The sequence below is a fragment of the Lathyrus oleraceus genome, chromosome 6 (genome assembly GCF_024323335.1).
Source record: "Lathyrus oleraceus cultivar Zhongwan6 chromosome 6, CAAS_Psat_ZW6_1.0, whole genome shotgun sequence".
Lineage (NCBI taxonomy): Eukaryota > Viridiplantae > Streptophyta > Magnoliopsida > Fabales > Fabaceae > Lathyrus > Lathyrus oleraceus.
In genome coordinates this window covers 2,510,511-2,582,599 of record NC_066584.1, presented here as the reverse complement: position 1 = coordinate 2,582,599, position 72,089 = coordinate 2,510,511, and the positions used below count along the sequence as shown (strand labels likewise).

Here is a 72,089-nt window from a genome sequence, read left to right as displayed (position 1 = left end):
AACACCCAATGATCATTCAACATCAACCGCCCCTCCTCCTACCATAGCCAAGAAGCCCAAACCTCACAAAACCAAAACATCCAACAACCCTATCTCTACCAAACACCCCAACAACCTTTCCAACCTTTCCTCGACGCATCATTCACACTCATGTCTCCCTTCAACCGTCCCGGTCGCCCACCAATGAGTCAACCACAACCCAACTACTCTGACATGGGTCATGAACTCAGCTACGTCGGTACACCCTCAATGCATACTGAAGACTATGCTGAATTGTCTGACTACCTAAACAAGTCATCTCCTGTAACTGATAGTAACGCTCCTAGCCTCTCAGATGCTCAAACACCAGCGGTGAATCATCAACGCGGGTTAGGGCCACGAGTTAGGGTAGCTAGGGGATGTGGGACTGGAGGTCGGTTAGATGATCCCGGACATCACCATTAGGCTTTTTTGTGTAAACGGGTAATTTTATTAATATCAATTGATCCTATTTCAAATTTATGTATCACGTAGACCATTTAGCAAAAAATTGCATTTTACACTGAGGTGTCAATCCAATTGGCACCTCCTCTCAAGTAATACACATGGGCGCCAATTGGATTGGCTAGGGCACATACCTTAGCCAATCCAATTGGCGCCTCCATTCAATTTTTAAGAGGAGTCGCGAATTGAATTGGCGCCTCCTCCTAAAAGTGGGGTAGTTTGGGAATTTTTTGAAACCAGAGATATTTTGGGAATTTCCTTGAAAAAAATGGTTATTTTTATAAAAAATTCATCATTCGTTTCATAATTAAATAACTCATTAGTTTATACTATATTAAATTGGATAACACTCAATAACCCTATACATAACTAACCTTTTATTTTACGAGTTCCTACGAGGACAATATCTATTTACTTTAATCAACAATATCTTTATTTGAGAGATAAATTTTTCATTTTTAAATGTGATTTTTTTTCTTTCTCCATCTCACGGGTCTCTTTTTTATATGATTATTTAATACAATTGAGTTTAAATGATCATTTTTCATGTTAAAATTAAATAACACATTATAAATTGACATGTGAATCTAAAAATATTTTATATTATATCAAATTGAATATCACTCAATAATGATATACATCATTAATTTTATATTTTACAAGTCACTATTAAAATAATATCTATTTTATTTTAATTTTAAATTAACTTCAATTAAATGATAAAAAAAATTATTTTTAAATCTGATTTTTTTTTAATCAGCACCTCGCCCTGCTCAGGTAATTTAATACAATTATGCCTTGGTTTTAACTTTATGCAAGTACATTCTCTCAAAAATATTTGGGTGGGCATAACAAACACAATTAAAGCGAAATACAACTTATAAATACATACTTGTATTATTAATCTTTGGAGATTTGAACCAGAAAATTGACTAATACCCTGATTAACTATTCTTTTCTCCGACAAGTAATCTTTGCAATCCTCTTGGATTGTGAGATCCATAATTCCAATATAAATGTAATCTAGATTTCTAGAGTTGATTCATCAGTAATTTTGCAATTCCTCTAGATTGTTCCACGAGCTATATCAATCGTTTACTATTTTGTATTAGTTTTACTGTTTTAGATTTAGAATGTACTATAAAACATCAAAAGTACATCAAGCTGAGTGAATTTTATGCTGCATACATGATAACTTTCAGATAAAATTACAGGACTGTCAAGAGTTTATCAAATGTCATGTATAACATTTTGCTACTAACTAACTAATTAATCATTTTACAAAAAAAAAAAGAACACAATCATGCAATCACACACTGATGAACAAACAAAGTGACAAGACATAAAGGCTATGACACATATATGATGCTCTCTGTTGCTTCCCCTTAGGATAGTATACTGCAACTGTGACATTCACTTATGTACATATACAACATTTTCAGAAAGAAATATTTCAGTGACTCACCGGGACATGTTACTTTTGTAAACATGATCTATTGATAAGTATGGTGGGAATGTGAGCAATCTTATGCCACTCTTTCCCTAGCTTCCTCCGCACAAATAACAGACACAAAGTGATTTTCAGTTCTTGAATAGAAGAAGGGAACTTTCCCTCTTCTCGCAACGGCTTTAGCTTGAGAGTGCTGGAAATTGTAAAGTGTTATCCATAAAGCACACGTAAACTGAGAGGCAAATCATCTGTGGAAACTGGTTTCAGATTTGGAAGGCCATCAATTTTTAACGTATGAAGGCTAGCAAGTCTGTTCATTGGTCTTGGTAGAGAATAAAGCTTCTCACACTGACGCACAGTTAAATGAGTGAGGTTAGGAATGGGAAATCCACTTAGGGAAACCGACTCTAATTCATTGCAAAACTCTATTGTGATGGTTTTAAGAAACAAGAGATTCTGCTGTGACACATCTTCTTCAATTAATATGGATTTTAAATGTTTGCAGCCACCGATATATAGACTTTGGAGGACTGGGAGAGAGCACAAGGTAAATGAAGTCATTGGATTACAACTATTGGATATAGTCAAATGCTCGAGTGATGAGTAATTGTGAAAAGATTCATGAGAAAGGAACTCCAAATTCTCACAGTAATCAATACGGAGTGAATGTAAGGTTTTGCGAAGACCGTCTTCCGGAAAGGATGTTAAAGAAGGAATGTTTTTTAAAGTCATCTTTTGAAGAGAATTGAGACAACTCGGCAATTGGCTTGTCTCAAACAGTAGAGGACACTCAGTTAACTCAAGTTCAATAAGGGAAGGAAGGTTGTGGAGTGTCATCCCTCTGAGTTCAGGACAAACTTTCACAGACAGATATTCAAGCTTGGTAAGGTCGAATGGTATATTTTCTATGAGTTTCGGACAATATCCCAATGACAAGTGTGTTAGAGTAGGAAACTCTGGAGATGAACCTCCAATCAGCTCCCATTCCTTCCACTCGTCCATATGGTCAAAGCGCAGAGTCTTCAAGGAGGGAAATGGTTGAAAAGAAGGAGAACCACTTCCATAGAACTCAGAATCAACACTCTTTACAGATTGCATCTTACTAATGAAGAGTTCTTTTAGATTACTTAGTTTCCCGAGCGATGGCAGCCATGAACAATTTTTACAATCTGAGATACTCAATCTCACCATGTTGCCAAATAAAGAATCGCCCAACCAATTTGGAAATTTGTCTCCTCCATATCCGGAGATGATCAGACCCTTCAAATTTGTCGACGGGCACAATCGTTCCAAAACAACACTTTGTATTTGAGAATTAGAAGGAGCATTGTAAGACCATCCTAGTTCCAACTCGTCAATTTCTTTTTTCATCTTCAAATTTGCTTCAAAAACATGGGATGGATCAGTTACATTTTCAAGTTGTGAGATGGAAAGACTTCCCCGTAGATGAGGATATTTTCCCAGATCTCCGATCTTTAATCCAACATCCTTCACGCTGACTATAAAGTCCGACAATGTCTGTAGATTTTCTAGTGTGGATATTTGTACAGGAATTTCCTTCAATTTAGTGCCTCTGATGTCAAGGTGGCGTAGGCTCACCAATTTCCCAACGTCCTTTGGCAATTCAGTGAGTTCCCAGCATTTTGACAACAACAACGTCTGCAAATTGTAAAGCTTGCATATTTCAGAAGACAATCTTTTAATCCGAGTGCCAGAGAGATTCAAGTATCGCAGGTATATCAAATTTCCAATAGAATCGGGCAACTTAGTGATATTTTGGTAGTGTGAAAGAGACAATACGTGTAAGTGTGTCTTTGTCGACAACAAGTCAAAAAGTAACTTCTTTGATATTGAATAGTTAGACACCGGTGAATCTTGCAATGGCATGGCTAAAAATGATTGTAGACCTTTTAATTCATGCAATTCATCAAATTCATCATATTCCGCTCTGTTGTATGACAACTGTCGCACCCTTTTATCCGGCTTATGTTTGTTCAACCTAATGCAATATGGAAATGGAAGTGTCATAGCCAAATCATAGATGAGGTCGTGCATTTCAAAGTTTCTGTCATCATCATCAGAGCATTGACGTATCAGAGACCTTGACACTAGTTCATCAAAGTATTCTTCTGCTACTTCTTCCCAAGTTTTGTCACTTTTGGGATAAGGTATTAAGCCTTCTGCAATCCATAACCGAACCAACATCTTTTTCTCTAAGATTGAGTTCTTCGGAAAAATGATACAATAAGCAAAACATCTTTTTAAAGGACCCGGAAGATATTGATAGCTCAATCGCAGAACTTGTTGCACATTATCATTTGTCAACTCCCACATACTATTGTTTAATACATCACTCCAATCATTTTCTGACAATTTGGTACGAAGAATACGCCCCAATTCTACTGCAGCTAATGGTAAGCCACCACATTTTTTGGCAATTTCTCTACCAATTATTTCTAGATTAGGATGTTGTTGGTAGTTTCCTCCTACAAATGCATGTCTTGCTAGTACAGACCAGATATCTTCAGTTTCCAAAGATCTTAAATGGTGGACATAGAGAGGATTTTGCATGGATAGCGCAAAGCTTTCATCTCGAGTTGTGATGATGATCTTACTCCCCATATTCCCAAGATTAAAAATATCATTTAGCTTATTCCAATGATTATGAACATATCTTCCATACCATATATCATCCAAGACTAGCAAAAACTTTTTAGCCCATAAAGTTTGTTGCAATTGCAGCTGTAGAATCTTGAGGTCATCCGTCTCATATCTTTTTGATGTGAAAGACTCGAGAATGGTTTTAGTGACGGTGAAAAGATCAAGATCTGGTGGAATATGTGTCCAACCTCTCAAGTTAAATTTGTCTCTAACATCATGGTCGTTGTAAAGGAGTTTAGCTAATGTTGTTTTTCCTGATCCTGCCATACCCACAATGGAAATCACTCCTATTTTACTTCCACCATCCTCCTCCGACATCAGAAGCTCTTTAAGTATCTTTATTTCATCATCTCTGCCATAAATAGCAGATTCATCTCCCACAACAGAATTTGTAGGAGTTACATTCCAAAGACGGTAGAAACCACGTACATTCAATCCAGGATTTTGATTTCTCAAATGTTGCAGTTTTTCAATTAACTTTCGCAGTTTAGAATTGATATCTCTGTTAAACCTTTTAAATAAAGAAGAAAACTTTGTAAGAACCTGATCAGCTTCAACTTTGTACTTTAAATCTTGAGTATTGATTTCGTCCAACAAATCGTCAGCTTCGTAGACAACATCATGCAACTTATTCAACCAATCCGTGACCGTAGAATTAGTGATCCATTTCTCCTCAGCATCGTGAAGTTTAGATTGAAGGCTCATGAGTGTTTCATTTAGGTTTTCCAACAGCTCAGCCTCAGGCTTAGTACCAGAAGCAATCTTTTCCATTAACGCACCCAAAGAAGCTGAAAGAAACGCTGCTCCAACAAGAACACTCGACATAACTTAGTTCAACAAAGTAACAATAGTTTCAGAAATTGATTTTCAGAGAATATTCAAAGAACCAGACTTGTTAAGTCATTGATACTGATTAATATTATTATTATTATTATTATGAATATTATAATATGCAGAAAAAAATACCTTGTCTCCACGTTTTAAATGATGCTATGCCGAACCACTATTCTCTATTGTCGGCAATTTGACGGATTCAAGTCTTCTATATTTGTTCGTTTCTTGGATTAATATCAAACAAATTAACATTTTTAATTAAATATATTTATTTAGTATATAAATATTAACTTTTTAATCTCAATCAATATTGAATATTTGAATGTTACAAAATGGACGGCTTATTTTGGAGATACATACTATTAATTGATTAAAATAAATAATTTTAAAGAATTATAATTTATTTTATTTTTCAGATACATCAAATTAAATATTATTATAAAAAAAATGTATGCCTCTTATTTTAATTTCATTTAAATTTTTGAATGATGTCATAATTTCAGCAATAAAGCATTCAACCTCGTAACAAAACAAGATTAAATAAAAACATAATTAGTACAACAACATTGGATTGAGAAATTTATTATATTAAAGCTAGCAGAAATATACTCAAACGCATTGCACGCTCGAACATATAACAAAGTCGCCATCAAATTTTATTTATTCCCGAAGAAAAGGGAAAACATGGATAAAATACGGGAAAAGAGAAATTGAGTAAGAAAGTCGGTTATGCAAGGGGAATGTATTAGCATCCCTCACATCCGTTGTATTCAACGAGAACCATTTTCATCATTCTAAGTTTGAATGGATGTTATATCTAAAGGTTTACCCGCGGAAGAATAAAGAGAAAAGGAAGGAAATAGATACAGTGTTTGGTGATGATTATAGCTCTCATGCCTACATATCCTTATAGTGCGATAAGGAATTCATAGCTCCGTAGTTCGTAGAACTAATGGTGGTAGGTGAAAATAATTTTGATCAAGGTATGGTCTGAACCAAAGGATTATGTGATTTGAACTCCAAAAAGGGATGAAATCTGAACTTGGGACTAAAACTGGCGTGAACTAATATGTGGGTAGTCGGAAGTGTTCACCACTATATATGGTATGACAGAAAATAAAACGAATTAAGTGTTTGGTTTCGTAGCACAAACAACTCTTGGTTCACAAGTAAATATAAAAGGAAGCTCAAAGAGATAGTGCATTTGGCTCAAAGATAATAGTATATCACCTGAAGTGAATGAAGGTAGGATATGAATGCATCATGGAGATGAACGGGGAAGAATGAATAAATATGGATAAATATACTCGCAGAGGATTCAAACCCTTGTGCCTACGTATTCTCATCATGCAATGAGAAAGTCAGAACACTCGTAGTTCGTGGCACCACGAGAACACAGAGAGATAATATTGAAAGAGATGAAAGGTGTAACACCCTTCTACCCAAACGACATATTTATATATATTATCAGAGTACAACATGTAGAAGAGTTTACATTTCATACAACATAACAATTATCGCATCACAACATAAAACAAATTATTTATTTTATTAAAACTTCGCAGCGGACAACAACACAAATATGATAATAATGTTTCAACATTATCTCAACAAACATCTCAACATCTAATCAACATAAACAACGTAAATAATAATCAACTATCTATCGAACCCCATAACCCCGGTGTCACATGACCAGAGCATTTGACTCGACTCTGTAGAATAACTCTACACTTATTCTTCAACCTCAACAATAGCTACTCCGCTTTATCTGCACATTGCTCATCATAGATGAACATAAACACATGCAGAAGGGGTGAGAATTACATTATTAAATAATAATATAACGACAGAAATATAAACATAAATATATATTTCACATATGCCAACACAACTCATCATCATCATCAAAATCAACAACTCACGAACATCAACAAAACAACACATCAAATGCAATACACAAACCCATGCATGACTCAACACGACTCGGTATACCCATTTTGTGACCACTACAGGATCACCACTCCCAGATTCATCACCATAGAATCCGAGTCCCCCGTAAGGAACCAAGCCTCTCAACAAGCCCGGAGTCAACAACATCATTGGAACTCATGTTCGTTCATCACTAGGCATCGGCCTTTCAGGAATGCATGCACATCAAACATGCATCATAATCATCATAGCAACAACAACATCATTGGTCATGTTATCATCATCATTAATATCATGACATACAACTCAACAAAACAACAACAACATCATAACGATATCACATCGTCACATAACCTATTCATAATTAAACACATAAGTTCAACGTAGCATCATCATAACACCTCATACAATTCATATAATCACTATTAATGGTTTATAGTACAACTACAGCGACTTACTAAGAGTCTCGCAACTCAACGTACTCCAAACCCACCAGCATTAGCTTCTGCATTTCGCCAGTTCGCGCCGCCAACATAGGGACGCGCCGCGAACTCTCCAATACAACACAGTTCGCGCCGCGAACGAAGGATCGCGTCGCGAACAACTTATTTCGCTTCAGTACGCGCCGCGAAGCAGGGTTCGCGTCGCGAATAATGAGTTACAAAACTCCTCTAAATCCTGCCCAGTTCGCGCCGCGAACTAGGCTTCGCGCCGCGAATCGCGCGCGACAGAACCCCTCTGCTGCAGAATTCAGCGCAGCTTTGCTTCTCTACTCGCCATAAACCGTAACCCACAGCTAACCAACCAAAATCGACATTTAACAGACATATATACACAACATACTTCGACTACAGTACATATAACGCAACATAATTCACAAATCGGAGGGTTTTCCCTCAAAACCCCAACTTTCTCAATCTCCCTAAAATCCCCAAAATCCATCAACAATCACACAGATAACACGAAATTGCTCGCATATTATCGTTTCATAATGGTTCAGACCCCTTACCTCTTTGGATTGAAGGAAGCTCCGAGCAATCTTTGGCCTTTTCCTCTTCCTTCTCTTTCTCTGCAGCTTTTCCCTTTCTCTCTGATTCTGAGACACAATACGTGAAAACAACCTAAGTTTCACTTGGACTCTTTTATCCCCTTTCCACTTTTGCCCTTCCACTCTTCATATTCCCTTTATTTATTTATTTAATTATTATTAAAATAAATAACATCTTATAATAATAATAAAATATTCCAATAATCCAACTTTATTTAATTAAATTAATAAAATAATATTAACTCAATTAAATAATTCCCTTATTTTAATCGGGGTGTTACAACTCTCCCCCACTAAAAGAGTTTTCGTCCTCGAAAACATACCTCAAGCGAATAGAACCGGATACGATTCCTTCATCTGATCTTCACGCTCCCAAGTCAAGCTCTCACCAGCTGGACCTCCCCAAACAACTTTCACTAGAGCAATCTTCTTACCTCTCAGGGTCTTCTCTTCTCGGTCATCTATCCGAATTGGCAACACCTCAACGGTCAAATTATCCCTCACCTGGATATCATCCAACTGAACAACATGCGAAGGATCCGCAATATATTTTCTCAACTGAGATACATGAAACACATCATGTAGATTAGAAAGCGACGGCGGTAAAGCTATCCGATACGCCACTTCCCCAACCCTCTTCAAAATCTGATACGGACCCACAAACCTCGGAGTAAGCTTTTTAGACTTTAAAGCCCTACCCACACCTGTCGTCGGAGTAACTCTCAAGAACACATGATCTCCCTCTTGGAACTCAAGTGCCTTTCTCCTCTTATCATGATAACTCTTCTGACGACTCTGAGAAATCTTCATCTTCTCCTGAATCATCTTAACCCTTTCAGTCGTCTGCTGCACAATCTCAGGTCCGAGTACAACACTCTCACCTGATTCATACCAACACAATGGAGTTCTACACCTCCGACCATACAATGCTTCATATGGAGCCATACCGATACTAGCATGAAAACTATTATTATAAGTAAACTCCACCAACGGCAAATAACTATCCCAAGAACCACTCTGCTCCAACACACAAGCTCTCAACAAATCCTCCAAGGATTGGATAGTTCTTTCAGTTTGACCATCAGTCTGAGGATGATAAGCTGAACTCAACCTCAACTTAGTCCCCAACGCTTTCTGCAAACTTTCCCAAAATCTAGAAGTAAATCTGGGATCTCTATCAGACACAATACTGGATGGAATACCATGCAGCCTCACTATCTCCTCAATATACAACTCTGCCAACTTCTCTAAAGAGTGATTAATCTTCATCGGCAAGAAATGCGCCGACTTAGTCAATCGATCCACAATCACCCAAATAGAATCATTACCTTTCACCGTCCTCGGCAATCCCGTCACAAAATCCATGGAAATGCTATCCCACTTCCATTCAGGAATCTTCAAAGGTTGCATCATACCTGCCGGTTTCTGATGTTCAATCTTTGACTTCTGACAAGTCAAACAGGCATACACAAACTTAGCAACATCTCTTTTCATACCAGCCCACCAAAACAACTTCTTCAAATCTTGATACATTTTAGTTGCACCTGGATGGATACTCAATCCACTCCTATGACCCTCTTCAAGAATACTCTTTTTCAATTCAGACACCTCAGGAACACAAACTCTACCTTTAAATCGCAGGATGCCATTCCCATCAATCTCAAAATTACCACCATTACCCTGGTTAACCATAGTAATATGATCAACTAGAGCGACGTCAACTTGCTGACCATTCCGAATATCTTCCAGAATTCCATTAGTCAACTTCAGCATACCCAACTTTACACTATCAGCGGAAACTTCACAACCCAAACTCATATCACGGAACTGTTCAATCAACTCAAGCTCCCGAACCATCATCATAGACATATGTAGCGACTTTCTACTCAGCGCATCTGCAACGACATTAGCCTTACCGGGATGATAACTCAATTCAAAGTCAAAATCCTTCAGTAATTCTAACCACCTTCTCTGCCTCATATTTAACTCTTTCTGATCAAACAGATACTTCAGACTCTTGTGATCACTGAACACTTCGAATCTGGAACCATACAGATAATGCCTCCACATTTTCAACACAAATACCACAGCTGCAAGTTCTAGATCATGCGTAGGATAATTCCTCTCATGAACTTTCAACTGTCTAGAAGCATAAGCTACAACTTTACCATTCTGCATCAAAACACCACCAAGACCCATCAAAGAAGCATCACAATAAACAACGAAGGACTCACCAGGATTAGGCAAGATCAACACTGGAGCACTGGTCAACCGCCTTTTCAACTCAACAAAACTCGCTTCACAAGCTGCATCCCACACATACACTTGACCCTTCTTAGTCAACTGCGTCAACGGCAATGCCAACTTAGAGAAGCCCTCAATAAATCTGCGATAATAACCAGCTAACCCCAGAAAACTGCGTATCTCAGTAGCAGACTTCGGAGTCTCCCACTGTAATACAGCAACAACTTTAGCAGGATCAACCGAAATCCCACCGCTCGAAATCACATGGCCAAGGAAACTCACTTCCTTCAACCAGAACTCACATTTAGATAACTTTGCATATAATTTCTTTTCTCTTAACACCTGCAAAACAATTCTCAGATGTCCTGCATGCTCTTCTTCCGTCTTAGAATATATCAATATATCATCTATGAACACCACAACAAAATTGTCAAGGTACGGATGAAATATACGATTCATATATTCCATAAACACACCTGGAGCATTAGACACACCGAACGGCATCACAGTGTATTCATAATGACCATACCTCGTACGGAAAGCAGTCTTCGCAATATCATCTGACTTTACTCGGATCTGGTGATAACCCGACCGCAAATCAATCTTACTGAAGACATGAGCTCCAACCAACTGGTCCATCAAATCATCAATCCTCGGCAATGGATACCGATTCTTGATAGTCACCTTATTCAACTGCCGATAATCGACACACAACCTCATCGTACCTTCTTTCTTCTTCACTAACAATACTGGTGCACCCCAAGGAGAAACACTTGGACGCACAAACTTCTTCTCAAGCAATTCTTCAAGTTGCTTCTTCAATTCAACCAATTCAGTTGCCGACATTCTATAAGGAGACATCGACACTGGACTCGTACCTGGTACTAAGTCAATGGCAAATTCGACTTCACGTTCTGGAGGTAAATCACTTACATCCTCCGGAAACACATCCTGAAATTCACAGACAACAGGCAATTCTACACTCACCACTTTCTCATCCGCTTGCAGAGACGCAAATAAAGCGAATATCTGAGCTTCATCTTTCACAAAATCCCCTACCTGTCTAGCAGATAGAAATCTTGCTTCATCATTCTCACTAACTTCAGGAAACCACACCGTCTTCCTATAGCAGTTGATAAACACACCATAGGATTCTAGCCAATTCATTCCCAGAATAATATCAATTTGGTGCAAGGGCAAGCACACCAAATCAACCACGAACTCTCTCTCAAAGATCGTCAAATGACAACCTCGACAGACAACAGAAGTTCTCACCGAACCATTAGCAGGAGTATCTATCACCATGCTTCCGTCTAGGGACGACATAATCACACCAATCCTAGTCGCACACTCATACGAAATAAACGAATGAGTAGCACCAGTGTCAACAATAGCAAGCAATTCAACATTATTAATCAAGCAAGTACCTTTAATCAGATTATCTTCTTTAGGAGCTTCAGCCCCACTCAGAGCAAACACCCTACCAGTAGTATGAGCTGCAGTAGCCGCCTTCTTCGGTTTCGAGCACTGCGAACTGATATGGCCTTTCTCGCCACAATTAAAACATGTCGGACCAGCATCCTTACATTCAGTAACTCTATGACCAGCCTGACCGCATCGGAAACATCTCAGCACTTTCTTGGTACAGCTATCAGCACGGTGGCCTGGCTCGCCACACTTGAAACATTTACCAGCTATGGAAGATCCTCCCCCACTTGGCTTCTTCTCATCTACCACTTTCTGCTTACCTTTACCATTCGGAGATGCATAAGGACCACCACGATCCTTATTCTTCTTCTCACTAAGACTCTTGTAATGGGCAGTCCTAGCCTTGCTATCTTCATCAAATATCCTGCACTTATTAACCAGTGTAGGAAACCTACGAATCTCCTGGTAACCAATGCCTTGTTTGATCTCGGGACGCAACCCGTTCTCAAACTTGACACACTTGGATTCCTCAGCATCAGCATTATTATAATGAGGACAATACTGCACTAGCTCCTCAAACTTCGAAGCGTAATCAGCAACAGACATGTTACCCTGTTTCAGTTCTAGAAATTCCATCTCCTTCTTACATCGCACATCAGCAGGAAAATATTTCTCCAGAAAGGCCGTCTTGAACCTTTCCCAAGTCATCTCAGCACCTGGTACTGCAATTCTCTGGCGAGTGTTATCCCACCAGTTTTCAGCCTCATCAGATAACATATGCGTACCAAACTGCACCTTCTGTGCTTCAGTACACGTCATCACTCGGAAAATCTTCTCAATTTCCCTCAGCCAAATCTGAGCACCATCTGGATCATAGCGCCCTTTGAATGTAGGAGGGTTATTCTTCAGAAACCTTCCCAAATTCTTAAACTCGTCGACCGGCGGATTCTGCTGCGCCTGCATAGCCTGCGCTATAGCAGCCAAAGCCTCAGCAATCGCACAGTCATTTTCTCCAGCCATACTCTACACAACACAACCACGACCGTTAAATATCGACAGTGTCATTTACACTAATCGACCAACAGGGAAAACATCACATTATGACTCGACTGGACTGACCATGCTCTGATACCACTAATGTAACACCCTTCTACCCAAACGACATATTTATATATATTATCAGAGTACAACATGTAGAAGAGTTTACATTTCATACAACATAACAATTATCGCATCACAACATAAAACAAATTATTTATTTTATTAAAACTTCGCAGCGGACAACAACACAAATATGATAATAATGTTTCAACATTATCTCAACAAACATCTCAACATCTAATCAACATAAACAACGTAAATAATAATCAACTATCTATCGAACCCCATAACCCCGGTGTCACATGACCAGAGCATTTGACTCGACTCTGTAGAATAACTCTACACTTATTCTTCAACCTCAACAATAGCTACTCCGCTTTATCTGCACATTGCTCATCATAGATGAACATAAACACATGCAGAAGGGGTGAGAATTACATTATTAAATAATAATATAACGACAGAAATATAAACATAAATATATATTTCACATATGCCAACACAACTCATCATCATCATCAAAATCAACAACTCACGAACATCAACAAAACAACACATCAAATGCAATACACAAACCCATGCATGACTCAACACGACTCGGTATACCCATTTTGTGACCACTACAGGATCACCACTCCCAGATTCATCACCATAGAATCCGAGTCCCCCGTAAGGAACCAAGCCTCTCAACAAGCCCGAAGTCAACAACATCATTGGAACTCATGTCCGTTCATCACTAGGCATCGGCCTTTCAGGAATGCATGCACATCAAACATGCATCATAATCATCATAGCAACAACAACATCATTGGTCATGTTATCATCATCATTAATATCATGACATACAACTCAACAAAACAACAACAACATCATAACGATATCACATCGTCACATAACCTATTCATAATTAAACACATAAGTTCAACGTAGCATCATCATAACACCTCATACAATTCATATAATCACTATTAATGGTTTATAGTACAACTACAGCGACTTACTAAGAGTCTCGCAACTCAACGTACTCCAAACCCACCAGCATTAGCTTCTGCATTTCGCCAGTTCGCGCCGCCAACATAGGGACGCGCCGCGAACTCTCCAATACAACACAGTTCGCGCCGCGAACGAAGGATCGCGTCGCGAACAACTTATTTCGCTTCAGTACGCGCCGCGAAGCAGGGTTCGCGTCGCGAATAATGAGTTACAAAACTCCTCTAAATCCTGCCCAGTTCGCGCCGCGAACTAGGCTTCGCGCCGCGAATCGCGCGCGACAGAACCCCTCTGCTGCAGAATTCAGCGCAACTTTGCTTCTCTACTCGCCATAAACCGTAACCCACAGCTAACCAACCAAAATCGACATTTAACAGACATATATACACAACATACTTCGACTACAGTACATATAACGCAACAGAATTCACAAATCGGAGGGTTTTCCCTCAAAACCCCAACTTTCTCAATCTCCCTAAAATCCCCAAAATCCATCAACAATCACACAGATAACACGAAATTGCTCGCATATTATCGTTTCATAATGGTTCAGACCCCTTACCTCTTTGGATTGAAGGAAGCTCCGAGCAATCTTTGGCCTTTTCCTCTTCCTTCTCTTTCTCTGCAGCTTTTCCCTTTCTCTCTGATTCTGAGACACAATACGTGAAAACAACCTAAGTTTCACTTGGACTCTTTTATCCCCTTTCCACTTTTGCCCTTCCACTCTTCATATTCCCTTTATTTATTTATTTAATTATTATTAAAATAAATAACATCTTATAATAATAATAAAATATTCCAATAATCCAACTTTATTTAATTAAATTAATAAAATAATATTAACTCAATTAAATAATTCCCTTATTTTAATCGGGGTGTTACAAAAGGTATAACTTATACCAACAACATGGTGGAAACAAAAGGTGTTTTCCTAAGCAATAGGGACTGATAAGACAAATACAATTTTAAGGGTTAACTGCAGTGGAAACAAACAGATGTTCGCCTAAGCAACATGGACTGATAAGACAAACACAACTTCACTTCAAGGGTTAACTGTGGTGTTGTTTAGTACAGAGAATACTATATCACTGTAGGGAATAAACAATTTGGAACCAAAGAAGAATGGTATATTGAATCCATGAAGAAATAAATTTTGAACCGATGAGTAAACAAACATCTTAGCCCAAAAGGGAGGGAATAAAGTGTTTAGTTTTGTAGCCAAACATCTCTTGGTTCACAAGGTGGAATGTCGATATATCGTCCTAAAAGGATGTGCATTGAATTCAAGAAAAAGTGATATTTGATCTCAAAAAGATGGTATTGAAGGATGAATAAAGAACCTTGTAAAGACATTCTATTGTAACCTTAAGGTCGTGATTATTTTCCGATAGTTCTTAACACGATTGAAGAATGAAGTAGCAAAAGAGAGGACGAACGTCAAACCACTATATATCTTTATGTATCTTTTCTTTCTTCCCTTACCTCTTTTGATTTTTTTTGCATATTCATTACTATAACTAGTGCATTATTGCATCATTACATCGCTTGTATGTCATTTAGGTTAGCTCTTACTTATAGCGATTTAATGTGTAAGCTTAGGGTTGTGATACATCAAACCTATTGGATCATCATAACTCCAATTATGTATTGAATGAATTTCTATGATAGTGTTTCTAAATCACTTTGTTTAAAGTGAATTTGGTTATCTTGTAATTGATTTACATTAGAAAGAATCATGTCTCAAGTGATATCTTTTAATGATTTTGTTGGATTAATTTATTGAGATACTTCCATACTCTCTTTGGGTTGTATTTTGCTTTTGCGTATTTTAAAATCTCAGATTTCATTTATGGGATCTAAAATGTTTTTGAAATTGTCTTTTGAGGGATAGGTCTATTCAACCCCCTTCTAGATCTCCCTGTGTCCATATTCTCACCCAACGCATGTCATACATATAATATCCAAAATGCTTAATCATGAAAAATATCTAAAATAGCATAAGATGATATCCAACAAAACATAAATAAACTAAATCAAAACAATGAATATGATGTAATGAGATGCATGAAAAATTAGTTAAGTGATGGAAATGGATCAAGAGATACTTCAAAATCAAGATCAAAATCAAAATTTGAACCCTTTTGAGAAGCAACGATATTCCCTTGCTTTGGCTTCAACGACCAAAACATCAAAACGAGCCACCAAGTGATTCTTTTTAACCTGATCAAATGTCATGATCCAGTCCATACACATACATCAAGATATGCCTTCACAGATAAAGGCAGAACATCAGTAGCAGTAGGATGTGGAGCAGACAGTCCGGTTAGAGCAATGACCCTCCCAAGAAAATAACCATCTAGAGCATCCTTATTGGTAACAAACTTATTATCATACACTTTACCATGCGTATCCATGTGATACCATCCATCCTTAGCTTTTTAGTACTTCCTTAACTTAATTGTAGCGGAGTCAAACACTTTTGGTGCCTCAAGCAAATTCGCATCATCTTGACGAATATTATTGAATTCCAAAATGTATTGAATAAAGGAGGTGTAAAATAGAGAACGCTTTGGATTATTCCTCCATTTGTAAATTTGATCAATAATGAACCTCACCCAATTGCTTTCTTTTTGTGTAAGAAGAACCCACATTAGGTAAATATTCAAATCATCAACGTTGGTCCAATTTCAAGGTTTTCTGTAGAGAATCTTCACCACAACCCAATGCAGCATGCACATCTAGCTTTTTATCTGACTTATCTGAAATTTGGCAGTATCAAGATTCTCTCTATATAAGGACTTTGAAATCATCCTCACTAAATAAGTTTTGTTGGTCCTGTTAAGTCAACTCAGCTGGTAGCTGTGCAGGGACATCAAGTGCAGGGTCGCAGGTTTGAATCCGCGACATCCCACTTGTTCACCTTTAATGTAATAAAGGGATTAATGTGTTCTTTGTTTGCCTTTATTAAATTTCACTCTACAGGTTTTACCAAATACACAAGGTTCACATAACTCTAGATTTTCGACCTTACACCACCTATTAGATTTTGTTTGCCCAATTCGACCAGGCCCCTTTCATTGAAATGGTCAAATATCATGTGTCATAAGATCAAGTACATACCTGACGCCAGTCAACAACTTTATTGACTCATTATGGAACTTTAATCTCATAAATCCAATCCCTACAATTCTACATGATTTTTATTGTTTCCCACCAACATTGATCCACCATCCTGATCACATAATTTCTCAAAAACATCTTTGTTTAGAGTCACATGTCAAGTGCAACCTGAATCCATAATCCATTCTTTGCGAGAATTGTTGCTCGTAACCACCATGACATCAAATGATTCATAATCATCTTGAACAATGGTTGCATTGTTATTGTCCTTGCTATCGCCATAACTCTTCAACCTGTCAAGACACATTTTTCTGGTATGTCCTTCCTTCTTAGAGTGGTAACAGCTAATAGTAGGAGCATTACCACCATAATACTTTTGTAGAACTTTACCCTTCTTCTTCTCAAACTTGCCATCATTTTTTGAGAATTTTGCCTTTACGGACAATCCTCCACTAACAGATGGTGGCTTGTGCTCCTTCCTTTCATTTAAGTTCTTAGAATACAAGGTTGATTGAACTTCTTCATAGGTCAAAGACTCTCTTCCATATAAGAGTTTTTTTTTTTAAATGAGCATGAGATCTTGGTAAAGCACACAACAATAACAATTTTTTATCTTCATCATCGACGCTAACATCAATATTCTCCAGATCAAGAATCAGTTTATTGAACATATTCAGTTGTTCAGTCAAGACTTTGTCTTCACTTATCTTGAATGAATATAGAGTCTGCTTCAGGTAGAGAGATTGACCAATGACTTGGTCATGTACAAACCTTCCAGTTTTGTCCACATGCCTGCTACGATTTTCTCCTTTGAGACCTGTCAGAGAACCTTATCACCAACGCTCAATATGATGGCACTGTGAGTTTTCTCAATCATCTTCATCTTCTCCTTCTCCATTAGGGAAGTATCCATTTTTCTGATCCTTTCAACGCTTCTAACAAACTCTGTTGAACAAGAACTTGTATTTTCAAGCACCATAATCCAAAATCATTTACTCCAGTGAATTTCTCAATCTCATACTTCGTTGATGGCATCTTCTCCACATTCAACGCACCAGTTTTTTGAGAAATCGTTACCACAAACAAAATAAAACTATGAGAAAGAGAGAGTTTCTTAATCACAATAAGAAAACCTTTCAATTCACGAAGAGAGAGAAGAGGGAAAAAGAGAGAAAAACATAGTTGGTTATAACAGTTATTCAATTCACTTTCTCAATTAGAGTTAAATGATTACAAGTGAAAAATAACAACTAACCTCTCTCTTAACATGTGAGAGAGGAGCTTATTTATAGAATACTAACATATGTATATCTTATGTATGATGATAACTACATGACATACATATCTACTCCATAAATATATCTTATTGTAGTGATGATATATTTACGGGTATGTCGAATTCTGAAGCTACCCCAGTCGAATTTTGAGTTTGATCTAATACTAACTTATGACTCCCAAGCTACCTCAATTTTATGATTTTTGAATAGTGAGTCAAATACTTGGCTTTTAAGTTGAAATGTCTAGAAAATCCATTTTCCTTCCACTAGTCAAGGATTTCTTGAGACGCCTTTTCTCCAGCCTTTATAGCTCTGTAAGCTTTTAGAATAGGAAATGTAGTATTCTCAGTACCAAGATCAGAAACTCCATTTTCTAATGGAGAGATTTCCTACATGCTGACTGATGTACTCATTGGATCCTGCAACATTGAAATATATGATAAATTGTTCGAACAGTAAGATAGAACTGATTAGAATATCAAGGAAGTGCAACTTACAATTGACTAGCTTTCAAACAAGTGAGATATGGAAGACCTCACAGAATCCATGGAATGTGGTGTCTGACCATAATATGAGTTGCACACAAAACCAGTGCCTGAATAACATTAAATTTAGATTGTAAGAATGGAAAGTAAAATATATTGGACGCCACATAAGAAAAATAGCAAATATCTAAATGGCCCTCCTAAATGTTCTGCCACAGTATCAGTAAGAAGGCCACCAACCATATAAACAACAAGAATGTCAGAATTTGAAGAAACATTAGCCATTGAAAGTAGACGGGTTCAACCCGCAAGAATCTGAATCAATTTTCAATGGATACTTCTTGAAATAAGCATCACATATGCTCCTTCAATATAAATGTACTCTAGATTTCTCCGGTTGATTCATCAGTAATTTTGCGATTCCTCTACATTACTCCATGACCTATATCAATCATTTACTATTTTCTATTAGTCTAACTGTTTTAAATTTTGAATGTACAATAAAACTTCAAAAGTACATCAAGCTGAATGAACTTAATGCTGCATACATGATGACTTCCAGGAAAAATTACAGGACTGTCAAGAATTTATCCAATGAAACACTGGAGAACAAACATATATTATGCTATCTGGTTCTTCCCCCTAGGATTGATTCCTTTCATGAACGAGTTCAGAATAGTGTACTGCTACTGTGACATGCATTTATGTACATATACAACATTTCCAGAAAGAAATATTTTAGTGACTCACCGGGACATGTTACTTATGTGAACATGATCAATTGATAAGTATGGTGGGAATGTGAGCAATCTTACGCCACTCATTCCTTTGCTTCCTCCGCACAAATAACAGTCACAAACTGATTTTCAGTTCTTCAAGAGAAGAAGGGAACTTTCCCTCCTCTCGCAACGGCTTGAGCTAGAGAGTGTTGAAAATTGTAAAATGTTATCCATAAAGTACACATAAACTGAGAGGCAAGTCATCTCTGGAAACTTGTTTCAGATTTGGAAGGCCATCAATTTTTAACGTATGAAGGCTAGCAAGTCTGTTCATTGGTCTTGGTAGAGAATAAAGCTTCTCACACTGACGCACAGTTAAATGAGTGAGGTTAGGAATGGGAAATCCAGTTAGGGAAACCGACTCTAGTTCATTGCAAAACTCTACTGTGATGGTTCTAAGAAACAAGAGATTCTGTTGTGACACATCTTCTACAATTAATATGGATTTTAAATGTTTGCAGCCACCGATATATAGACTTTGGAGGACTGGGAGAGGGCACAAGGTAAATGAAGTCATTGGATTACAACTATTGGATATAGTCAAATGCTCGAGTGATGAGTAATTGTGAAAAGATTCATGAGAAAGGAACTCCAAATTCTCACAGTAATCAATATGGAGAGAATGTAAGGTTTTGGGAAGACCGTCTTTCGGAAAGGATGTTAAAGAAGGAATGTTTTTTAAAATCATCTTTTGAAGAGAATTGAGACAACTCGGCAATTGGCTGTCAAATAGCGGAGTTGTCTCAAACAGTAGAGGACACTCGGTTAACTCAAGTTCAATAAGGGAAGGAAGGTTGTGGAGCGTCATCCCTCTGAGTTCAGAACAAAGTTTCACAGACAGATAAGTAAGCTTAAGAAGGTTGCATGGTATGTTTCCATTGAGTTTCGGACAATATCCCAATGAGAGGTGTGTTAGGCTAGGAAACTCTGGAGATGAACCTCCAATCAGCTCCCATTCCTCCCACTCGTCCATATGGTTAAAGTGCAGAGTCTTCAAGGAGGGAAATGGTTGAAAAGAAGGAGAACCACTTCCATAGAACTCAATATCAACACTCTTTACAGATTGCATCTTACTAATGAAGAGTTCTTTTAGATTGCTTAGTTTCCCAAGCGATGGTAGCCCTGAACAATTTTTACACTCTGAGATACTCAATCTCACCATGTTGCCAAATATAGAATCGCCCAACCAATTTGGTAATTTGTCTCCACCATATCCGGAGATGATAAGACCCTTCAAATTTGTAGGCGGACGCAGTCGTTCCAATACAACACTTTGTATTTGTGAGTTTGAATGAGCTGTGTAAGACCATCCTAGTTCCAACTCGTCAATTTCTTTTTTAAACATCAAATTTGCTTCAAAAGCATGGGATGGGTCAGTTACATTTTCAAGTTGTGAGATGGAAAGGTTTCCCCTTAGATGAGGATATTTTCCCAGATCTCCGATCTTTAATCCAACATCCTTCACGCTGACTATAAAGTCCGACAATGTCTGTAGATTTTCTAGTGTGGATATCTGTACAGGCATTTCCTTCAGTTTAGTGCCTCTGATGTCAAGGTGGCGTAGGTTCACCAATTTCCCCATGTCCCTTGGCAATTCAGTGAGTTCGAAACATTTTGACAGCAACAACGTCTGCAAATTGTAAAGCTTGCACATTTCAGAAGACAATCTTTTAATCCGAGTGCCAGAGAGATTCAAGTATCGCAGGTATATCAAATTTCCAATAGAGTTGGGCAACTTAGTGATATTCTGGTAGTGTGAAAGAGACAATACGTGTAAGTGTGTCTTTGTCGACAATAAGTCAAAAAATATCCTCTTCGGCATTGAATAAGACACCGGTGAATCTTGCAATGGCATGGCTAAAAATGATCGTAGACCTTTTAATTCATCCAATTCATCCAATTTATTGTATTCCGCTCTGTTGTATGACAAATGTAGCACCTTTTTATGCGGCTTATGTTTTTCCAACCTAATGTAATGTGGAAATGAAACTGTCGTAGCCAAATCTTGGGCGAGGTCGTGCATTTCAAAGTTTCTTCCGTCATTATCATTGGAGCATTGATGTATCAGAGACCAAGATACTAGTTCATCAAAGTATTCTTCGGCTAATTTTTCCCAAGTTTTGTCACTTTTGGGATAAGGTATAAAGCCTTCTGCAATCCATAACTGAACCAACATCTTTTTCTCTAAGATTGAGTTCTTTGGAAAAATGGAACAATAAGCAAAACATCTTTTTAAAGGACCTGGAAGATATTGATATCTCAATAGCAGAGCTGGTTGTACCATACCATTTGGCAACTCCCAAATACTACTGTTAAATACATCACTCCAATAATTTTGTGTCCAATTGAGTCGAAGAATACGTCCCAATTCTACTGCAGCTAATGGTAAGCCACCACATTTTTTGGCAATTTCTCTACCAATCATTTCTAGATTAGAATGTTGTTGGTAGTTTCCTCCTACAAATGCATGTCTTGCTAGTAAAGACCAGATATCTTCAATTTCCAAAGATCTTAAATGGTGGACATAGAGAGGATTTTGCATGGATAGCGCAAAGCTTTCATCTCGAGTTGTGATGATGATCTTACTCCCCATATTCCCAAGATTAAAAATATCATTTAGAATAGTCCAATCAACATATCTTGCAGACGATATATCATCCAACACTAGCAAAAACTTTGTATCGCTTAAAGTTTGCTGCAATTGCAGCTGTAGAATCTTGAGGTCGTCCGTCGCATTTCTTTTTGACGTGAGACACTCAAGAATGGTTTTAGTGACGGTGAAAACATCAAGAAATTCTGGAATATGTGTCCAACCTCTCAACTTAAATTTGTCTCTAACATCATGGTCGTTGTAAAGGAGTTTAGCTAATGTTGTTTTTCCTAATCCTGCCATACCCACAATGGAAATCACTCCTATTTTACTTCCACCATCCTCCTCCGACATCAGAAGCTTTTTAAGTTTCTTTATTTCATCATCTCTGCCATAAATAGCAGATTCATCTCCCACAACAGAATTTGTAGGAGTTACATTCCAAACACGGTAGGAATCACCTTCTTTCAATCCAGGATTTTGATTTCTCAAATGTTGCAGTTTTTCAATTAACTTTCGCAATTTAGAATTGACATCTCTGTTAAACCTTTTAAAAAAAGAAGAAAAGTTTTGAAGAACCTTATCAGCTTCAACTTTGTACCTTGAATCCTCAGTATTGATTTCGTCGAACAAATCTTCAGCTTCATAGACAAGATCATGCAACTTGTTCAACCAATCCTTGACCGCAGGATCGGTGATCTGTTTCTTCTCAGCATCATGAAGTAAAGATTGAAGTCTCATGAGTGTTACATCTAGGCTTTTCAACAGCTCAGCGTCAAGCTTAGTAGCAGAAGCAATTTTTTCGCTTAACGCATCCAAGGAAGCTGAAAGTGCTCCTTCAAGAACAATCGGCATAACTTAGATCAACAAAGTAACAATATTTTCAGAAATGCAACCAACAAGACTTGGTAAGCTATTTCAATTATTTTCCAGTTTCTATTCAATGATACTCAATAATAAATAAAAATACTAAAAGTATTAATGTTCAAACAAAATATCTTGTTTTTCTTGCTTGTCTATATGCAGATGAGGAAAAGATTCTCTTCAAGTTTTAAAATTATATAAATAAAATTAGATTAGCAATTTATAATTGAGAGGACGGCAAATAGATGAACATATTTTCTAGTTGTTTTGGAACTAAAGGATAACTAAATAATTTGAGATGAGTTTTTTTAGGATTAAATATGTTTGTGATATTCTTAAAAATCTCAATTTCACTTAGTTTCTTCAAAAAATAAAAATTTAAAGAATGGTGTCTCTAAAAATTTGCATCCATAATTTGGTCTTTTTTATTAAAACGGTCACTAATTCAATCGTTAAGTAGTAAATTATCATTAAATATGTCGTTAATGATATTGCTAAGTTGTAAAATTCATTCTAAGTTGTATGAGGGACGAAAACTGCGGATTGAAAATTTTAGGAGAATCATTATTTAAAGAAATTTGTTTGAGTAGTTAAAAATTAAATAAGCGATATTTATGAGTACCACAAACATATTTAACTTTTTTTTAAGCAAACTTTGTATAAATGAAAAAGATATATAAAAATAGGGGATTAATTCAAAATCTTAAGAGTTGATAACTCTAAAATTAGGAAGACGTAGCATATCTCTATTGAGATCCAAAAGAACATTGGTGTGAACAACATCCCACCAATAAAAAATCTTAATAGTTAAACCTATGTTAGCTAATCTATATGCACATTTGTTATCTTCTCTAAAAATATGAGAAACAAAAAAGTTTTGGATCTAAAGTCAAGTAAAGACTTCTTCCATCTATTTCTAACAACCTAGGGAACCAGAGATGAATTGGAAAATGCCTCAACCACCAACTTGGAGTCTACTTCTAACCACAAATGCGACCAATTTCTCAAAGAAGCATGCTTCAGTGCAAGGATGACACTCATAAGCTCTACAAAGGCAACATTACCGGTGCCTAAAAAACATGCAAAGTTGCCCACTAGGTTATTCTTAAAAATGCCTCCACAAGCCGCCTTATTAGGAACACCATCTGAGGCGCCATCAATATTGACTTTGATCCAGTTCGCTAAAGGAGGAGTCCAAAGCCCTTTAATGACTCTTTTTTGAGGAGGAGACTTGATATTGATTTCGAAGGCTCTGAGAAGTTGAAAATCACACATATCGGAAATAGCTCCATGCTTGAACAACCTGCCAAACAAAGAAACCTTTGAAAGAATAAACACAGTGCATGTCTGCCAAGGGAGAAAAAGACAATTGAATATGGAGTTGTTTCTGGCTCTCCAGATCTCAACAATGCTGCTGACACAAGCAAAAGTTAGAAGGATGCTAGCATGATTAGAAGGCCTGCTATCAATAAGGTTTCATAAATCTCCTCAATCTCTTCCTTACTGTGTATTTCTCTAGTTGATCGAGATCGTCCATAAAAAGTCTTAAAGCGAATGCCTCTTCCAAGACCACGACCACGCCCAAAATGCTCCTCGGTTCCAATCGCACTCAACCAAGATGTCATGACGATCTTCTGGAACGAAGAGGTCGGATTTGCATTGTTCAACCAATACATAATACATCACATAAAATTTCATCTTTACCAAGTTGATTTAACCAAAATAAATAATATTGTTGAAAAAATAATCTACTTACAATATTTCCAGCCATTTTACGTGTAGCCTCTGATGTGAACTCGTCGCCTTTTCTTTGATGTGCCCTCTTTTATTTCTCATGGCGTGATGGTGGAGATGAAATGGGATCAAGGCTTATTGAATCACCCAGCTCTTGTTCCCTTTATTTTTTTTCTTCAATCATCTTCTTTTCAAGTTTGTCAGATCCCCCACAAGACAATCTATGTGGATAGACATTTCTATATCTATTAAGCTTTCCTTTTTCGCTCTTAACCAAGAAATCGAGAGTGGTGCGAGACTTTACAAACTCCTCCCAACAATCTTGATCAATAAATAAATACATCATGTATGAAGGATTTTCTTTACTTTTAGATGTTGGATGAATAATATAATCATGGGTGAGTTGTGTCTTAAAGCTCCTTCAACACTCACAAGCATATGTAAGCACTTTCTTTTTTACCCTACTATCACTCAACTAACATTAAACACTTCTTATGTTTACACAATAGAGTATTAAACAAATCAGTATTAAACAAAAAAAAATGATCATACATACTTGGAAAACAAATCATAAAATTCAATATAAATACGTAATATTGGTCCATAAGTTATCTTTCAAATCATTGTCAATGTCGTGCCAACTATCAACAAAATACTCACTTTACTTCTCTCTTATAATGCAACATAACCCATAAAATCCTCAGCATGTTCACCATAAGCTTTGGCGGTTCCAACATCAACTCTAACCGGGAAGCGAACACTGTTTGTGTGAGATTTTTTCACCTTAGTATACATCGTGGCGCCTCTAGATTTTCTTTTACGTTGTGTATTTGTATAAGTAGTTATATGAGTCGTGGAGGTTGAATTCATCGAGACATCAACATCTTCCGGGTGAGTCGTTGATGTTGTATAGAAGTTGTTTGTCGTATAGGCCATGACTATCTAAATAAAGAATAATAACAGAAACACCATTTCAGTGAAAAACAAATGCAATTCGGCCATGACTGATGAGATATAATCAAAATGAAAAAATAATGATCAAGAAAAACCATTTAAGTGATATGAACTAAAACTACTTCAGTAAACCATTTCAGTGATGTTGTATGGCAATATAGATGATGTTCGTGTTGATATGAACTAAAAATATTTCAGTGATATGAATTAAAATCATTTCAGTAATATAAACAAAAATGCGATAAAGAAGTACCTCAAACGTGATGGCGAAGATTCAGTTAAGGTTGGAAATAGAGATGATCTTCGTGTTTTGATGAGTGACGATGAAAATCGCCAATAGTTGGAAGAGTTTTGATGAGAGAGTGATGGTGAAATCGCATAGGGTTTCTGAGGAGACAATGACGATGAAGTTAGAGCGTTGATAGGTAAATAAAAACTTAGAGACAAATTCTTTGAAGTGTTTCATGCAAAACATTCTCATGTCGGTTTTTAGAAAAAATCGACGTGTATTCATTAATTAAAAATAAAATAAAATAAAAGCGTTATAGCCCCATATTCTGGGAAATCAATTAAAAGATCTTTCACGCCGACTTTTAAGGAAAACCGAGCTATATGAATTCATAAAATAAAATAAAAAAATAAGCTTTTGAAAAAAATAATTAATAAATATTTACACAATATATTATCTTTCAGTTGGTACATGTAATAGAGGTTAATACAAATAAAAAATATAAAAAATAATAAGAGATTAACAATGAAAAAAATGGTAGATGAAAAGACGCTAAGTGAGAAATACTAAATAAATCATAGAAAATAAAAATAACATGAAATGAAGTAACTGTGATTCGAAGCGAGGTCTCTTTATATATTTATTTTACCTCGGTTTTTAAACAAAATCGAGAGAAAAAGTTTTTAGTAAAATAAAACATGACGCTCTCAAGACATATTCCATCTGTTTTTTAATGTTCGAGGTGAAAGTTTCGTCATAAAATATCTTATTTGTAGTAGTGTTTATGACTCATAAGTTTAATCCCTCTATAGTTTATACAATTTTGTATATCTTCCGTATTCTTATAAATTGGAACTAAAGTGCTTATTCTCCATTCATATGACATTTTCTTTAACCTCATAATTTTATTAAAGTGTTGGTGAACCACTTAATACCTCTCTCTTTAAGAATTTTTCTTACTTCAATCATAATATTGTGAGGCCCAATTGCCTTATTGTTACTCATCCTTTTCAATACTTCATTTACCTCTTGCTTTTGAATCCGACGATAGTAGTTATAGTTTCAGTCTTTTTTCTCTACTTGCGAGCCTACTAGAGTCAGATGAGATATCAAAATTTCTGATAGGGTATCGTAAATTTTCGATATATCAAAAATTTTAAAATTTTCGGTATGTTTTAATAATTCTGAAAAATTGAAATTTGTTAGTTGATACCGAAAATTTCAACCAAATTGAAATTTCTAATAGTATTGTTTTTTTGAAATTTTAAATGCTCGGGATTTTATCGACAGATTTGGATGCATGTGATTGCACCGACAGTTTTGTATGATCCAGAGTAAAAGCAAATTTTTATAAATAGTTGAGGTTACCTGTTGTTTGATAAAAACATCTTTAAAAAAAATTCTTTCCTCAATTTTTGATTAAGGCAGAAGTGTACTTTAACCGAGTTTCACCTCCTGTAGTGTTCCAGTTTCCAGATGACACCACATCTCTCGTCGGTCTAACGTCCAAGTTGAATGAATTATTGTCCGATACAAAGTTTGGTATAATCCATTAAAAGCTTGGATTCTTGTTTTACTCACCGCCTTCTTGGTCTCATTCTTAGTATTCATGTACTTTTACTAATTTTCAGCATTTTTACACCTAGACCATTCTTTAAAACAATCATTTTTTACTCTAATTTTACCCTAAACACTTTATTCCACCATTACGATTCTTTACCCCCTAGATCCAAAACCTCTTTATTCTCTCGACGTATCTTTAGTCACTTTTCTAATCTCTTAGGACATCTTATTCCACATATCATTTTCACTTCCTTGTGGTTGTCCAAACCCTCCCTCCAAGATCTTGCGTTGAAAACTTTCCTGTTTCCCCCCTTCAAATGTCACCACTTAATCCAAGGCGCTCACATGTGACTTCTTTTTTTCTCTCCCCTTTACTCTTATACCCATAACCATACTCTACGTTGGATAGTCAATCTCTCTCCAAGAATAATTTTACAGTCTAAACAAATCTTCCTATCTGACTTCCTAATAAGAAATAAATCTATATAAGAACACGTCATCCCAGTTTTATATGTGATAAGATGTTCAGTTTTATATGTGATAAGATGTTCATCTCTTTTTCTAACTAGGTATTTGCTAAAGTAATATCCAAAATCAACAAAGACTCTAAGATGGATTTACCCTCCGCACTCATCTCCCATTGACCATACACCCCCCCCCCCCTCCTCCTCCTCATACACGCTCTCAAATCTCCTCCTAGAAAAATCTTTTCTCCTTGCGGTATATCCTTGAATAAACCTTTGAAATTCTTACCTTAAGGTGTTATGCTAACTCAACCTGAGGTGCATAAGCACTAATAACATTAAAGGTGCCTTGGACTAGATTCTTGTAGACGCATAAAATTGATCTTTCTTCTAACCATAATGTCCTTATTTCCATAGATTTTTCAATAAGTGTACCTATATTCCATGATCCAAAACGAAATATACTCTCGTAAACTAACCTCTTTACCCATACACATTCACAAAAATGTGAAAACTCTTGCTTATTTTTCACAACATCTAGGCGGCAATGCAACAATCCTCGCTCTTTTGACATTGTACTCGAGCTAAACAGCGGATTGCTTCCTAACACTAACTTAACATTCACATTATTTTGTAGTTGATCTATGTCATAGAGATTCAACAAAGTTTATGTTAGTTTGCCTAACACAAATCTCTCCTTTTATCTAGACTTAATAACAACTATGTATATCAAAGCTAACCTAGGTAGGATTATTTGACTAAATCACATCTACTCAAATATTTCAAAGGGGGAGAAAACAGTGGATAAGGAAAATAAAATTATTATTTGTGGAGGCAGGTAACTAATATTTATGCAATAAAAGTGATCATTCTACAATTATTGAGATTTATGAAAGTGATGTACCAAAAAATATTTAAAATATTTGAGAAACAACCGTTACAGTTTGACTATAACTACTTTTGGATAAAAATGAAATAAAATAGAAAAACTATAAAGTACAAAAATAATATTACAGCCCACCAAAAATAATTGAGGTAGTTAATAAATAACTAGTGTACATTGGCCGTATCTAGCCTTTGGGTGAACAAAAATGGTGTAATCATTATAGATGATGGTGAAGCTAGAATCAGCTGCTGCAGATCTTTGTCCCACTGAGAATGTAACCTCCAAATGCACTCATTTGCATATGCGGATGAGTTCTTGATGGAAGTACCTGGTATTCACGAAGCCACGGCTCTGTTATTTGCAATCCAATGGCCATTTTCTCAAGCTGCAGATTGTGCATGCAAGTTGCTAGAGGCTGCAGTTTATGCAACAAACAAATAAGATGATTCTGTTATCAACAGTGCGCGCAGAATCATAAACATAGTATTTAATGACAAAGGAAGCATTGAAAGTTTTTAAAGTATACATATGGATTTGATTAAAGTGTAAGTTGCAAAATATTTTATCTTTTAAAAATGTGTTACTGTTCATGATCTATCTTTTATATGTTCTTATAGTTCTAATCAAAGCTACCAGAACAAATAATGTTTGATCCTTAACATAAAAGAAAACAAATTAATTGAACCAAAAGTACCTGAAGATATTGGTGATAAATAGCAAATGGGGCAGAGTTAGATAAAAGTGGTAAGACGTCTCTAACCACTGTCCAAGTATCCAAGTCTGGTGCAGCAATAATTAGGCTGTACAAATTTATAATAAAAAGAATCAACATTATGATTTTTTTAATAGTGAGTCAAATACTTAGCTTTAAAGTTGAAATACCTAGAAAACCCATTTTCCTTCCACGAGTCAAGGATCTCTTGAGACGCCTTTTCTCCAGCCTTTGTAGCTTTGTAAGCTTTTAGAGCAGGAAATGTGGTATTTTCAGCACCAATATCAGAAATTCCATTTTCTGGTGAATGAGATGCTTCCTCCATGCTGACTGATACACTCATTTGATCCTGCAACATCACAACATTTGATAAATTGTTCAAAAACAGTAACATAAAACTGATTAGAAGATCAAGAAACTGCAACTTACAATTGACTGGCTTTCCACACTGCCGACATCTTGTTTCGGGTTTTGCGGGCGTGATTCCTTTGGCGACAACAAGTCAGATATGGAAGACCTTACGATTCTGGAATAAATAAATGATGTTAATAACACCAGATGCAATAAACAAAACTTTGGCTTATCCCACCAGATATATCAAATTAAATATTATTATAAAAAAAATTGTATGCCTCTTATTTCAGTTTCATTTAAATTTTTGGATGATGTCATAATTTCAGCAATAAAGCATTCAACCTCATAACAAAACAAGACTAAATAAAAACATAATCAGTACAACAACCTTGGATTGAGAAATTTATTATATTAAAGCTAGCGGAAATATACTCAAACGCATCGCACGCTCGAACATATAAAAAAGTCGTCATCAAACTTTATTTATTCCCGAAGAAAAGGGAAAATATCGATAAAATCCGGGAAAAGAGAAACTGAGTAAGAAAGTCGGTTATGCAAGTGTAATGTATTAGCATCCCTCACATCCGTTGTACTCAACGAGAACCATTTTCATCGTTCTAAGCTTGAATGGATGTTATATCTAAAGGTTTACCCGCGGAAGAATAAAGGAAAAAGGAAGGAAATAGATAAAGTGTTCGATGAGGATTATGGCTCTCATGCCTACATATCCTTATAGTGCGATAAGGAATTCATAGCTCCGTAGTTCGTAGAACTAACGGTGAAAGGTGAAAATAATTGTGATCAAGGTATGGTTTGAACCAAATGATTATGTGATTTGAACTCCAAAAGGGATGAAATCTGAACCTGGGACTAAAACTGGCGTGAACTAATATGTGGGTAGTCGGAAGTGTTCACCACTATATATGGTATGGCCGAAAATAAAGCGAATTAAGTGTTTGGTTTCGTAGCACAAACAACTCTTGGTTCACAAGCAAATATAAAAGGAAGCTCAAAGAGATAGTGTATTTGGGTCAAATATAACATTATATCACCTGAAGTGAATGAAGGTAGGATATGAATGCATCATGGAGATGAACGGGGAAGAATGAATAAATATGGATAAATATACTCGCAGAAGATTCAAACCCTCGTGCCTACGTATTCTCATCATCCAATGAGAAAGTCAGAACACTCGTAGTTCGTGGCACCACGAGAACACAAAGAGATAATATTGAAAGAGATGAAAGGTATAACTTATACCAACAACATGGTGGAAACAAAAGGTGTTTTCCTAAGCAATAGGGACTGATAAGACAAATACAATTTCAAGGGTTAACTGCAGTGGAAACAAACAGATGTTCGCCTAAGCAACATGGATTGATAAGACAAACACAACTTCACTTCAAGGGTTAACTGTGGTGTTGTTTAGTACAGAGAATAGTATATCACTGTAGGGAACAAACAATTTGAAACCAAAGAAGAATGGTATATTGAATCCATGAAGGAATAAACTCTGAACCGAAGAGTAAACAGGCATCTTAGCCCAAAAGGGAGGGAAGAAAGTGTTTAGTTTTGTAGTCAAACATCTCTTGGTTCACAAGGTGGAATGTCGATATATCGTCCTAAAAGGATGTGCATTGAATCCAAGAAAAAGTGATATTTGATCTCAAAAAGATGGTATTGATTGATGAATAAAGAACCTTGTAAAGGCATTCTATTGTAACCTTAAGGTCGTGATTATTTCCCGATAGTTCTTAACATGATTGAAGAATGGAGTAGCAAAAGCGAGGACAAACGTCAAACCACTATATATCTTTATGTATCTTTTCTTTCTTCCCTTACCTCTTTTGATTTTTTTTGCATATTCATTACTATAACTATTGCATTATTGCATCATTACATCGCTTGTATGTCATTTAGGTTAGCTCTTACTTATAGCGATTTAATGTGTAAACTTAGGGTTGTGATACATCAAACCTATTGGATCATCATAACTCCAATTATGTATTGAATGAATTTCTATGATAGTGTTTTTAAATCACTTTTTTTAAAGTGGATTTGGTTATCTTGTAATTGATTTACATTAGAAAGAATCATGTCTCAAGTGATATCTTTTAATGATTTTGTTGGATTAATTTATGGAGATACTTCCATACTCTCTTTGTGTTGTGTTTTGCTTTTGCGTATTTTAAAATCTCTTATTTAATTTATGGGACCTAAAATGTTTTTGTAATTGTCTTTTGGGGGATAGGTCTATTCAACCCCCTTCTAGATCTCCTTGTGTCCATATTCTCACCCAACGCATGTCATACATATAATACCCAAAATGCGTAATCATGAAAAATATCTAAGATAACATAAGATGATATCCAACGAAACATAAATAAACTAAATCAAAAAAATGCATATGATGTAATGAGATGCATGAAAAATTAGTTAAGTGATGGAGATGGATCAAGAGATACTTCAAAATCAAGATCAAAATCAAAATTTGAACCCTTTCGAGAAGCAACGACATTCCCTTGCTTTGGCTTCAATGACTAAAACATCAAAACGAGTCACCAAGTGATTCTTTTTAACCTGATCAAATGTCATGATCCAGTCCACACGCATACATCAAGATATGCCTTCACAGATAGAGGCAGAACATCAGTAGTAGTAGGATGTGGAGCAGGCGGTCCGGTTAGAGCAATGACCCTCCCAAGAAAATAACCATCTAGAGCATCCTTGTTCGTAACAAACTTATTATCATACACTTTACCATGCGTATCTAAGTGATACCAGCCATCCTTAGCTTTTTAGTACTTCCTTAACTTAATTGTACTGGAGTCAAACACTTTTGGTGCCTCAAGCAAATTCGCATCATCTTGACGAATATTATTGAATTCCAAAATGTATTGAATAAAGGAGGTGTAAATCAGAGAACACTTTGGATTATTCCACCATTTGTAAATTTGATCCATAATGAATCTCACCCAATTGCTTTATTTTTGTGTAAGAAGAACTCACATTAGGTAAATATTCAAATCATCAACTTTGGTCCAATTTCGAGGTTTTTTGTAGAGAATCTTCACCACAACCCAATGCAGCATGCACATCTAGCTTTTTATCTGACTTATCTGAAATTTGGCAGTATCAAGATTCTCTCTATATAAGGACTTTGAAATCATCCTCACTAAATCAGTTTTGTTGGTCCTGTTAAGTCAGCTCAGTTGGTAGCTGTGCAGGGACATCAAGTGCAGGGTCGCAGGTTTGAACCCGCGACATCCCACTTATTCACCTTTAATGTAATAAAGGGATTAATGTGTTCTTTGTTTGCCTTTATTAAATTTCACTCTAAAGGTTTTACCAAATACACAAGGTTCACATAACTCTAGATTTTCGACCTTACACCACCTATTAGATTTTGTTTGTCCAATTCGATCAGGCCCCTTTCATTGACATGGTCAAATCTCATGTGCCATAAGATCAAGTACACACCCTGACGCCAGTCAACAACTTTATTGACTCATTATGGAACTTGAATCTCATAAATCCAATCCCTACAATTCTACATGAATTTTATTGTTTCCCACCAACACTGATCCACCATCCTGATCACATAATTTCTCAAAAACATCTTTGTTTGGAGTCACGTGTCAAGTGCAACCTGAATCCATAATCCATTCTTTGCTAGAATTGTTGCTCGTAACCACCACGACATCAGATGATTCATAATCATCTTGAACAATGGTTGCATTGTTCTTGCTATCGCCATAACTCTTCAACCTGTCAAGACACATTTTTCTGGTATGTCCTTCCTTCTTAGAGTGGTAACAGCTAATAGTAGGAGCATTACCACCATAATACTTTTGTAGAACTTTACCCTTCTTCTTCTCAAAATTTGCCATCATTTTTTGAGAATTTTCCCTTTACGAACAATCCTCCACTAACAGATGGTGGCTTGTGCTCCTTCGTTTCATTCAAATTCTTAGAATACAAGGTTGATTGAACTTCTTCATAGGTCAGAGACTCTCTTCCATACAAGAGATTTTTTTTAAAATGAGCATGAGATCTTTGTAAAGCAGACAACAACAACAATTTTTTATCTTCATCATCAACGCTAACATCAATATTCTCCAGATCAAGAATCAATTTAATGAACATATTCAGTTGTTCAGTCAAGACTTTGTCTTCACTTGAATGAATATAGAGTCTGCTTCAAGTAGAGACGATTGACCAATAACTTGGTCATGTACAAACCTTCCAGTTTTGTCCACACGCCTGCTACGATTTTCTCCTTTGAGACCTGTCAGAGAACCTTATCACCAACGCTCAATATGATGGCACTGTGGGTTTTCTCAATCATCTTCATCTTCTCCTTCTCCATTAGGGAAGCATCCATTTTTCTGATCCTTTCAACGCTTCTAACAAACTCTGTTGAACAAGAACTTGTATTTTCAAGCACCATAATCCAAAATCATTTACTTCAGTGAATTTCTCAATCTCATACTTCGTTGATGGCATCTTCTCCACGTTCACCGCACCAGTTTTTTGAGAAATCGTTACCACAAACAAAATAAAACTACGAGAAAGAGAGAGTTTCTTAATCACAACAAGAAAACCTTTCAACTCAGGAAGAGAGAGAAAAGGGAAAAAGAGAGAAAAACAAAGTTGGTTATAACAATTATTCAATTCACTTTCTCAATTAGAGTTAAATGATTACAAGTGAAAAATAACAATCAACCTATCTCTTAACATGTGAGAGAGGAGCCTATTTATAGAATACTAACATATGTATATCTTATGTATGATGATAACTAAATGACATACATATCTACTCCATAAATATATCTTATTGTAGTGATGATCTAATACAAACTTATGACTCCCAAGCTACCTCAATTTTATGATTTTTGAATAGTGAGTCAAATACTTGGCTTTTAAGTTGAAATGTCTAGAAAAACCATTTTCCTTCCACGAGTCAAGGATTTCTTGAGACGCCTTTTCTCCAGCCTTTATAGCTCTGTAAGCTTTTAGAATAGGAAATGTAGTATTCTCAGTACCAAGATCAGAAACTCCATTTTCTAATGGAGAGATTTCCTACATGCTGACTGATGTACTCATTGGATCCTGCAACATTGAAATATATAATAAATTGTTCAAACAGTAAGATAGAACTGATTAGAATATCAAGGAAGTGCAACTTACAATTGACTGGCTTTCAACACTACCGACATCTTGTTTCGAGTTTTGTTGAGGTGATTCCTTTGGCAACAAGTGAGATATGGAAGACCTCACAGAATCCATGGAATGTGGTGTCTGACCATAATATGAGTTGCACACAAAACCAGTGCCTGAATAACATTAAATTTAGATTGTAAGAATGGGAAGTAAAATATATTGGACGCCACATGAGAAAAATCGCAAATATCTAAATGGCCCTCCTAAATGTTCTGCCACAGTATTAGTAAGAAGGCCACCAACCATATAAACAACGAGAATGTCAGAATTTGAAGAAACATTAGCCATTGAAAGTAGACGGGTTCAACCCGCAAGAATCTGAATCAATTTTCAATGGATACTTCTTGAAATAAGCATCACATATGCTCCTTCAATATAAATGTACTCTAGATTTCTCCGGTTGATTCATGAGTTATTTTGCAATTCCTCTACATTACTCCATGAGCTATATCAATCATTTATTGTTTTCTATTCGTCTAACTGTTTTAGATTTTGAATGTACAATAAAACTTCAAAAGTACATCAAGCTGAATGAACTTAATGCTGCATACATGATGACTTCCAGGGAAAATTACAGGACTGTCAAGAATTTATCCAAAGTCATGTAGAACATAGTGCTACTAACTAACTAATTTATCATTTTACAGAAAAACACAATCATGCAATGAAACACTGGAGAACAAACATATATTATGCTATCTGGTTCTTCCCCCTAGGATTGATTCCTTTCATGAACGAGTTCAGAATAGTGTACTGCTACTGTGACATGCATTTATGTACATATACAACATTTCCAGAAAGAAATATTTTAGTGACTCACCGGGACATGTTACTTATGTGAACATGATCAATTGAAAAGTATGGTGGGAATGTGAGCAATCTTACGCCACTCATTCCTTTGCTTCCACCGCACAAATAACAGTCACAAATTGATTTTCAGTTCTTCAAGAGAAGAAGGGAACTTTCCCTCCTCTCGCAACGGTTTGAGCTAGAGACTGTTGAAAATTGTAAAATGTTATCCATAAAGTACACGTAAACTGAGAGGCAAGTCATCTCTGGAAACTTGTTTCAGATTTGGAAGGCCATCAATTTTTAACGTATGAAGGCTAGCAAGTCTGTTCATTGGTCTTGGTAGAGAATAAAGCTTCTCACACTGACGCACAGTTAAATGAGTGAGGTTAGGAATGGGAAATCCAGTTAGGGAAACCGACTCTAGTTCATTGCAAAACTCTACTGTGATGGTTCTAAGAAACAAGAGATTCTGTTGTGACACATCTTCTACAATTAATATGGATTTTAAATGTTTGCAGCCACCGATATATAGACTTTGGAGGACTGGGAGAGGGCACAAGGTAAATGAAGTCATTGGATTACAACAATTGGATATAGTCAAATGCTCGAGTGATGAGTAATTGTGAAAAGATTCATGAGAAAGGAACTCCAAATTCTCACAGTAATCAATATGGAGAGAATGTAAGGTTTTGGGAAGACCGTCTTTCGGAAAGGATGTTAAAGAAGGAATGTTTTTTAAAGTCATCTTTTGAAGAGAATTGAGACAACTCGGCAATTGGCTGTCAAATAGCGGAGTTGTCTCAAACAGTAGAGGACACTCGGTTAACTCAAGTTCAATAAGGGAAGGAAGGTTGTAGAGCGTCATCCCTCTGAGTTCAGAACAAAGTTTCACAGACAGATAAGTAAGCTTAAGAAGGTTGCATGGTATGTTTCCATTGAGTTTCGGACAATATCCCAATGAGAGGTGTGTTAGGCTAGGAAACTCTGGAGATGAACCTCCAATCAGCTCCCATTCCTCCCACTCGTCCATATGGTTAAAGTGCAGAGTCTTCAAGGAGGGAAATGGTTGAAAAGAAGGAGAACCACTTCCATAGAACTCAATATCAACACTCTTTACAGATTGCATCTTACTAATGAAGAGTTCTTTTAGATTGCTTAGTTTCCCAAGCGATGGTAGCCCTGAACAATTTTTACACTCTGAGATACTCAATCTCACCATGTTGCCAAATATAGAATCGCCCAACCAATTTGGTAATTTGTCTCCACCATATCCGGAGATGATAAGACCCTTCAAATTTGTCGGCGGACGCAGTCGTTCCAATACAACACTTTGTATTTGTGAGTTTGAATGAGCTGTGTAAGACCATCCTAGTTCCAACTCGTCAATTTCTTTTTTAAACATCAAATTTGCTTCAAAAGCATGGGATGGGTCAGTTACATTTTCAAGTTGTGAGATGGAAAGGTTTCCCCTTAGATGAGGATATTTTCCCAGATCTCCGATCTTTAATCCAACATCCTTCACGCTGACTATAAAGTCCGACAATGTCTGTAGATTTTCTAGTGTGGACATCTGTACAGGCATTTCCTTCAGTTTAGTGCCTCTGATGTCAAGGTGGCGTAGGTTCACCAATTTCCCCATGTCCCTTGGCAATTCAGTGAGTTCGAAACATTTTGACAGCAACAACGTCTGCAAATTGTAAAGCTTGCACATTTCAGAAGACAATCTTTTAATCCGAGTGCCAGAGAGATTCAAGTATCGCAGGTATATCAAATTTCCAATAGAGTTGGGCAACTTAGTGATATTCTGGTAGTGTGAAAGAGACAACACGTGTAAGTGTGTCTTTGTCGACAATAAGTCAAAAAATATCCTCTTTGGCATTGAATAAGACACCGGTGAATCTTGCAATGGCATGGCTAAAAATGATCGTAGACCTTTTAATTCATCCAATTCATCAAATTTATTGTATTCCGCTCTGTTGTATGACAAATGTAGCACCTTTTTATGTGGCTTATGTTTTTCCAACCTAATGTAATATGGAAATGAAACTGTCATAGCCAAATCTTGGGCGAGGTCGTGCATTTCAAAGTTTCTTCCGTCATTATCATTGGAGCATTGATGTATCAGAGACCAAGATACTAGTTCATCAAAGTAATCTTCTGCTACTTCTTCCCAAGTTTTGTCACTTTTGGGATAAGGTATAAAGCCTTCTGCAATCCATAACTGAACCAACATCTTTTTCTCTAAGATTGAGTTCTTTGGAAAAATGGAACAATAAGCAAAACATCTTTTTAAAGGACCTGGAAGATATTGATACCTCAATAGCAGAGCTTGTTGTACCATACCATTTGGCGACTCCCAAATACTACTGTTAAATACATCACTCCAATAATTTTGTGTCAAATTGAGTCGAAGAATACGCCCCAATTCTACTTCAGCTAATGGTAAGCCACCACATTCTTTGGCAATTTCTCTACCAACCATTTCTAGATTAGAATGTTGTTGGTAGTTTCCTCCTACAAATGCAAGTCTTGCTAGTAAAAACCAGATATCTTCAGTTTCCAAAGATCTTAAATGGTAGACATAGAGAGGATTTTGCATGGATAGCGCAAAGCTTTCATCTCGAGTTGTGATGATGATCTTACTCCCCATATTCCCAAGATTAAAAATATCATTTAGAATAGTCCAATCAACATATCTTGCAGAAGATATATCATCCAACACTAGCAAAAACTTTGTATCGCTTAAAGTTTGTTGCAATTGCAGCTGTAGAATCTTGAGGTCATCCGTCTCATATCTTTTTGATGTGAAAGACTCAAGAATGGTTTTAGTGACGGTGAAAATATCACGAAATTCTGGAATATGTGTCCAACCTCTCAAGTTAAATTTCTCTCTAACATCATGGTCATTGTAAAGGAGTTTAGCTAATGTTGTTTTTCCTGATCCTGCCATACCCACAATGGAAATCACTCGTATTTTACTTCCACCATCCTCCTCCCACATCAGAAGCTCTTTAAGTATCTTTATTTCATCATCTCTGCCATAAATAGCAGATTCATCTCCCACAACAGAATTTGTAGGAGTTACATTCCAAACAAGGTAGAAACCACGTACATTCAATCCAGGATTTCGATTTCTCAAATGTTGCAGTTTTTCAATTAACTTTCGCAGTTTAGAATTGATATCTCTGTTAAACCTTTTAAAAAAAGAAGAAAAGTTTTGAAGAACCTTATCAGCTTCAACTTTGTACCTTAAATCCTCAGTATTGATTTCGTCGAACAAATCTTCAGCTTCATAGACAAGATCATGCAACTTGTTCAACCAATCCGTGACCGCAGGATCGGTGATCTTCTTCTCAGCATCATGAAGTAAATATTGAAGGTCCATGAGTGTTACATCTAGGCTTTTCAACAGCTCAGCGTCAAGCTTAGTAGCAGAAGCAATTTTTTCCCTTAACGCATCCAAGGAAGCTGAAAGTGCTCCTTCAAGAACAATCGGCATAACTTAGATCAACAAAGTAATAATATTTTCAGAAATGCAACGAACAAGACTTGGTAAGCTATTTCAACTACTTTCTAGTTTCTATTCAATGATACTCAATACAGTAATAAATAAATAAAAATAATAATAATATTAATGTTCAAACAAAATATCTTGTTTTCCTTGATTGGCTATAGGCAGATAAGGATAAGAGAATTTTTTATCCAAATAATCCATTTTTATAAAAAAAAATTTTAAACATATTTTAAATTATTTTTTAAACTATTCAATTTTGAAGAGATGGCGTCAGATGAATTAACGTCTGATCTCTAAGTTAAAGAGGTGACGTCAATTAGATTGATTTGTGCACTTAGTGTTGTCAATTCAATTGGTGCATGTGTGTTAGTTTATAAAGGAAACGTTAATTGGTCTGTCACCTATATCTGTTTCGTAATTTTTTTTTAAAAAATAATATACATTTTAGATAAAAGTCAAAATCGGAACAATTGATATTAATATTAATATGTTTTTACATACATTAACCAAAAAGACTAAGGTCGTTGACCGGCATGACATAACCGACCTCCAATCCCACATCCCCTAGCTATCCGAACGCATGACCCTAACCCACGTTGATGATTCACCCCAGGTGTTTGAGTATTTGAGGGCACAGGAATATCACCACCATCTGCAGGAGATTGCCTAAGATATTCAGACAAATCTGCGTAGTCATGTGTATGCAATGAAGCGCTACAGTCATAGTTGAGTTCGTGACCCATACCAGAGTAGTTGGGTTGTGTTTGAGTTATTGGAGGGCGACCATGACGATTAAAGGGCGACATTGGTGTGAGTGATGCATTGAGGAAAGGTTGAAATGATTGTTGTGGTGTTTGGTAGCCATATGGTTGTTGCATGTTTTGGTTTTTTGATGTCTGGGCTTCTTGGCTATAGTAGGAGGAGGGACGGTTGGTGTTAAATGATCGCGGAGTGTTTTGCCTAAGGCGACTATGGTAGGGTGATGTGTTGGTGCATAATGATGTTGGGTGTCTTGATGATGATCTACTTGTTGGTGGTGGTACGGGGTATACTCTTGGTATTGTGGTTGGGTATTTGACATGTTATGATCGTAGCTTTGTATGTTTGTGGATCGGAAATTTTGATGGATAATGGATTGTGAGTAACCGGTCTGACAATGTTGTTGGGGGTTAGATGTTGAATCTTCTTGTGTGTAAGTTACCTGGCGTGGGTCGTATAGGTACATATCCTCGGCGAGGAACTCAAATCCAACCGATCTGTACCAAGTCATATAATTACGAGTTGTTTTTTCTTCGGTTGACATCACATCGTCAATTAAGACATGGTCTTGTCGGTGCTTCCATTTCGACACTCAAATTTAGAGAAGCTTTGCCAAGGGTTAAAGTTTCATTGGTCGTTAACTTTTTGTAGATTCCATTCTCCAAGGTTTGTCGGGGGATATGACATGTGTTGAAGCATACCGAACTGCAATTTAACACAATCAATATGGTGCATCTCCACAGTGGTGAATCTTATGATCGGTGAGCATGCAGTCCAAACGGTTGCGTCTTGTTCGTTGATTTTATGGTCATGATCCAAGTTTAGATATGGACGTCAAATGAACTGAAATATGAACATATATTAGATTATAAATTTGTTAGAAGAAATTAACAAATTATTACGAATTAATTAGGTTAATGGCAATACATTTGTTGGTCGAAGGTGATCCAAGAGATTGTGCACTGATTCGAGAAGGTATGTCATTGAATGTCGTAACATCCTTTACAAGTTTCGGTTGGTTGCGTCTCACAAGAAGAGAAGCGATTCTTGGGAGATAGCTTCTATAGACCCACCTCACAGTTGCATTGCCACTAATGTTGTACAAGATCACCGAAAATTAAGCGCTGAATTGATATGCCAAGACATTTACGCACTTGTTAACAAAGACCCATCTGTGAAGGTGAGTATAATAATATCTCATATCGTCACACGATATAATTATACTCCCTCTTATAAGAAAGCGCGGATTGCAATGACAAAGGTTGTTGAACAGGTATTCAGCAACTAGGAGGATTAATACAAAGAATTGTCACAGTTTTTATGGGCACTTAAAACATACGCACCGGGAATTGTTGCAATTATGGAGACATTGTCAGCATTTACGCCAGACAGAACTTGTGTTGCTATAAATAGAATTTTTCACCGCCTCATTTGGGCGTTTCAACCATGCATCAAAGGTTTTGCATTTTGCAAACCTATTATTCAAATTGATGGAACATGGTTATACGGAAAATACAAGGGCACTTTGGTTATGGTTGTTGCACAAGACGATAACAATAATGTCTTTCCCATTGCCTTTGCTCTGGTTGAAGGTGAAATCGCTGGCAGTTGGGTTTCTTCCTTAGTCATCTCAGAACACATGTCACTCCTCAAGTCAATCTCTGTTTGATTTCAGATAGACATGCTACCATTGAGAGTGCTTACAATAACCATGATAATTGATGGCATAATCCTCCTTCTACCCATGTCTATTGCATTAGACATATCGCACAAAAGTTTATGCGTGCAATCAAAGACAAGAACCTTCGTAAAAATATGGTGAATGCATGGTATGCTCTAACTCAGTCGTCATTTCAACATTACCGTGACGAAATTAGATTGTCTAATGCAGATGCAAGAAGGTGGGTGGATAACATACCATTAGAGCAGTGGATAAGGGCATTTGATAGAGGTTGACGATGAGGTCACATGACAACAAACCTTGTGGAATGCATGAACAACATATTCAAAGGCATTAAAAATCTACCAATAATCGCATTGGTCAAAACAACCTATTTTAGGTTGGAATCTACCTTCGCAACCAGAGGTGAAAGATGGAGTGCAGTGTTAATGTCAGATCAATTATTCCGTGAATATTGTATGAAAGTGATGAAAGAGGAAACTATCAAAGCTAGCACATATTCAGTTACAATCTTTGACGGTCATAGGCAAAATTTCAGTGTACAGGAAACAATGGACCATAATGAGCGGAGGACAAATTTATCCAATGATGTCAGACTAAACAGAAGTTGGTGCGACTATGGAAAGTTTCAGGCCTTCCGTATTCCTTGCTCCGATGTCATTACGACATGCACACATACTCGTCAGGACGCTTACGGCCATCTATCTGATGTTTACAAGGTCATTACCGTCATGAATGTCTATAACGAAAGCTTCTCAGTGCTAGCAATGGAGGAATATTGACCTTCATGTGAAGGGGACATAGTTTGGCACAACTACGAGATGTGAAGAAAGAAAAAAGGACGACCAAACAGCACGCATATTAGTACAGAAATCGATACGGCTGATAAAATGATAAGATTATGTGGTATATGTCGTCAACCCGGATACAATAAGAAAAAATGTCTCAATCTAGGAGCAACCTCTGCATCATAATTTAGTACCTCCTTTCAATTTTCGTAACCTTTGATTTTGATATATTAATAACTTTTTGTTACAACAAGGTTAACAACAAACGTCACTCCAACTTAAACACACTTAAAACCGAACAGGTCTAAATAAACAACACAAACAAAAATATCAAAACAGATGAAAATACTTAACCACAACATTTCTAACTGATTACAACAATCAAACTGATGTCATCTGGTTCAAACATCACTTCCCTAGCATCTTTATCATTTTTTACTCACACCAAACCATGTACGTCATCGAGTCTATCAATACTTCTGATTTTTCCCCTTCAGGTATGTTTCCATCTAACCAACTAATCAACTTCCTCTTTAGTTGCTCGAAATGATAGATGTTCCAAAACATCATCTTCATCGGAGGCTTGTCTCTCGAATAAATTATTTTTCCATAGCGGCGACAAAGACAAAACATGTTTGCAATATAATGAAAAGAGATGTGGGAAAATGAATCATCCAACACACCTATTTATACACACAAAAATTACATAATACACGTGAAATTCTGGTATATATATAAGATGTCGAAGGTAATGTCACGACACTGATATCTGCTAACACACAATGGATAAATAAACAGAATGGTAAAGCAAATCACACAAGCAATTGTTAACCCAGTTCGGTGCAACTCACCTACGTCTGGGGGCTACCAAGCCAGGAAGGAAATTCACTAAAATAGAATTAGTTCAAAGACTCTCCGTACACTTCAACAAGTTACAGTCTTTCTCACCTAATCTCTACCCGTGCAATTTCTACCTAAGCACTCTTAGATATGAGAACCCACTCACTTCCCTTACAATCACACACTAGTGATTTTAAACAATAATCCCTTGAGAAAAGAAAATACTTTTCAATTACACACTCTTGATTTTACTTCACAGTTTCAATCAAGAAGACACACTATTGATCTTGCTTCACAGCTTTGATCAAGAAGACACACACTCTTGCTTAACAGCTTTAGAGTGACAAATTACAACCACAAATCAGTCCAATTCAATCATCAATGGATGACTTGAATGACCTACAAGTCTTACGACTAAACAGACACAAACCCTAGCTCTCTCTATGAATTTCGCTTAGTCTTGGTTGTGTATTCAAACAGGTTTTCTAAGTCCCTTTTTATAGAAGCATTCTGCTGGGCTTGGACATCTTGAAAACCCTAAATCTATTTTCCAATCAAATCTTTTTATAACAGCTGGTTAGATCTCCTTGGAAAATAAGTAAATTTGGTTGTAATCCATGATTGAATGCGCCAGCTAATCAGATCTTCAATCATTCAAAGATTGCCATTAATTGTGCAATCATAAAACACCAGACATTCATACTGAATGTTCTGTGTACAGGATGTCATGACATCGGGTCTGACATCCTGGAAAAATCCTGCATAATCCAATAATTCCTTTTATAGCTTTTAGCAGGTACAACCATAACAGATGTCATGACCTTGTGTATGTCATCTGAAACAATCCTGCATGAACATGTCTTTCATTTAAGCTCCAGCAGGTACAACAAATATCAGAAGCCATGGCATTGTATGTGGCATTCTGAAACAATCTTGCATGCACATGTTCTTGAACTCCAGCAGGTACATAGGATATCTTATGTTAAGACGTCACACATGACATCTTGTGAACTCTCTTTGTTTTACCAAAATTGTTGCCAACACTTAGAATCAACAAACTCCCCCTTTGGCAAATTTTGGCTAAAACAAATATTTGTCCTTTTTGTTCACAAGGTAAGCTATCAGCAGTTAAACATCAGTAGTTTAATCAGCAGTAGAAGCAATAACAATTACTAGATATAACTACTAGTAATACACACATGCACAAGGGTACTTCTCCTCCCCCTAAATCTGTGCAACAAACAACAGAATTACTAGTTATGGATGCAACTAGTAAGACACACAAATACACAATGCACAAGGGTACTCCTTCTCCCCCTTTTTAGTCAAAAATTGACCAAAGGTGACCAATTCTCATAACATCTACACATCCATCACATCCTTCACTACACCATACCTCACAGTACTTCATACTCTCTTTGTGAGGGCTATCCACAGACTCCTTTGATTGCTATAGAGTCTCATACACACATATCCCCAATTTTCCTCTTAAACATTCAAATTGATTGGCATCCAAAGCTTTTGTGAATATGTCAGCTAATTGCCTCTCTGTAGGAACATGCTTCAGTGCTATGATCTTCTCTTCCACAAGTTCTCTGATGAAGTGATGCCTGATATCAATGTGCTTTGTCCTGCTGTGCTGAATAGGATTCTTGGAAATATTTATAGCACTCAGGTTATCACAGTATAATGTCATGACTTCTTGTGTGACATTGTATTCAGACAATATTTGTTTCATCCAGACCAGTTGAGAATAACTACTTCCAGCTGCTATGTATTCAGCTTCAGTAGTGGATAGAGATACACAATTCTGTTTCTTGCTGAACCATGAAATCAGATTGTTCCCTAAGAAGAAACATCCTCCTGATGTGCTCTTCCTATCATCAATATTCCCAGCCCAGTCTGCATCACAGTATCCAGTCAACATAGATCCAGATCCATGAGTATATAACATCCCATAGTCACTGGTGCCATTGACATATTTTAGTATTCTCTTCACTTGATTTATGTGACTGACTTTTGGTTCAGCTTGATATCTGGCACACACACCAACAGCAAATGCAATGTCAGGTCTGCTTGCTGTGAGATATAGCAAACTGCCTATCATGCTTCTGTATAGACTTTGATCTACATTGACACCATTTTCATCTTTGGAGATTTTTACATGTGTAGGAGCAGGTGTTCTTTTATGGCTTGCATTCTCCATGCCAAACTTCTTCACAATGTTCTTGGCATACTTGCTTTGAGATAAAAAGATAGAGTCTTCCATCTGTTTGACTTGTAGCCCAAGAAAGTAGGTCAGTTCTCCAACAAGGCTCATCTCAAACTCAGATTGCATTTGTCTAACAAAATGTTCAACCATCTATTCTGACATTCCACCAAATACAATGTCATCTACATATATTTGTGCCACCATGAGCTTCCCTCCTTCATTCTTCACAAACAGAGTTTTGTCAATACCTCCTTTCCTGTATCCATTGTCAGTGAGGAACACTGTGAGTCTCTCATACCAAGCCCTGGGAGCTTGTTTTAACCCATAGAGAGCTTTCTTCAGCCTGTACACATGTTGTGGAAGATTTGGATCTGTGAAGCCTTTAGGTTGTTCAACATAAACTTCTTCATTTAGGTAGCCATTGAGAAAGGCATTTTTTACATCCATCTGAAATAGTTTGAATTTCAGAATACATGCCACTCCAAGTAATAATCTAATGGACTCAAGGCGAGCTACAGGAGCAAAAGTTTCATCAAAGTCAACTCCTTCAACTTGAGTGTATCCTTGAGCTACTAATCTAGCCTTGTTTTTAGTAACAACCCCCTGTTCATCAGATTTATTCTTATATACCCACTTTGTACCTATGACATTTACTCCTTCAGGTCTAGGAACCAATTCCCATACTTCATTCCTCTTGTATTGGCCTAACTCTTCTTGCATGGCATTGATCCAGAACTCATCAGTCAAGGCTTCCTTGATATTTCTGGGTTCAATCTTTGACACAAAGCAACCATGTGAGATTACTTCCCTTGATCTAGTAGTGACTCCTTTATCTGGGTCTCCTATGATAAGGTCTTTGGGATGATCCTTCTGAATTATGATAGAGGGTCCCTTGTTGATTTTGTCATCTTCAGGTTCAGCTTGAGGTGGTTCTTCTTCCTTATTCTTGTCTGAGGAGTCAGCTGGAGAATCATTCAGAGATGTCTCGACATCGTCTGTGACATCAGTCTGTTGATCATCAACCATTACATTAATTGATTCCATCAACACATTAGTTCTAGAATTGAAGATCCTGTAGGCTTTGCTGTTTGTTGAGTAGCCCAAAAATATTCCTTCATCACTTTTGGGATCCATCTTCCTTCTTTGCTCACGATCAGCTAAGATATAGCATTTGCTACCAAATACATGGAAGTATTTTACTGTAGGTTTTCTTCCTTTCCATACTTCATAAAGGGTTGTGGGAGTCCCTTTCCTTAATGTTACTCTGTTGTGGACATATCAGGTTGTGTTCATGGCTTCAGCCCAAAAATGATTGGGTAACTTCTTAGCATGAATCATAGCTCTGGCTGATTCTTGCAGAGTCCTATTTTTTCTTTCCACCACACCATTTTGTTGGGGAGTGATGGGAGATGAGAACTCATGATGAATTCCTTCTGAAGAGAAGAATTCAGCAAATTTGTTGTTCTCAAACTCCTTTCCATGATCACTTCTAATTTTGACAACAGGACTTTCTTTTTCCCTTTGAAGTTTCAGACACATCTCCTTAAAGACTTCAAAAACATCAGATTTTTCTCTTATAAAATTGATCCAGGTGTATCTGGAGAAATCATCCACCACCACATATGCATATTTCTTCCCACCAAGGCTTTCTACTTGCATGGGTCCCATCAAGTCCATATGAAGTAGTTCCAGGACTTTGGTAGTTGTGTCATGTCTGAGCTTCTGGTGTGACATCCTTGTTTGTTTTCCAATCTGACATTCTCCACAGATTTTTCCCTCATCAATCTTTAAGTTGGGAATTCCTCTAACAGCTTCGACTGATATGATTCTCTTCATACCTTTCAGGTGCAGATGGCCCAATCTTTGATGCCATATCTTCACTTCTTCTTCTTTGGCTAAGGTACACATTGAAGAGTATCCAGTTTCTTGAGAGCTCCACATGTAGCAGTTGTCTTTGGACCTAACTCCCTTCATGATTACTTTATTTTCTTTGTTAGTAATCATACATTCAGTTCTTGTGAAGTTTACATTCAGACCTTGATCACATAGTTGACTGATGCTGATAAGATTAGCAGTTAATCCCTTAACAAGTGGGACATCATCCAGGTCAGGAACTCCAGGGCAATCCAGCCTACCCATTCCCTTGATTTCACCTTTTGCACCATCACCAAAGGTAACATAACTCGTGGCATGAGGATGAAGTTCAGTCAGCAGGTTTTTGTTCCCAGTCATATGTCTGGAGCAACCACTGTCAAGATACCAATCTTCTTTGGCTGAAACTTTCATAGCAACCTCTTGGGGAGTGATCTTAGTATTTTTCTTACTAACTTTTCATCTGAAATCTTCTCACCCAAAGCTCCAGAGGCATTGGCTATTTCAAGAATGCTCATGTAAAATTCATGAATATTATCATCTTCTTTCATCCTTAAGTTTTCAAACTTAGTGGTGAGCAGCTGAAGTCTAGACATCTTTACCCTAGATGTGCCTTCATGAGTGGTCTTAAGAATGTCCCAAGCATCTTTAGCTACTTCACAATTGTTTACCAATCTGAAGATGTTCTTGTCCACTCCATTGAAGATGGCATTCAAAGCTTTAGAATTCCCAAGGGCTAGGTCATCCTCCTCCTTGGACCATTGTTCTTCAGGCTTTTTCTCAGCAGTGGCTTCTCCTTCTTTAGTAACTACAGGATGTACCCAGCCTGTCAAGACAACTTTACAAGCCTTGTTATCAAGAGATTTTAAAAAAGCTACCATTCTAGGTTTCCAATAGTCATAGTTAGAACCATCCAAAATTGGTGGCCTATGAACAGATCCTTCATCCCTCTCCATTGAACCAGAAAGTATTGTCCCTAGATCTCACCCAGAACCAGAGCAGGATGCCTGCTCTGATACCAATTGAAATTTTGGTATCAAATATAAGATGTCGAAGGTAATGTCACGACACTGATATCTGCTAACACACAATGGATAAATAAACAGAATGGTAAAGCAAATCACACAAGCAATTGTTAACCCAGTTCGGTGCAACTCACCTACGTCTGGGGGCTACCAAGCCAGGAAGGAAATTCACTAAAATAGAATTAGTTCAAAGACTCTCCGTACACTTCAACAAGTTACAGTCTTTCTCACCTAATCTCTACCCGTGCAATTTCTACTTAAGCACTCTTAGATATGAGAACCCACTCACTTCCCTTACAATCACACACTAGTGATTTTAAACAATAATCCCTTGAGAAAAGAAAATACTTTTCAATTACACACTCTTGATTTTAGTTCACAATTTCAATCAAGAAGACACACTATTGATCTTGCTTCACAGCTTTGATCAAGAAGACACACACTCTTGCTTAACAGCTTTAGAGTGACAAATTACAACCACAAATCAGTCCAATTCAATCATCAATGGATGACTTGAATGACCTACAAGTCTTACGACTAAACAGACACAAACCCTAGCTCTCTCTATGAATTTCGCTCAGTCTTGGTTGTGTATTCAAACAGGTTTTCTAAGTCCCTTTTTATATAAGCATTCTGCTGGGCTTGGACATCTTGAAAACCCTAAATCTATTTTCCAATCAAATCTTTTTATAACAGTTTGTTAGATCTCCTTGGAAAATAAGTAAATCTGGTTGTAATCCATGATTGAATGTGCCAGCTAATCAGATCTTCAATCATTCAAAGATTGCCATTAATGTGCAATCATAAAACACCAGACATTCATACTGAATGTTCTGTGTACAGGATGTCATGACATCGGGTCTGACATCCTGAAAAAATCCTGCATAATCCAATAATTCCTTTTATAGCTTTTAGCAGATACAACCATAACAGATGTCATGACCTTGTGTATGTCATCTGAAACAATCCTGCATGAACATGTCTTTCATTTAAGCTCCAGCAGGTACAACAAATATCAGAAGCCATGGCATTGTATGTGGCATTCTGAAACAATCCTGCATGCACATGTTCTTGAACTCTAACAGGTACATAGGATATCTTATGTTAAGACATCACACATGACATCTTATGAACTCTCTTTGTTTTGCTGCCAACACTTAGAATCAACAACACGAAGGCGTCAGACCAATTGACGCCTCCTCTCACTTTATACACATGGACGCCAATTGGATTGGCAGCACCATGTGTTGTAGTCAATTCAATTAGCGCACCCTCTTTAAAATTAAGGGTATGTGTCAATTGATTTGTCACCTGCGCCTTAACTTTTTTTTTAAAACCGGGGTAGTTTGGGAAATAATTTGAAAAATGGGTTATTTTGGAGAGAAAAAATGAAAATGTGAGATATTTTAGTAAAAAATTCAGGAAAAGATTCTCATATAAATAAAATTATAATAACAATTTATAATTGAAAGGACAGTAAATAGATGAACATGTTTTCTAGTTGTTTTGGGACGAAATGATAATTAAATAATTTGTGATAGTTTTTTTAGAATTAAATATGTTTGTGATTTTTCTAAAAATCTTAATTTCACTTTTAGTCTTTTGTAAAAAAAAATTTAAAAATGATCCTCCTAAAAATTTCCATCCACACTTTTGGTTCATCTTGCTAAAATTGTCGCTAATTTAGTTGTTAAGTAGTAAATTGTCACTAAAACTATCGCTAATTTTGTTGCTATGTTGTAAAATTTGTGGCTAAGTTGCAGGAGGGACAAAAACTGTGGATTGAAAATTTTATGAGGACCGTTATTTGAAGGAAATTTTTTAAGGGACTAAAAATTAAATAAGTGATATTTATGAGACCACAATCATATTTAACTTTTTTTTAAGCAAAGGAAGGATAAAACTTTGTATAAATGAAAAAGAGATATAAAAAGAGGGGACTAAGTCAAAATCTTAAGAGTTCATAACTCTAAAATTAGGAAGACCTAGCATATCCCTATTGACATCCAAAAGAACATTGGTGTGAACAACATCCCACCAACAAAAAAGTTTTAATAGTTAGACCTATGTTACCTAATCTATCTGCACATTTGTTATCTTCTCTAAAAATGTGATAAACAAAAAAAAGTCTCGGATCTAAAGTCAAGTAAACACTTGTTCCATCTATTTCTAATAACCCAAGGAACCAAAGATGAATTCGAAAATGCCTTAACTACCAACTTGGAGTCTGCTTCTAACCACAAATGCAACCAATTCCTCTAAGAAGCATGCTCCATAGCAAGGACGAAACTCATAACCTATGCAAAGACAATGTTACTAGTGCCTAGAAAACAGGCAAAGTTTGCCCACTAGGTTATTCTTAAAAATGTCTCCATAAGTCGCCTTATTAGGAATACCAGTTGAGATGCCAATAGTATTGACTTTGATCTAATTCGCCAAAGGAAGAGCCCAAAGCACTTTAATGACTCTTCTTGGAGGAGGATGCTTAATATTGATTTTGAAGGCTCTAAAAAGTTTAAAATCATGCATATTCGAAATAACTTCATGCTTGAACAACCTACCAGACAAAGAAGCTTTCGAAAGAATAGACACAATGCATGTATGCCAAGGGAGAAAGAGATCATTGAATCTGGAGTTGTTACTGGCTCTCCAGATCTCAACAATGGTGCTGACACAAGCAAAAGTCATAAGGATGCTAGCATGACTAGAAGGCCAGTTATCAATGAGGTTCCACAAATCTCTTTAATTTCTTTCTTACTGTGTACTTCTCTAGTTGATCGAGATCATCCATAAAAAGTATTAAAGTCAATGCCTCTTCCAAGACCACGAACACACTCGGGATGCTCCTCGATTCCAATCACTTCAACCGATATGTCATGATGATCTTCTAGAACGAAGAGGTCAGCTTTGCATTGTTCAACCAATACATCCTACATCACATATAAAATTTCATTTTTACCAAGTTGATTTAACCAAAATAATAATATTATTGAAAAAAGAATCTACTTACAATATTTTCATCAATTTCGCATGTAGTCTCTGATGTGAACTCATCGCCTTTTCTTTGGCGTGCCCTCTTTCATTTCTCATGGCGTGATGGTGGAGATGGAGTGCGATCAAGGCTTATAGAATCACTCAACTCTTGTTCCCTTTGTTTTATTTTTTCATCAATCATCTTCTTTTCAAGTTTGTCAGATCCTCCATGAGACAATCTATGTGGATAGACAGTTCTATATCTATTAAGCTTTCCTTTTTTTCTCTTAGCCAAGAAGTCGGGAGTGGTGTGATACTTTACAAATTCCTCTCAATAATCCTGATCAATAAATGAATATATCATGTATGAAGGCTTTTCTTTACTTTTAGATGTTGGATGAGTAATATAATCATGGGTGAGTTGTGTCATAAAGTCCCTTCAACACTCACCAGCATATGTAAGCACTTTCTTTTTCACCTTACTACCACTCGAACTAACATTAAACACTTCATGTTTTTACACAATAGAGTATTAAACAAATCACTATTAAATAAAAAATTAAATGATCATCCATACTTGTAAAACAAATCATAAAATTCAATATAAATATTATAATATTGGTCCCGTAATATTGGTCCATAAGTTGTCTTTCAAATCATCGTCAACGTTGTGTCAACTATCAACAAAATACTCAATTTACTTCGATCTTGTAATGCAATGTAACGCGTAAAATCCTCAACATGTTCACCATAAGCCTTGTCGGTTGCAACATCAACTCTAACCGGGAAGCGAATACTGTTTTTGTGGGGGTTTTTCACCTTGGTATATATCGTGGCACCTCTAGATTTTATTTTACGTTGTGTATTTGTATAAGTAATTGTATGAGTCGTGGAGGTTGAATTCATCGAGACACCAACATCTTTCGGGTGAGTCGTTGATGTTGTATGGAAGTTGTTTGTCGTATCAGCAATGACTGTCTAAATAAAGAATAATAACAGAGACACAATTCAGTGGAAAAAAAAGTAGTTCGACCATGACTGATGAGATATAATCAAAATGGAAAAATAATGATCAAGAAAAATCATTTAAGTGATATGAACTAAAACTACTTCAATAAACCATTTTAGTGATGTTGTATGGCAATATAGATGATATTCGTATTGATATTAATTAAAATTATTTCAGTGATATGAACTAAAATCATTTCAGTAATATAAACAAAAACATGATAAAGTAACTCAAACGTTATGGTGAAGATTCAATTAAGGATGAAAATAGAGATGATGCTCGTGTTTTGATGAGAGTGACGATGAAAATCGCCAACAGTTGGAAGAATTTTGATGAGAGAGTGACGATGAAATCGCCTAGGATTTTTGAGCAAAGAATGACGATGAAGTTAAAGGGTTGATAGGTAAACAAAAAGTTAGAGACAAGTTCTTTGAAGTGTTTCATGCAAAACATTTGCATGTCGGTTTTTAGGAAAAGCCGACATGTATTCATTAATTAAAAATAAAATAAAATAAAAAATGCTATAGCGCCATATTCTAGAAAATCAATTAAAAGATCTTTCACGTCGGCTTTTAAGAAAAACCGAACTATATGAGTTCATAAAAAAAATAAGCTTTTGAAAAAAGTAATTAATAAATATTTACACAATATATTATCTTTTAGTTGGTACATGTAACCGAGGTTAATACAAGTAAAAAACAAATAATAAGAGATTAACAAATAAAAAAGTGGTAGATGAAAAGACGCTAAGTGAGAAATACTAAATAAATCATAGAAAATAAAAATAACATAAAATGCAGTAACTGAGATTCAAAGTGATGTCTCTTTATTTATATATATATATATATATATATATATATATATATTATATATATATATATATATAATATATATATATATATATATATATATATATATATATATATATATATATATATATAATATATATATATATATATATATATATATATATATATATATATATATATATATATATATATATATATATATATATATATATATATATATATATATATATATACCTCGGTTTGTAAAAAAACGAGAGAAAAGGTTTTTAGTAAAATAAAACATGGCGCTAACAGGACATATTCCCTCCATTTTTGAATCTTCGAGGTGAAAGTTTCGTCATAAAATGTCTTATTTGTAGTGTTAGTCTCCGTTCAATCACTCTTTCTCATAACTTCATGGTATGACTCATAAGTTTAATCCCTCTATAGTTTGTACAATTGTGTATATCTTCCTTGTTCTTATAGATTGGAACTAAAGTGATTCTCCTCCATTCATCTGACATTTTCTTTGACCTCATAATTTTATTAAAGAATTTGGTGAGTCACTTAATATCCCTCTCTTCAAGAATTTTCCTTACTTCAATCAGTATATTGTATGACCCAGTTGCCTTATTGTTACTCATCATTTTCAATACTTCCTTTACCTCTTGCTATTGAATCTAACGATAGTAGTTATAGTTTCAGTCATTTTCTCTATTGTCGAGCATACTATAGTCAGATGAGATATCATATCCTTCATTAAATAAATTATAGAAATACGTCTTCCACCTATCAATTATACCTTTTTCCTGAACCAAAACTTTACCTTATTCATCTTTAATACACTTTACTTGATCCAGATCTCTTGTCTTTCGTTCTCTTCCCTTAGCAAGCCTATGTATAGATTTGTCTCCCTCTTGGTTCCTAAAGTTTGGTATAATCCACTAAAAACTTGGATTCTTGTTTCACTCACCACCTTCTTGGTCTCATTCTCAGTATTCATATACTTTTACCAAGTTTCAGCATTTTTACACCTAGACCATTCTTTAAAACAATCATTTTTTACTCTAAACAATTTATTCCACCACTACGACTCTTTACCCCTAGGCCCAAAGCCTCTTGATTCTTCCAACGTATCTTTAGTCACTTTTCTAATCTATTGGGGCATCTTATTCCACATATCATTTGCACTTTCTTGTGGTTGTCCAAATCCTCCATCCAAGATCTTATGTTGAAAACTTTCTTGTTTCCCCCTTCAAATGTCACCACTTAATCCAAGGCACTCACATATGACTTCTTTTTTTTGCTCTCCCCTTTACTCTTATATCCATAACCATACTCTATGTTGGGTAGTCAATCTCTCTCTCTCCCAGAATAATTTTACAGTCCAAGTAAATCTTCCTATGTGACTTCCTAATAAGAAAGAAATCTATATGAGAACATGTCACCCCAGTTTTATATGTGATAAGATGTTCATCTCTTTTTTTAAACTAAGTATTTGCTAAAGTAATATTCAAAGTCGACAAAGACTCTAAGATGGATTTACCCTCCGCATTCACCTTTAAACTAAGTATTTGCTAAAGTAATATTCAAAGTCGACAAAGACTCTAAGATGGATTTACCCTCCGCATTCACCTCCCATTGACCATACCCCCCCCCCCCCCCCCCCCCCCCCACACACACACACGTACGCTCTCAAATCTCCTCCTAGAAAAATCTTTTCTCCTTGGGGTATATCCTTGAGTAAACCTTCTAAATCCTTCCAAAATTCTATCTTAAGGTGTTCTACTAACTCAATCTGAGGTGCATAAGGACTAATAAGATTAAAGGTGCCTTATTTCATTACAATTTTCAAGGCTAGATTCTTGTAGACGTATAAAATTGATCTTTCTTCTAACCATAATGTCCATTATTTCCATAGATTTTCAAATAAGTGTACTTATATTCCATAATGATCCAAAACGAAATATACTCTCGTGAACTAACCTCCTTACCCACACCCGTTCACAAAAATGCGAGAACCCTTACTTATTTTTCATAGCATCCATGCGACGATGCAACAACTCTCGCTCTTTTGACACTGTAGTCGAGCCATATAGCAAATTGCTTCCAAACACTGGCCTAATATTCACATTATTTTATAGTTAATCTATGTCATAGAGATTGATTAAAATTTATGTTAGTTGCCGATTGTGTAACACAATTCTCTCCTTTTATCCAGATTTAAGACCAACTTAGTATATCAAAGCTAACCTAGGTAGTATTATTTGACTAAATCACATCTACTCAAATATTTCAAAGGGGGAGAAAACAGTGGATAAGGAAAATTAAATTATTATTTGTGGAGGCAGGTAACTAATATTTAAGCAATAAAAGTGATCATTCTACAATTATTGAGATTTATGAAAGTGATGTACCAAAAAATATTTAAATATTTGAGAAACAACCGTTACAGTTTTGACTATAACTATTTTTGGATAAAAATGAAATAAAATAGAAAAACTATAAAGTACAAAAATAATATTACAGCCCACCAAAAATAATTGAGGTAGTTAATAAATAACTAGTGTACATTGGCCGTATCTAGCCTTTGGGTGAACAAAAATGGTGTAATCATGATAGATGATGGTGAAGCTAGAATCAGCTGCTGCAGATCTTTGTCCCACTGAGAATGTAACCTCCAAATGCACTCATTTGCATATGCGGATGAGTTCTTGATGGAAGTACCTGGTATTCACGAAGCCACGGCTCTGTTATTTGCAATCCAATGGCCATTTTCTCAAGCTGCAGATTGTGCATGCAAGTTGCTAGAGGCTGCAGTTTATGCAACAAACAAATAAGATGATTCTGTTATCAACTAAGTGCACAGAATCATAAACATAGTATTTAATGACAAAGGAAGCATTGAAAGTTTTTTAAGTATACATATGGATTTGATTAAAGTGTAAGTTGCAAAATATTTAATCTTTTAAAAATGTGTTACTGTTCACGATCTATCTTTTATATGTTCTTATAGTTCTAATCAAAGCTACTACCAGAACAAATAATGTTTGATCCTTAACATAAAAGAAAACAAATTAATTGAACCAAAAGTACCTGAAGATATTGGTGATAAATAGCAAAGGGGGCAGAGTTAGATAAAAGTGGCAAGAGGTCTCTAACCACTGTCCAAGTATCCAAGTCTGGTGCAGCAATAATTAGGCTGTACAAATTTATAATAAAAAGAATCAACATTATGATTTTTTTAATAGTGAGTCAAATACTTAGCTTTAAAGTTGAAATACCTAGAAAAACCATTTTCCTTCCACGAGTCAAGGATCTCTTGAGACGCCTTTTCTCCAGCCTTTGTAGCTTTGTAAGCTTTTAGAGCAGGAAATGTGGTATTTTCAGCACCAATATCAGAAATTCCATTTTCTGGTGAATGAGATGCTTCCTCCATGCTGACTGATACACTCATTTGATCCTGCAACATCACAACATTTGATAAATTGTTCAAAAACAGTAACATAAAACTGATTAGAAGATCAAGAAACTGCAACTTACAATTGACTGGCTTTCCACACTGCCGACATCTTGTTTCGGGTTTTGCGGACGTGATTCCTTTGGCGACAACAAGTCAGATATGGAAGACCTTACGATTCTGGAATAAATAAATGATGTTAATAACACCAGATGCAATAAACAAAACTTTGGCACATCCAAGCCTTATCCCACTAGGTGGGGTCTGTTACATGGATCAACTTTTGCCATAATGTTCTATACAGGACCATGCTTCTATCTAAATTTTTAATTTTGAAATCTTTCTTAATAACTTCTTTTAAAGTTTTTCTAAGTCTTCCTCTACCTCTAATTGTGTGACTCCCTTCCATCTGATCTACTCTACTTTCCACAGAATCTACAGGTCTTCTCGCTACATACCCAAACCACCCAAGTCTATTTTCCACCATATTTTTTACTATAGATGCTACCCCAACACTGAATCATTGATTACATTAGAGGATGCTTCCGTTTTGTATGGTGATAAGTGAACATGCATATAACTTTGATAAATATTCCTAGTAACTACTAAATTCAACACATGGCAATCCCAGAAGAATCTTCTATAAACATTTCTCTTTGATTCCTTGGAAGATAAAACTAATTGCATTAATAATGTAAAAGATATCCATGCCAATGGTGTCCAAAACTATCTTTGAAGAATGAAAGCTTTTAAAAAGGATAATCCTTTCTCTTTCAGTGCAGCAATGGTAACTTACTACAGTATGAAGACTAATAAATAATGTTTGTGATTTTAACTCGAAAAATAATTGGTAAATTGCAATGAAACATATCAGCTGACCTCTTGCAGATTTCATCGCTTAAATTAAATATCCTCACAATATCCATGGAGTGTGGTGTCTGCCCAAGATATGAGTTGCATACAAAACCGGTGCCTGTAAAATATTAACTTTAGATTGTAAAACATAATAAACTTATTAGCTGCTTGATAACAAAAACACAAACAACCAATCACTCTGATCAAAAGATGGTTAAGAATGAAAAGTGATTATATCGATAAATCAACAGCATAATTAGAAGGAAAAAAAATAGCAATATCTAAATGGCCAACATTGCTTAAATTTATATCACACCTCCTAAACGTTCTGCCACGGCACCAGTAAGAAGGCCACCAACCATATCAACAACAAGAATGTCAGAATTAGAAGAAACATTAGCCATTGAAAGTAGAAGGGACAATGTATCCACCCTCAAGAACCTGAACCAGTTACAGTTAGTTAGAAACCAAATCAAGCGAGAATGATCCTCCAATTCAATTCTACAATAGCCACACACACAGCACTTAACATTTTTCAGACTAAAAAGATGTCGCACACGATACACCAGTTCAAAACACAAGAAAAAGTGAACTCAGAATATTTCCATCCAGCTATTGATAATGATGTCAGAATTCCTCAAAAACGAAATTCAAGAATTAGTTGTTTAGACTCGAAGTTTGTGCTTTATAGAAAAGGACAAAATAGCAGTTGTCATATTCTAACGCCTATTTATCAATTCAAAATTCTATTACATTGGTGGTAGAAATTTGCTCTTTTCTACTCTTATTCTTCTCTTCTCTGACATAAGCCACATTCAGACATTAAAGATATTATAATGCCTCTCTTCATGGTTAATATCATGCTCCAAAAGAATAACTCAAATCTAACATAAAAAATGCATAAGGTAAATACGCCTTACCCAATTTTCAATGGATACTTCTTGAAATAGGCCTCACATATGCTGGAAAAAAAAGTGACAACCATAAGTCATTAGTACATACTCAAAATATCTGAAACTAATAATAATAATAATAATAATAATAATAATAATAATAATAATAATAATAAAAAATAATAATAATAATAATAACAACAACAACAACAATAATAACTTAAAAATAAAGGTCACCTTCGAGCAACAGGACGCCTTATAAGTACCCTTGGTGCATATTTCTTCTGCTTCTTAAGTCTATATTTCTCCTGCACAGATATCATGAGCTTCAATTCATTCCCTAAATAAAGACAAAGTAAGCAATTTGGTCCATAAAAGATGTTCATTTTACTTGTGTTGTTATTATCCCGAGGGTTTCTGTCTTACACAAAGTAGTCCCAAGAGTTGCCACTTTGCTAAAGAGTTCACCCTTCGGTTATTTGGTATCGTTAGTGAGCCCTTGTGAAGAAGTTGATGTGGAATGTTAAATGCTTTCGTAGTATTATTATCTTGATGCCCTTATAAGTAATGTTTTACACTCGCTCACTAACACCAAATGCCGGAAGGGTGGACTTGTAAACAATTCCTGGAACCGATTTGTATAGACAGAAGGGGATTAAAATAACACAAATAACATTTATGAGTAACCAAATTACATCTTTATTCTAAATATAAACTACATAATCTCTTTATACACTTAAATATATACCTGTGAGAATGATGTTTTCTTATCAAATGTTGCACTATTTGCAATGAGAGCTTCAATTATTTCATTACCCTTAGCACCCTGTCTGCATAAAAAGAATAGCATAATTTCTCACTACTGAATCCCAAGCATAGCAAGATGTGGATTGCAGAATTCATATTGACAACAATGGTACTAAAGATGTATTTATTTATATAACACTTATATATCAAGGATATATAACGCTTATATATCAAGTATATAGAACCGAAGTACACAAATAAAAAATGCAGGAAACTTTATCATTCCTTTTCATCAAGTCTATGAAGTGAGAAGAGACTATATTAAGATTGAAAATCCAAACAAAATAAGATGCCATCACCTTCGCATGTCTTCTATATCTTCACCAGTGAGGCTTTGTGCAGTATTATTGTCTATCAACGACCGGTTGTCCTTCGACTCACTGTTGGGTTGATCATCTTTTGACTCAGCTTGGAAATGACCATCTTTTATTTCGTCAGTGTTATTTACATCACCTAAATGTCAGATCAAGATATGCAGGTTAGAGAGAGTAAAAGCCTAGACTACGGGGGAAGTATATCTCATATATCGAAAACCACAAAGAAGCTGAAATCAATCATAGACAACCCCCTCCCTCATATTGCTAGGTATAACAAAGCTGTTAAAAAATAAATTGGGGATTGGATTGGACTAGTTGCTAAGGGGCGGCAGTTTAACCGTCATAGACACAATTCTCGATATAAAACTACCCATGGCAAATGGAAAAATACAAAAACACATGAGGCAAAATAGTTATATAGTCGTCTGTAAGTAAAAACAAATATAGCATTGTTGAACTTAGTCAAATCTCTATGGCATGAAACAATATGGACTTAACAAATAAATGTAAATTGTAAATTTTTCCTTTCTAACATGCAGTGAACCATAATCTTAGGGTTTAATATCTTCAAAAAAAATAAAAGAGGGACTTGCCTTTGGGTTGGAATGGCGATAGAAAAGGACCGTCGGAGTCGGAAGTGTCAAGTTGAAAAACAGTACCAAAGGGACAACCAATCAATGGCTGCAATGAACAATTCTTATTCCCAATCTTCAATTTCCTGCAAAATTAACGATTCATTCATGGTTAATAAATCAATTAAGTTAAATTAATAGGAAAAGAGAAGAAGCGAAGTGTGAGACTGACGCTGCAGGGGAGAGACGGGCGAAGACGAGACGGTCGCCGTCGTTGATATCAAGCAAGACGCTGCAACCTTCCCATGTGATTCTGGAACTCGATTTGTTAATGTTTTCAGTGGAAGACATTTTTCTGAATTCCGAATTCAACACAATTCTCGATATAAGAATATAGAGAAGATCCTTCAACTGAACTGAAAATGATGTTTTTTTTTGCTTTTATTATGTTTCGGTGCAGTTAACTTTGTTTCAGTTATGCTGATGATGCCATAAACCCTGAAACGGAAATAGATTCAAACTAGGGTACAGCTTTTTTCTTTTCTTTTCTTTTCTTGTTCATTGGATCACAAGGGTGAGCTTTGGGTTACAGAAAAGTTGGGTTTCATATTGGGCTTGAATCTTTATAGGGGAGCTTTTAACTTCCCAACCTCCGATTAAATCTAGCACCCCATATTTTCATATTTTTAAAACTTGGTCCCCAATTGAAAATTGAGTTTGAAATTTTTGGTAACCAAAAATAAAATTTATGGTACGAACAAAATTTCTGATAGTGTATTGTAAATTTTTGATGTATCAAAAATTTTAAAATTTTCAGTATATTTTAATAATTTTGAAAATTTAAAATTGGCTAGTTGATACCGAAAATTTCAACCAAATTGAAATTTCTAATAGTGTTGTTTGTTTGAAATTTTAAATGCTCAGAATTTTGTCGACATATTTGGATGGATGTGATTGCACCGATAGTTTTGTATGATCCAGAGTAAAAGCAAATTTGTATAAATAGTTGAGGTTACCTGTTGTTTGATAAAAACATCTCAAAAAAAAATTCTATTCCTCAATTTTTGATTAAGGCGGAAGTGTACTTTAATAGAGTTTCACCTCCTGTAGTGTTCCAGTTTTCAGATGACACCACATCTCTCGTCGGTCTGACGTCCAAGTTGAATGAATTGTTGCCCGATACCAAAAATAGAAAGGTGAGAAAGATCGAGTTTCGTGAAGATTGGATTGATACTGGCGGAAGGGTGAAATACAATCTTATTGAGTTGAAGATGTGAAGGATATATGGAGATCATTTTGTCGTAGGATAACAAAGAGGCTGATCAAGTTAGATACTAAGATTTTAAGGTTTGTCAATGACATAATGAAGATGATGAAATATCCAGAATCATCTGATAGTGTCTAGGTTTTCTTATTTATCACTATTTTTTAAAGTTATGTAATCGTTTATCAAATGTTAGTTTATGTTGATGTTGCATGAATGGAAGATCAAAAATATTATCTAATAAAAAAGTTTATGATGAAGATATCTGAGTAATATACAAATAATACAAATAATACATAATATATAAAAGATGTCTAAATAGGCCCCCCGCGGGCTATATGTTCATCCCGAGCTAATCCAATATAAACCTCGTCATTTGGGTTCAACAAACCCATGAGATTATCCATAATAACTACAATCATTTGGAGGTGTTGTTGGTCATCGGCATTAGTTGTAGGAGGTGGTGGCGGCACATCATCAATGGGTACCTCAGTATCACCTATATCCTCAATATATGGAATGATGTGATGGTGTGATATAGTGAGGTACCACTCTAAGTGATCATCCTCACACTGCAAAAGGTATTGAACCCTAACTGCACGAGCTCTAATGGCACGACTATAGCTGATGAAGTTACTATGAAACCACCAATCAATGCCCGCGGATGGTGTATTTAAAATTGGTCGGGGGATACTCTGAACATAATCATACTATCGTGAACACCTCTCAGGCAAGTGTCTAGAAACCATGATCTCCCACCGCATATAACCTGAATATAATGAAGACTCCTCGAACTCACGGTGGACTCTATGATCAGTGTATGGTGTCCATATGACATCATCTACAGTCAGCGCATCGAGCCTCCTCTGGTACTCAGCAACACCACCTGGATGTGACTTCATCCCCTTCCATCTCCTTTCCCGTGGACACCCACTGAGGAATATTGCACCCTCTTATCATAGATGGTGGGGAAATACATGTATCTCCAGCACTGATATCAAAACACATGCATAACAAATAATAAATCAGGAATGTTATTTGTAACCATTAAATAAGAAATCAATAGCAAATAACAATTTCAAGCATACACGTAACAGACTCAAATAACCAGCAAGTTTATGGTCTCAAATACAGTCGCCACTCTAAATGTTGTATATAGAATGGTCAAAGCAGCACACCCCATGCCCAATTGGTAACTTCGATGCTATTGAACATGCACACGTATCAGATGTCGATATAAAGACCTGACTTGTCCACAAAGAATGTACATACTACTAGATGTAGCATGTACACCTTAGCGGCAACCTCATAACTCTCAACCGCTACAAGCTCGTCATACGTCTTCTGAAGCCAAGACATACGAATGTGAGTGCCCATGTTGAAGGCAAACTCCTTTTGCACATCTGCTTCAGAAACTCCTAAATCTCTTCCAACAGTCATACATGCAAGCAACATGCTAAGAATATAAGCTGTCTAGAATCAGACACCGATGGGGAGATGGAACAAAGAGGAGACACCATCCAGAGTGATAGTCATCTCCCTAAACAGAAGATGAAATGAATATGTCTCCTTATGTCATCTCTCAACAAACACAGTAAGTAACGGCACATCAAGCATGGTGAGGGAGCAGTGGGCAAAATCAAGTAGCTTGAAATCCCGTACAATCTGGTTGACCGACTCAGGCATCAAAATCTTTGAGAAGTCCTTCAGCTTCAACCTGTGCGAAGTCACCTTCAGTGTGGAACGGTCATGTGACAAACAAATATAAAAAATATTTGTAGTTAGCTTTCATGGCACAAAAATAAACAAATTTAAGTTAAACATAACTGACATATACCTCTCTCTGCCATAGTCGTAACGCCACATGATTTTCATACTCAGTAAGAAGCGACAATCAATGGGTCCTCTAGAGAATCTTATGCAAGTGTGCATGAAGGACTCGATCAAAGGAGTTGTAACCTATGTTTCAGCAGTAACAGATAGGACAGGATCAGCAACAACAACATTTGGTTGGACCACCTTAGCATCCAACTCATCAACAATCACCCTAGTAAACTCTCTAGCAACCTCCCTAGCAACCTCTCCAGCAACCTCCTAAGCAACCTCTCCAATAACCTCTCTAGCAACAACGAGTTTAAAAGTGTAGTAAAACGGGTCAAAAACAAGTTTAAAAGTGTAGTAAAACGGAAGCGACACTCGAATATCGTATCACAAGGACTCTTGAATGTTATAACCAAACGAATAGAAAGAAGGGGTTTTTAAGGTTCAAAACTTAAATTGAAGATGATTAAAGGTAAAAGCAAAATTGATAAATAAGCTAATCCATTGTATCGATTTCCGACTTATCATCGATTCTTATAATTTTAATTCCCTAGCGGATTCAATCCCATTCGATTACAATACCCACTGACAAGCGCAAATTGGTATTATATGATGTATGTTCCTAATTTCCGAATTAAGCAAACGGATTTAAGCAGACGTGACTTAATCAAACACGATAACGAAAAAGCTACAGTAACGTGATTATAGTTAAGGATCATACAAACAATCAAATTTAATCAACTTTATCCTATAAGAAACAATCGAATTAAGCAAACGAAAGTAATCGAATTAAGCAAATGAGTTTATAGGAAGAATTGAAAATAAATTGAAATTAATAAAAACCTCAAAGTGGAATTCGAATACAACAGATCAACTCTTTGGGAATTAGCTCTCCATGAAATCTTCTAAGCAATATTGTATCATCAAAATTCAGAATTAGGATTACAATAGTAGTGAAAGACCTAATATAATAAAAATAAAATTCGGGCCTTTATAGGATTCGGCTCGAAAATTACAAAAACTGGCCCAAACTAACTATTTTAATTAAGTCTGGAACTTCAACGAATTATTCGACCCTTCTTTATTCTGAATATGTTTTTGACTTCAACATGAAACTTGTAGTTCTTTCTCTTAGATTTCCAACGCATGTTAGAATGTGTTAATCTGACTCCTATAGCCCAAGTTATGATCTGCATAGTTATAAGGTATCAAATAACTATTTATGCTGAAAATAAAGTACAAAAATAAAATATAGTCAAAAATAAATTTAAATATTAAAACACACTAAAATATTAAAAATAATATAATAAACTATAGATTTTCCTAAGTACAATAGTAGAATAAAGTGCATCAAAATCCACTGATCAAATTCCCCCACACTTGAACTTTTGCACTCCGAGCAAAATTATAAATTCAAAACTCAAAACAGAAAAATAAGAACAAACAAAACATGCAATTCCAAAGGTTATCAAGATACAAGGTGCAAGCAAAGTTCTAAGTCTAAGCTTCAAGAATATGGTGTTAGTAAGCAACTTTTTGTGATATTCAAAGCAGATAGAAAAACAGGTTATCAAAGAGTACATCAACAGCAGTAAGATCCTCACAGGATATTATTCACTCAACTCTCAAGTGTTTAGATTAAATGTTTACACTCAAAGCACAACATGAAAGTTAGTACTACCATAAGCTTGAAAATACTCTAACATCCACAATTGAAATATATGCATACAAAGATCAAAAAGACTTTTATTTGGTTGTAATATGGCCAAGGTAAGGATGAGATAAATCCTAAGGGGGTACTAGGTTAAAATTCAAAGAGACAAAAGAGACTTAAAAGAAACTGTGGGAGTTGAATTTACAAAAGATTTCATCCACTCCAACAACTTTATAGCAATTGTTTTCATTCATATTTTTCTTCTTCTTTCTCTTTTCTTTTTCTTTTTCTTTTTCTTTTTCATAAGGAATATGTATTAACATGTATACATCCTTCTATTTTTTTCATTCATTTTTTTTCTTTTCAATTTTCTTTTTCTACCAACTTCTGAAATATTACAAACATAATCATTCAACCCCACACAACTTCAAACAAGACTATTTCAATCCTTTGAATATGACGATAACATTGTTTTTCACTTCTCAGTTTATAATGAGTTTTAAACAAAAAAAGGATAATAGGCTCAAGGGGTTTCAAACAAGGGATGTTATTATTTCAGGGTTGGCTTTTTGGCTAACTGGCTAAAAAAACAAAACAAAAAAACAAAATTGTCTTTATCATACCAGTGTGCACAAGTAAACAACACCATCAACAAGAGTCAATTCAAGTTCTAGAGACCAACAGACATGAGTGAATCACACAAGAAATAAAGAGATAGGTTTTTGTATATTATCCATATAAGGCTCAAAGCTCACCATGGTTAATGATCTATTACTAAAGATATACAATTTAGAGTCTAGTCCTACCTATCATACTAAAAATGCACAGCAAATTTTTCACATCACACCACAAGACTTTAGTCAAGAGAACTAAGAAAAATACTCGTAATTGTAACTTAAAAACCAAAGAAAAAAACATGCAATTTTTTTTATTTTAAGAAACCAAACCAAAACCAAAACAGAGAAAAAACAAAGAAAACAAAACAAATAAATGGTTCCCTCCCCCACACTTAAAACATACATTATCCTCAATGAAAGAGCATAAATATAAAATAAGAGTGAGAGAAAGGAAAGAACACACTCGAGGAGTCAAGGCGGATAAGTGATTGCATAAGCAGCCTTTCCCAAAAAGAGTTCTTCTACAGTCTCTTCTTCCAAAGTCGGGTTCTCGTGTAGTAGCTTTGGATAGTGTCCATTGACCTTGAAATTTTGATTAATGTATTTGCCTTGTATTCCAGGATCAAAGAAGAATCTTTGATAAGTAAAAGTGTTGAATGGGCGCGTGAAAGTAGTCTCATTTTTCACAATATCAAGAATCAAAGGATTACGGGGCTGCCTCACTACTTTCATTTCATCTTTAAGTGAGATCCTAATCTCTTCTTATGTTTCTGCTTAAGTTGAAGCTTTGATGAATAATATGAATCCTAGGGAAGTGGTTTAGGCTTTACAGAATGTGGTTGTTCAATGGATGGTATGTTTGGGGCAGCCGGAATGTCAAGAGCTTCAGCTACATAAACAACTTCATTTACAATGTCACCCTGTAAGGCAGCATCAATCTCAGCACAAACAACACAAAGGTTAGTGTTAGTACAATCATCACATGAATAAATATCATCAAAACCAGATAAAGTTGGACAATCAGCTGAAAACAAATCAGAATAAACTTCATCAATAACTTCAGAAGAAACTCTATCTGAAAAACAGAATGCTCTTCCTCGTCAATCTTCTTATTTTTCAGTACTCCTTGTGGGAAAGGGATTGGTGATACATACTTTTTTTTCAACCTCAACAACAATAAAAGGTTCAAGTTTATTTTCAGGTGTTACACTAACCATTTTTTTAATTTTTTTCTAGGGCTGGTTCTGCAACTTTTTCGGATCTCAAGGAAATTACACTCACATTGGGGACTTTTGGATTCACTACTGTTTGGGCAGGTAGTTGGTTCGATCCTTGAGCTTGCTGCATGGCATTCATTGAAGTGGCAAGTTGTCCAATTTGTGTTTCCAAAGTCTGAATACTAGAATCTGTTCGTTGTTGAAACTGAAGATTATTTACAACCATTTGCTTGACAAGTTCCTCTAGTCAAGTTTCAGAAAGTGAAGAGGTGGTTACTTGTGGAGGGTTATATGGTGGCGGTGGTGGAAGGGGTAACATCAGTTGTTTCACTAAAGAGGTAAGTTCATCAATTCTGGCTTCTAGAGCCTTGTTGGAAGAAGAAACCTGAATCTCATTCACACCTTTTGCTTTGACCATAAAATTATCCCTTGTTGTGAACTGTTGGAAGTTAAATGACATGTTCTCAATCAAGGATTTGACAGCAACAAGATATTCAATAGACAAAGCATTATAATCAATATCAAGGGCAACAAATTCTCTCAGAATTCTTTGGTCAACCATGTTAAACTCATTAGAAAAGAAAAAAAAATTAACAAACAATGAGAAAACACAACTAATTCAGCAATGCAACAACAAATAGGAAAATACTGACAATGTCCTTATTAAGTAAAAACAATTGAAATATGAAAAAAAAATATTAAAATAAAATACAAAAAATACAAAAATATATAAATTAATCTAATAACGTCAATTAAGAATTTTGAGAATTTTTGCGGAATTTTCTGAAACTATCAAAATAGAAAATAAATCATAAAAAATAGAAAAATAGGGAATTTCGATATTTTAGTGAGGCTTCCTCTATTTAGAGGCTTTTGATCCTTGATTTTTTCCTAATAAATCAACAAAGACTCGAAATAATCTGAGACGATTTTCTTAAAAACAGATTTTTTTTAAAACCGCAAAAAGACCAAAACGCAAGAAAGTTAAGGCAAAAAAATGCTAAAAAAACAACACCTATGACTATAATAATGGTTAGACTATAATAATGGTTAAAATCTACAAGAGTCCCCGGCAACGGCGCCAATTTGATCCGTTGTCGCACATGGGTCAAAAACGAGTTTAAAAGTGTACTAAAACGGAAGCGACACTCGAATATCGTATCACAAGGACTCTTGAATGTTATAACCAAACGAATAGAAAGAAGGGGTTTTTAAGGTTCAAAACTTAAATTGAAGATGATTAAAGGTAAAAGTAAAATTGATAAATAAGCTAATCTATTGCATCGATTTCCGACTTATCATTGATTCTTATAATTTCAATTCCCTAGCGGATTCAATCCCATTCGATTACAATATCCATTGACAAGTGCAAATTGGTATTATATGATGTATGTTCCTAATTTCCGAATTAAGCAAACGGATTTAAGCAAACGCGAATTAAGCAAACGCGACTTAATCAAACATAATAACGAAAAAGCTACGGTAACGTGATTATAGTTAAGGATCATACAAACAATCAAATTTAATCAACTCTATCCTATAAGAAACAATTGAATTAAGCAAACGAAAGTAATCGAATTAAGAAAACGAGTTTATAGGAAGAATTGAAAAGAAATTGAAATTAAATTGAAATTAATAAAAACTTCAAAGTGGAATTCGAATACAACAGATCAACTCTTTGAGAATTAGCTCTCCATGAAATCTTCTAAGCAATATTGTATCATTAAAATTCAGAATTAGGATTACTATATTAGTGAAAGACCTAATATAATAAAAGGAAAATTCGGGCCCTTATAGGATCCGACCCGAAAATTACAAAAACTGGTCCAAATTAACTATTTTAATTAAGTCTGGAACTTCAACAAATTATTCGACCATTCTTCATTCTGAATCTGCTTTAGACTTCAATATGAAACTTGTAGTTCTTTCTCTTAACTTTCCAACGCATATTAGAACGTGTTAATCCGACTCCTATAGCCCAAGTTATGATCTACATAGTGATAAGGTATCAAATAACTATTTATGCTGAAAATAAAGTACGAAAATAAAATATAGTCAAAAATAAATTTAAATATTAAAACACATTAAAATATTAAAAATAATATAATAAACTATAGATTTTCCTAAGTAAAATAGTAGAATAATGTGCATCAAAATCCACTGATCATTGGACCACCTTAGCATCCATCTCATCAACAATCACCCCAGTAAACTCTCTAGCAACCTCCTCAGCAACCTCCCCAGCAACCTCTCCATCAACCTCCTAAGCAACCTCTCCAATAACCTCTCTAGCAACAACCTCATTTGCCACCTCATCTCTGGGCTGCTCAACTGACCGTACATGTTGGTGTTGAGTGTTATGATGTGTGTGTAACTGACCCTGCTCAACCAACCATTTCTGGTGTGAACCGGTTAGAATCACTTGTTCAACCTGTATCCATGAAGACTCGGCCTCAGCAGCCATAGACTGGTTTGCCGCTCTATGGATAGTTCTGCTTGCAATACTATCGTCTCTGCCTTTATATTTCCCTGCAAAAGAATGTGGGGAAATAAAGTTTTCACCCATATCAGAAATTTTGGAATTTCTGGTACAAAATCCCATAAATTTTGACATTTACGGTATAAAACGTACTATTTTTGAAATTTCCAATATGTAATCCAAATTTTCGGTATCGTCCCAAACTTTTCAAAAATGTGTGTGAATCCTGTAAATTTGGAAAATTAGTGAAATGATTTTGCAAAGGCTATGTTGTCTTTTCATACGCAATGAGGGGCGTCTGGCTTATTTGGGAGTGTCGAGTTAAATGCTCTTTATGGAAACGATATATCCCCAGAGTTTGACCTAACACCTCATGTGAGGGCTATTTTTACCGCTATATCCTTATTAAATATTTTTGAATTTTTAATGTATTAAATTATTGGATTTTTCATTGTCATACCAGATGTTTTGCAGTCTATTGCGTTCATATGATAAAATACCATATTTCCCAAAAACAAATATCGAAAATTTAATAACTTTTTGATGAAATACCATAAATTTCCAAAATTTCCGATAAAAACGTATGGTTTCCTGCAAAATTGTTGAGGAAATACTGGATTTTAGAAATATCGGGTGCATATATATATATATATATATATATATATATATATATATATATATATATATATATATATATATATATATATATATATATATATATATATATATATATATATATATATATATATATATATATATATATATATATATATATATATATATCACTTTTTAAAAAAATCCGATAACCTATAATACGTACCAATACTTTGAAAAATTCGATAAAAACCAAATTTTCCGAATATATTAAAAAATCCAAGAGGCAGTGGTGAGTTTTAGAAAAACCTTAAGTTTTTGACATTTTTAACAAAATATATTCGATAAAATATATACATATAATGCAAAAAGTGCTACAATATCAATACAAAATAAATTATGTTGACTTTTTAACTTCTTCTTAATGCCTAATATGTCTCGCATATGCTGATTCCCATGCTCTTGCACCTTCACTACAATTTTGACTTCATCATTCTATGACGAGAGGCAACAGACAATTAGGTTTTAACTTCACCTAAACTCAATGATTATTATTAATAAAACCAATTGCAATAATTTTGTGCCTACTTGAAGTTATGCACGGAGATATCATTAATGGGAAGAATGTGATGTTAAAGTTCATGGACAACGAGACCAATATCCCACTATATCTAGAAGCAATAGGATAACTCATATAAGGAATTATCATTCACTTCTCACGACCCCTCACACCCCAGCTAGCTACTCGCAACAAACCCATAGCTTCCAATATCGTGTCATAAAACACGTTGGAAAACATTTGATGATGTTGATAAACTTCAGTATCTAACTGCATTTGAACCAAAGGCAAAGCTCTTTGCCTCATCCAAGTAATGCTATAATAACATGGAAATAACAATTTCCATCTTGACCCACATTAACAATGTCACCAATGTACTAATGTAAGAAAATAGGAAGCTCAGACAAGTAAATAAGTTTTGAAGACTAGTTATACGGTTGACTTTCAGTTGGTTTTGTATATGATCTCTTTGTAGTCTAACTTCTCAGTGAGCCCTCAGTATACTCCCAATGTGAAGGATCATGAAGCACATCATTCTCTTGACCCTTTTTAGTCTTCTTATTTCCCCTCATTTGCTTATACTTCATTGATGGTGGACACATGGAAGTCGTGGATGGATTTGTTAGTTCCCGAACTTTTTTCCTCATCAACATATGTCCAATAATTTCCATTATACTTAAATACCTCTTCAAATTTTCACACTCTTCTTCAAAATCCAATTGTGTCCCAATATCTTCTTGAGTGACCTCATGCTCTTAAATGTATAATTTATTCCAAAATACATGATTCAACTCTAACGGAACATGCTCACCTTGTATTTGAAGACCTGCAAGCTCATACACATAAGGTAACCCATGTGTTGTTCTAATGAACCAACCATGTGCATCTTTGTCAGGTCCAATGAATTTTACCCTTTCCGACTTCGTTTCCAATGTGTTGTATACACTTTCTTGAAATGAAGTCATGCAATCTAGAGTAATATTGAGTGTTGTATTGGTGCTCAATGTTGGCAATACTTTTTTTGAAATGATACTCTAAATGAACCTAGTCGCAACTTCAACATGGTGTTCGCAACGTCCCAACTTCTGCAAAAAATCTCCCTGGATAGTAAGTTAAAATGTTTTTTAGTCTTTAGTGAGCACACCAAACCCTAAAATTCATAAATAGAAAAAGGATGTCATTATTTGATAATTAGTAATGTACCCATAATCAAAGTTACATATATGTACTTGTTCTTTGTCGTTTCCCTAAACAAGTGACTCTATTAGTTCAAGTAGCAATAAACCTTTCTTTATAGGGTCTCAACCATGTTTCATGCATAT

At 35.7% G+C, this 72,089-nt stretch overlaps 4 protein-coding genes and 1 long non-coding RNA gene across 11 annotated transcripts; all 5 read right to left on the bottom strand.

The window, feature by feature from the left end:
* Positions 1-1,648: 1,648 nt before the first annotated feature.
* Positions 1,649-5,533, bottom strand: LOC127093477 (putative disease resistance RPP13-like protein 1). The gene has a single exon (XM_051032415.1). The coding sequence runs from the start codon at positions 5,417-5,419 to the stop codon at positions 2,144-2,146; it is 3,276 nt and encodes a 1,091-aa protein (XP_050888372.1). The 5' UTR covers positions 5,420-5,533; the 3' UTR covers positions 1,649-2,143.
* Positions 5,534-18,473: 12,940 nt separating this feature from the next.
* Positions 18,474-23,454, bottom strand: LOC127093473 (putative disease resistance RPP13-like protein 1). Of its 4 annotated transcripts, none has more exons than XM_051032408.1 (4): positions 19,602-23,454; positions 19,294-19,495; positions 19,066-19,163; positions 18,474-18,987 (listed from the first exon to the last, which is right to left on the bottom strand). In XM_051032408.1, the coding sequence occupies exon 1, from the start codon at positions 23,275-23,277 to the stop codon at positions 19,999-20,001; it is 3,279 nt and encodes a 1,092-aa protein (XP_050888365.1). In that variant the 5' UTR covers positions 23,278-23,454; the 3' UTR covers positions 18,474-18,987; positions 19,066-19,163; positions 19,294-19,495; positions 19,602-19,998. The 4 variants fall into 4 exon arrangements, with proteins under 4 accessions (XP_050888365.1, XP_050888364.1, XP_050888363.1 ...); XM_051032407.1 differs by having other exon boundaries at positions 19,804-23,454; XM_051032406.1 differs by having other exon boundaries at positions 19,066-19,495; positions 19,804-23,454.
* Positions 23,455-29,126: 5,672 nt separating this feature from the next.
* Positions 29,127-61,097, bottom strand: LOC127093475 (uncharacterized). 4 transcript variants are annotated; one of them, XM_051032414.1, is made up of 12 exons: positions 60,795-61,097; positions 60,584-60,708; positions 59,973-60,126; positions 59,615-59,696; positions 59,104-59,174; positions 58,894-58,935; positions 58,290-58,414; positions 57,998-58,091; positions 30,258-30,354; positions 29,999-30,177; positions 29,811-29,916; positions 29,127-29,531 (listed from the first exon to the last, which is right to left on the bottom strand). In XM_051032414.1, exons 1-12 carry the CDS (start codon positions 60,911-60,913, stop codon positions 29,358-29,360), a joined length of 1,368 nt encoding a protein of 455 aa, XP_050888371.1. In that variant the 5' UTR covers positions 60,914-61,097; the 3' UTR covers positions 29,127-29,357. The 4 variants fall into 4 exon arrangements, with proteins under 4 accessions (XP_050888371.1, XP_050888370.1, XP_050888369.1 ...); XM_051032413.1 differs by lacking the exon at positions 30,258-30,354 and adding an exon at positions 57,202-57,298 and having other exon boundaries at positions 60,795-61,096; XM_051032412.1 differs by lacking the exons at positions 29,999-30,177; positions 30,258-30,354 and adding exons at positions 56,943-57,121; positions 57,202-57,298 and having other exon boundaries at positions 60,795-61,094.
* On the bottom strand, positions 34,836-35,518 carry LOC127093476 (uncharacterized). Its single transcript, XR_007792556.1, has 2 exons — positions 35,373-35,518; positions 34,836-35,294 (listed from the first exon to the last, which is right to left on the bottom strand). It is a non-coding gene; the product is annotated as an uncharacterized LOC127093476 (long non-coding RNA).
* Positions 35,559-39,797, bottom strand: LOC127093474 (putative disease resistance RPP13-like protein 1). The gene has a single exon (XM_051032410.1). It carries the CDS (start codon positions 39,694-39,696, stop codon positions 36,421-36,423), a length of 3,276 nt encoding a protein of 1,091 aa, XP_050888367.1. The 5' UTR covers positions 39,697-39,797; the 3' UTR covers positions 35,559-36,420.
* Positions 61,098-72,089: the final 10,992 nt, after the last annotated feature.

Coding starts and splice junctions, on each gene's coding strand:
- LOC127093477 (XM_051032415.1), bottom strand. CDS start 5,419: ATGTCGAGTGTTCTTGTTGGAGCAGCGTTTCTTTCAGCTTCTTTGGGT.
- LOC127093473 (XM_051032408.1), bottom strand. CDS start 23,277: ATGCCGATTGTTCTTGAAGGAGCACTTTCAGCTTCCTTGGATGCGTTA.
- LOC127093474 (XM_051032410.1), bottom strand. CDS start 39,696: ATGCCGATTGTTCTTGAAGGAGCACTTTCAGCTTCCTTGGATGCGTTA.
- LOC127093475 (XM_051032414.1), bottom strand. CDS start 60,913: ATGTCTTCCACTGAAAACATTAACAAATCGAGTTCCAGAATCACATGG. Junction 60,709..60,794: donor GCCCGTCTCTCCCCTGCAGC/GTCAGTCTCACA, acceptor TTAATTTTGCAG/GAAATTGAAGATTGGGAATA. Junction 60,127..60,583: donor ATCGCCATTCCAACCCAAAG/GCAAGTCCCTCT, acceptor TCTGACATTTAG/GTGATGTAAATAACACTGAC.